Raw genomic sequence first — 61,419 nt, 5'->3', positions numbered from 1 at the left:
TTTTGATGCTTTGTGATTATTTCATTATTAATTGGATATAAACCAGAAATCCTGGATGCTACTGGTCATCTGCTTTCACTTTATTTATACTACATCTCCATCAAGTAAGATTCAGGTGTCAGACAGCAATGGCACCACATATCAATGCAAAGCCTCCCCAATTGTATACAAAGAGCATTTGATTAGAAATAACACAAGAAAAAGACATATATGCAGAAAAATTAAAATATGTTGCTAAAAACAATGCTAATCAGTCGACAAAATGAGTCGCTTTATGAAAAAGGATACTAATAACTCTGGGCATTAAAGGGGACATATCATGCATATTTCCAGGTCTATATTTATATTCTGGGGCTTTACTGTAATATCTTTGCACAATTTACAGTTAAAAAAAACCTCCTCATTTATCTTAAACTGGCTCTTTATGCAGCCTCTCAGTTCAGTATCTGTCTTAATAGGCCGTTTTAGCTCCTGTCTCTTTAAGGCAACCCTTCGGATGAGCCCACTCTGTGCTGATTGGTTAGATTCTGAAATCAGTCAGCAGGGGAGTCATTCAGTACTTTAATGCTAAAGACTGACATCTGCAGCTGTATGAATGAGGCTGTGTAGTATGCATGTATGGAGAGTTTAACACACAAAAGGAATAGTTTAAAGGAATACTTATAGACATTTTGGGAAATATTAGATGAGAAGATATCACTCTCATTTCTGTAGCCAATGCAAAATGCAGCCAGCAGACAATTAGCTTCATCTTTGGACAGAGCCAGGCTAGCTGTTTTCCTCTAAGCTAATCATCTGCTGGGTTTAGCTTCATATTTAGCATACAAACACAAGAGTGGTATTGATCTCTTGCTCTTGGCAAGAATAAGTGTATTTTCCAAAACGTCAAACTATTCTTTTAATTATATGATTCTGAAAGCTGCTCCAGACACTACATAAACAAACAATAGTAGCAAGATTTCACTTGTTTTCTCATTCGTTACTCAAAATGTCAACTTCTCAAATACATCCGTACATGTTCAAGCCAAAATCCAGTCCGAAATATGCGAGTGGACAACACAAACAATCCTAGCAACGAAGCCTGTGGAACAAACAGCCATTTTTGGGCATGGGCGAACAATCTGAGAGAGGAGGCTGAGGCCCCGACTTTTGACTGTTAGTGAGCATTTTTACTTATGTATACCTCAAGTTTTGGAACTTTGACCATGTTTAACATAGACATCCCACATTATAACAGTATATAAATTATAGAAAATCATGAAATGCATGTTATGTCCCCTTTAAAATTATTTTAAGACTACATCCATACAAATACATTTTCATTTTAAAATGGCATTTTCAGACTAAAATGGTCTCTGTCCTCATGGGTGCTTTAGCACCATTTCAGAAATAATCTCCGTCCATACTAACACACCTGAAAACACATATCACATGACCATTCATGTACACTGGGTATGTGCGTGCCAGAAGGCAGATTGTTTACTCTGTGGTCGGTTGCTTAGTTACAGAAAGTACTATGGAGGAAGAACAGCAATGGCGAAAAGTAAGACCAGAGATTTCTTTGCTTGGACCGACAAAGAGGTGGAACTGTTACCGAAAGTAACACGAGTATAAAGCGGTCAAGGCGGCGGAAAATAGATTGGGAGTCGTCATGTGATAGGGGCTTGACGAATCAGGGAAGGACATGTCATGATTTATAAGACCCAGGAAGCGAACGTAGGGATCTGCATCACTATTTTCAAAAGTCTTAGTTTCCACCTCTCCAGACTAAAATGCAATCCCGGAGTTTTCAAACTAAAACGGGGTCAGCAGCGTTTTCAAAAGTCTCTGTTTTAGGGGTGTAGTGTGGACAAGAAGAATCACCAATCAATAGTCTATCACAATAAAGTTTGGTCCTACACATCTGTCAATATGATACAACCATGGCCATATTAATCTGTTTGGGGGCCCGGGGTAAAAATTTGCAATTAGGCTGTTAACTTATGGTGTACTAAAGCTTTACTGAATTAAATTTCAATAGGTTCCTACAGTTGCCACACCACATGGAGATTGGGGGGATGTTTCACAATGATTTACAATGGTATTCATCAGCCATCTGACTAAATGGGTGCTCCTATTTGTTGAAGACCCGCCTCAGGTCTAAACACCTCCAGCCAAATCTTCGTCACAGACTCAGTGACCTCTTTAACTCAGGCTCATCACGTACATCCGCACTGGGACTTCTGACCTGACACTGGGGTGGATGTTACAGACAAAGCAACCATGGCTCCATTACACTATTTTTAAGTGCAGATGGGAGAGTGCTCCTGTATTTTCGTCAGCCGTTGGCAGTCAATTTTAAGATATTTTATTCCCACTGGGACTGTGAGGGGTTTAGATTCCACAGAAGGCCATTTTTAGTGATGTGGGTGTGTTCCACTGCTTGCACTTTTACTGCTTTCTTGTCTCATCCGAAAAGCCTATTTTTAACTGGCACATATAGTGTATATTCAATAAATCTGTCATTTGATTTTCTGCCCATGTAAGCGTTGGGGGGGCACATGTGCTGTGCTGTTTCAAGGACGTATCCCAGTGACTGTCCCTGTGAAAGGAGGGTGTGGTAGAGGCAGCTGGCAGAAGTTTCTGGAGGTTTTGATCTCCCTATCTCTATGTTCTGTGATCCTCCCTCTCACAGACTCCCTATCATTTCCGAGGGAATCTCTTCAGTGACGCACATGGGATTTACACTGTAAATACAGAGCGTCTATACGACCTCATGTTCATCTTAGATTTTAATTGTAATATTAGCATGAAGAAGATAATTAACAGATAAATTAGGCTACATACTAGAAGGTGATTTGACCTGAGTGACTGAACCAACATTTAAAATAGCATTAAATCTAATGCTTTCTACGTCCCTGCTCTTTTGCTGGTTACACAGTTTAATCACACTAGAGAGCAGTCAGTTGAATGTCTGACTGATCAAGGCTTTCCTGTTTGTGCAGCAGCATGTAGTTAAAATGTAACTGATTGGTGATCAATATGTCTGATCAGTGATTCATTGCTGCTGAAGATTCCACTGGTGAATGTGCTGTGTGAGCTTCATTCATCATGCATCAGTCAGCAGGGGAGTCATTCAGTACTTTAATGCTAAAGACTGACATCTGCAGCTGTATGAATGAGGCTTTGTAGTCTGCATGTATGGAGAGTTTAACACACGCAAGGAATAGTTTAAAGGAATACTTATAGACATTTTAGGAAATATGATTATTTACTTTCTTGCCAAGAGTTAGATGAAAAGATATCACTCTCATTTCTGTAAACAATGCTAAATGCAGCCAGCAGACGATTAGCTTCATCTTTGGACAGAGCCAGGCTAGCTGTTTGTCCTCTAAGCTAATCATCTGCTGGTTTTAGCTTCATATTTAGCATACAGACACAAGAGTGGTATTGATCTCTTGCTCTTGGCAAGAATAAGTGTATTTTCCAAAACATCAAACTATTCTTTTAATTTTATGCAGTGTTTTGGATATTTTCTGCCACACATCAAGTGTTTAGTTTGGTACAGTGTTAATGTTTGGCAAAAAAAAAAAAAAGACAAAATAGTTGTTTTGGTACCAACTTCTAGCATATTCTGGTAAGGTTTATGGCAACTGCAACAATTTGGGGGGATTTTTTCTCCCTACATTGGCTCTCCAACATTAATATGAACACTTGTAGTCAGAGGAATTTGAAATGATGCCTGATGGAAATCCCCTAGAGAAAATGCCTACTTTTTTTAACTTGTCCTCAATCTGACAGGCGTTCCCATGCCGAGTCTGTCCACAAACAATATCAGTCACTGTGACAAGGTTTTGCCTGCTTACCCCTCTCGAGCCCAAACTTCATCATAAAAAAACTCAGCACTGGAACATTTTTTTGTACCTCAGCATTAAACAAAGCCTGTCTGTTTATTTCACATAGTCAGGGACATTTCAGATGTAGCTGCCCTACACAGCTTTGGTCCAAGTCAAAATGACCGGTCACATTCAGCACATAAAAAAAATTTGTTCCATTGCTACTGTGGTGTATAATTAGACATGTGACAAGTGTGGTGCCGTAATGGAAAACAATGGTCCCATCCTATTTTAGGTGTTTGCAGGGGTATTTAAAAGACAAGTCTAGATTTTTACCTCATCCCCCCAGTCCCCTGCAGGATAAAGGAAGTGGAATACGCCTCTTTTAGCACTTGGAAACTTGATGTAATGCCAGTTATAATAAGAACATCCAATGTGTGTAATAGGGGTGTGTCTGAATACAAATACATTATTCGGCAAAACACAAATAGCGGGGTTTTTTTTTTTTTTTTTTTTTTTACAAATATTTGTTTCATACAAGTATTTTAAAAATTATTTGTTTTTGAGAAGAACCATGTCAAATACCAGCACGCAGGTCAGTTACGTCTATCAGCAGGTCTCAACGAGGGGAGTCACATCTACCTGCTACATGACGCACATTTCCTAATTTGGACATCATTCCCAGAGTTGGGGGTGTCCCCCACAGATAAAGCTGAGCTACTAACACAGGTGAAGTGCTCCCAAAGGACTCTCCTTAACATGTTGTTCCCCTTCTCCTTTCTACAAAGTTAGGTTGTGAGAAATAGGCAATAAATGAAAAGTGCAAAGCTACATGTTACACGGTGTGCTGTCTCTGTGTTTTGGGTGTATAAATCGGTAGAGGTCTGTCTGCAATGAGGCGATGAGTAAAGTTTTAGCTCAGTGGTCAGCGCAGTCGTCTATGATCTGGGAGACCCGGTGTGGGGACCTCCTGCGTAAGGTAGTTTATTCATGAACACTTATTGTAACATTTTAATTTTCTAAAATTAAAAGCATAATAAAAACAAAAACAGGATTTTAAGCCTCTTTCTACTTTTATTCAAATACAAATACAAATAATTTTGCTGCCTCAACAAATACAGATACATATACGAATACTGGGCCCTCTGCGCATCTCTACTGTGTAATATATTTTCACATCAGTCAACTATACTAGATGATGGGATGTATCAATCTCCTAGGTTTATGCACTGACCTATAAAGCACCAATACATCATTAGGTTATTGATCCTTCTGAAGAGGCTTTCCAGATACTCACGCATCTTGTCATAATGGGTACCATCATGTAGTCCAAGAAGAAATGCCGTTGTAGAAATGAAATATTTAACAACCTGGCTAAATAAAGAAACTTTGTTTTTTTTGGCTTTTTAATGAGCTGAGTAAACCTGAATCATGTGTAGCAAAGCATTAGAACAATTTAGATATTAATAATCAACTTATTATGAAATTAGATGCCTCAAAAGGCAAAAGGCACTGATAGTAAACATGCCAAACATGCTACTCTAACTAACTAATTATTAAGCAATTTTCTATGTCTACCCAAAATTTTTCAACTGGACAAGCCAACTAGACGTTTAAACAAGCCCATATTGTAGGTTCGAATCAAGCACTGTGGAAGCTCAAGAGTAATCACTTTTCCATCCAAACCAAACAACCAACAAGTTGAAGTCCCTAACTAGCACAGTAGAGTGAGATTTGTGTTATTTGTGTTTAGTGGGACAAAAAAAATCTTCTCTTGGAAGGAACTCAGACTTGCACAAGATTGAAAACCTCAGTGATGCATCACTTGAGAGCCCAATTTAGTGTAGTATAAATTACTGTGCACACGTGTTTTTTTTTTTGCTACATACTCCCAGTTTCCATTGTCAAGAGTGTGTCTGATGAAGACCATAAAACATTAAATGGTATGTGTATGGTTTATTTCAACACTGACACAATGTTTCTCCTAGTTGCATCTATTAGTTATTAGTTATATAAAGTAGCACCTCTGTGTCCAACATTGATCATTCTGTGATCTAATTGGTGCACAGTATCAAATAGATTGTGTGAGTTTGTGCATGTTTGTTTGCACGCCAAGTTAGACATTAAATTGTCACATTGCTGAGTCTTTGTTCTTTAAGTGTCTTGAATTCAGCTGGTGCAGCTCTAGCATCATGTCCTGACCAATTAAATGCCAAACATTCTTGAGACTGAAATTTAATATATGACTTTATGAAGCCATTTGCCATTCCACTGATTCCTTTTTCATGTCTGAGTGTTGTGGGATTTCCCCCACATCGTACACTCCTCTAACCAACTGCCAGTCTTTCTCTCTGAAGATGTAGACACATTTGGCGGTTCACCAGCTGTTCCACAAAAAAAGGGGAAAAAAAGTGTTGCTGTCGCCTGGCGGCTCCTGGCATTTTGGCACATGATCCTGTGGTGGAGGGTGGACACTTGACAGCAGGATTCCCTTGCAAGGTGGGGCGGATGAAGAAAACACCCTTGGCTGCTCTGGGATGTATAAACCACATAGTCCACTGTCTGCATCCACAGTCCTGCATCTCAGTCTGACATTTATTAACACTTTCATTCTGTGAAGGTCACAGTATCAATAACCCACAAGTGCAATATAGTTAATCCCTTTGGATTAGGGCCATAATTTTCTTGTGAGGCCTTCAAAGTATAGATAAGTGTTTCCGGCCAAACCATGTCTGCAGTAACAGATGAAAGATGAAAGACAATTCCCAAATGCAACACACACACACACACACACACACACACACACACACACACACACACACACAGAGGTATCAGATCATGGTCACTTTTGGGGACATCACATAGACTTACATTCATTTCCTGGAGACTTACCCTAACCCTAACCATGCCCACTATTTGCTTAAACCTAACCCTAACAACTGACCCTAACCCTAATCCAAACCTAACCTTAACCACTGACCCAAAAATAAGCTTTTTTCAAATTGAGGACACGGCTTTTGTCCCCAATTGTACAAGCCGTCCCCAATTAACTGGTCTGAAATTTGTCCCCAAAAGTGGCCTGTGACAGAACACAAATACACACACACACACACACACACACACACACACACACACACACACACACACACACACACACACATACACACACAAACCCATCTTTCTTGTGCTATACCAGAGACACGATAATGAGTACATAATGGCAAAGTTTGATTTATGTTGTGCTAGAGATCAGCAGGCAACATTTCTGTGTCAGCCCTGATGCTACTGGCTGGCATCGTCCCAGAATTCATAATAACTCACTGAAGTGGCATTTCCGTTGTGGATGGCTGCATGGCTGGCCTTTTCATTTCTCCCACTTCATAACTGCTTTTTTTGGGAGCAACTGAGGACAATAGAAAAGCCTGTGTGAGTCATGACCCCTGCTGGTAGACTTTGGTAACTGCATCTTGGAGCATGTTATAACAGAAGTCAATGATGTTTTTCAGTCAGACATTCGCATTATTGTTGGTTAATGGTGAGTATTAGGGCTTAAATTTGTGTTTTACATGAACTAAAAACTATATATTGTAGTATATCCAACTGTGCATGCCCTTAAAGCAGCCATCCCTTTGTATGAACTTCTCGCTTTTATCAAAAGCAGGACAATAGCTCCACCTGTAGTCTGATATATATAAATACAAGCTGTACATCCTCTGCATGATTCCTTGCGAGGTATCTGTTCAGTTACTGATATTTTTAGCTGTGAAATTTATCTGACAGATCCCCTACAGCAAAGATTCTCAATAAAAATGAGTCAGTGCTGCTTCGTGCCAAGGCTTTTATTATAGTGAAAACATGGCTAGTCACCAATAAAGTCTGCAACAGAGAGCCGTCATGTTTAGGTCTTGTTTACAATCAAGTCAGACAATCAAAAATAATACTTGTGTGACATGATAGACTGCACCATTTATGAGATTTTTTTTTATATGGAATGGAAATGGTGATGATGCCCCTTCAGGTGGAATTAGCTGAGCAGTTTTGTCTGTGCATTCATAAAATCATAAGGTCTCTTTGGACTGCTGTAGATGTTTATTTCACAGTCACTATTCCTTTATATCGACAGCAAGAGTCATAGCAGGGGGTGTACAGCATGTGGTTATTGACACAATGACTGTGGTGCAGCATGAAACATCGTTGTCACTAACCTGACTGACAGCGACTCTGTGGGGTGTGAGCACCACCTATTTTTGAGGTTTAAGAGTCAGCCAGGCAACACTGTCAGGTAGAAATTCTTGGTAAAATTAATTGGGTAATGTTTTTCAACCATTAATACAGAAGACACCTATGCACAGTTTGACTATTAGGTGTAGAAGAGAGCGTGCTCTAACAATAGTCCCTTTATTGCTGCATCTCCCATAGTGTCTCTGAGATCCAAGCACAACACCCAGTGAGAGAACAAATGAGGAAGCCCAATCAAAGATATGGAATGGTTTCTGCCAGGAAACAGGCCTAATTGATTTCCTCTGTGTCTTTGCCTCTCCTGTGGATTTATCCACTACACGGAGGAGTGGAGGAAAGAAAGAGGATGAGAGAGGAGGAGGAGAAAGTAGGTAGATAGAAAGAGAGGCCATCAAAGGTCATTTACCATCACGGCAACCAAACCGAGGGGAGTTTATGCAGATGCGCTGTGCGTCTCGGGCAAATCCATCTCCACAGACTGAGATTCACTGGGGAGAACACCTGCAGTGTGTTGTATAGAGTTCTGCCTACATGCTTGCCTGCCTGTCTTCCTGACTGCAGTAACATCTGGCAGAGGAGCAATGGATTCAAGAGAACATCTGCACATCAGCAAGCAGCCAAGTAAACAAACATCTCTAATGAAAGTAGTCACAGTTCCCAAATACAAGGCTACATTGTTGACCACCTATTTTCCTTTAATTAAGACCATATTAAGTGTTGGCACTGTTTTCTTCCCAGTTTAATTGGGGGAACATTACAACAGCTTAAAAGAAACCTATCGTGTGTCAGTATATCTATGTCAAATAACACACACATTGTACAGAGATAGGCTTCAATATATTTCAATAATGTACATGTTTACTGTTCCACAGGAGAGTCAATTAGCAAGGTAAGCGTGTAAAATATAGTGCGCTAGACTGAGCAATGTTCTAAACACTAAGCAGCAATATTCAGTTGGATAATGGCTGGATTTTTTAAGTCTGACAGATGCTGAAGTGCACAGTATTTTGCATATAGCAGTGAGCACCATGCTATATCTGTACAAACATCCATTGGGTCATAATGCTCTGTTCAACACAAAATTATAGTCCACAGCAAAATACTGTGTAGTGCCCGCAATGCACAATGGCATTAAAAACATTCTTAAAATCACTTTAATTTTATTTGAATTAAATACATGGTTGTACACACACACACTATCAGAGCCCTAAGACACGATACAAAATCCCTTTCAGTGCAGCACAGATCCAACATTGAGCCTGCACACTTGAGCAGGAGTGCGTACTGTACTGTAAGTACACACGATTGGCTTATAAGGGTCATGTGACTGCAGACTGTAGTCCCCTGTGCTAGGCCACAGTAATTGAGGCTTCCATATGGTATAGATCAGATGTAGCCTTCACCACAGCATTCCTCCAGCATGGAGGCTGAACGCTTATATCCACACAGAAACTGAGCTAATCAAACAACCATAGCTGGAAAACTGATCTATATTTTCCTCTCTGCTCATACATTGTCTCACTTATTAGACGCCTTCCACGAAGGGCTGTTTTCACTCAGAACAAAAGCTGTGCACTTATTTTTGAAGCAATTTATGTTTTTATTACAATATTTTGGCAATGTAATCTTACAATGTCCAAATAGTCACAGTTAGTCTTTGTTGCAGTACAAAATATCCCATTTTTCTTTAACAAATTATGCCAAAATCCAAAATCCAGCCCAAGTAAGTGGTGTAATAAGCTTGATAGTCCTATACTTATCTGTGATTCTGCATAATTTTGCTATACAGCTGATGAAGTATGACCACATTAATTTTGAACTTGTGGACTCGAGGAAATCCTGAGACAGGAAAATAACGAAAGAAATTGATAACCCTAACTACATTTAAAGACTCCCATGAGACAAAACTAAATAAATAAATCCTAAATATCACATAAAAACTTATTATCATGCTGCACCTATATGAAAATACCCCACATGACCTTGATAACCTAAAAAAACCCCACCATAAAGTAGCCTACACATGAATATACATAAACCAAAATAAAAAACACTTGAACTGACATATTGTATAGCAATTTTGGCCTTCCCATGAATTAGGCCAGATACCTCAACATGATGAGATTTCATATGCATACGTGTCTATATTAAGCAGCGGTGAGGGATAAACCTAGGCTATGGATTTAGGAACCATTTTCACATACATTAATTAAATTTAACTAAGCCTGTTCTCTGCCAGAAACCCCATGGGGCGCCCCCCTGGTGGTTCATGGACCTCACTTGACACCACTGAGCTAAGGGATTTGGGATCACAGAGTTGGCTTTAGGGATGAGGCAGGGATGCTTAATTTTCAAGAGCACCAAGTTCCAGGTAAATGGCTTATATAAAAAAAAAAAAAGCTCTGGTGCTTGTCTACAAGGGTCTGGTCGTGTCCCATCCACTGTGGGAATAGGTAGTAGGTGGTAGTTTTAAACCCTCAAAGATATTCATCAACTAAATCCTCGAATGTTTTAAGGTTTAAACTCAAAATATCGCGATAGCTTTGTTATTTGAACCACAGAGTAATGAGACTTTGCTTGATGGAAATTGCTGAAGTGCATAGTTTTGAGCAACACCTAGTCAGTTTAGTAGAAATATGTCCACTTCTAGCCGAACAACGCGATAATTTCCACAATTTTATCATCTTAATTATGTGTCAAAACAACTAATTAACTGACCAGGTAACGTTAACTAAGAAAATTAATGGGAGAAGTTTAACCGTTGGTTCTGGATGAGGCCGTGACGTCACTTACATGTTCATGTGTGGGGCTACGGCTAAGTGTGTGACGCAGCTGTGTGTTTCTTAAAATGCTAACGTTAACGTTAACGAAATAAGCGGAATTTAAGTGGTTGTTTGTTACACTACTCGTGGCCGTATACTGCCGCCAGATTTCGGGTGTTGAGGGGCTGAAAAAAAAGGTGTACTGTCTCTTTAAGCTCTCTCGGCTAGTCTGTTTCGTATTGATCAATCCACCATTTTCCAACACACAGCGGCGGCAGTGCTAACACAGCTCCGGCAGCGCCAGAGAGAGAAGAGAGCCACCCCTCTACCTGGAGAGGAAGCCAGGGACCGGGGCAGTCATGGCAGCGAACATGTACCGGGTTGGAGGTAAGGTGAGGGGGGAGGAGGAGAAGGAGGAGGGGGGGACAACATTGTAGGACATTCTCGTGTGTTTTTTTTTTTTTTTTTTTAATTTTATGGCGGACACGCCATGATTCACCGCGGGTGTATTTTGTATTTACGGAGCGCGGTCCGTCTTTCCTTCCCTTTCTTTTATTTCCCTAAAGCTAAAGAGCCTTGTGCTCCACAGATGATGATGGTGACCGTGTGAAGAGGAGGATGGTGGTGATGAAGAGTAGTGGTTCGCTTACAGAGCTGCTGCTGGATTCCCTCGTTTCTTTTGTGCTTGTTGTAACTTACGATGACCCCAAAACAACTACTTCTATGTGCGGATGCACCTAAAGTAACATACATTATGTTTCTATATATTTAAGGCATCATGGCGAACGTATTGTAAAAGTTTTTGCGTGCTATTCAACTACTGCCCGGGCTAACGCTTCATAATGAGAAGTAATGTTATTAGTAATTCACTAACCTGCAGAAACCCCTTAAGACTTGTAGGGAAGCAGCAAGGAGTGGATGCTTTTACAGAGAGAGTGCAGAGAAAGGAACAGAGATTTAAAAAAAAAAAAAAAAAAAAAGTTAAATGCTGCTTTTTACCTGCAAGAACTTAGATGCGAAAACAGGAATAAAAATCTCATAGCACGTTTAAACATGCATTTTTCCACATCTTTTATCAGGATTGCTTTTCTTTTTTTTTGCACAGGCAACCCCAGTTAATACCTAATTAGTATTCCTGTTTTTCCCCTCCCACTCATTTTCTGCTTATGTTGCCCTCAATCACATCCTTTAGGTGCTGTGTAAAAATAGTCACATGAGAGTTACTGTAGAGCTATATCATTGTTTAAATAAGGTGCTTTTTGCTTCTTTTTTTTGGACCTGTTTCCTTGGATTGCTATATATAAAGAAGGATTGTAGAGCAACCAGATGCCTTATGCATTAAGACAAGTATTAGTATTACAAAAGTTTGACTTCATGTGATACTGTATTGTGTTACAACTAAATAGTTTTCTGATTTCACTGTGATAAAGTGTCAAAACACTGGCTCACATATAGGTGTGCCATGACACTTATATAGGTGTAACTATCCAGCCACAAGTTCTCTTATCTGGTCAATCTGCACTTCTATTAATCATACAATATTTTCATTCAGGTTTTTTGGACATGACCGTAGTTTGTTGTTCTCCTTGTAATGGTGGATTATCTTTTTACTATACTATATTTCACTTCATGTGAGGGTGTGTATATGTGAAAGAAGGAGAGAGAGAGTCATTTCTTACATTTTGAAGATAAATCTAAGCGTGATGACTGACAAACGTCTAGTGAAACCGGAGTGACGTGATTCTTCTTGGCTTGGAACCTGCAACAAAAATAGCTTGTAGGAAACGTCAAAGCCCATCTTATTTAGTCAAATTAAACAAGGCCTACCTGAGTGAGAACAGGATTATGTCCACGGCAGGGCAGAGAGTTAACACTTCACTAGCCAAATGTTGCTGAATTTGAATTTGTTTCTCCACTTTTTCAGCCTCCTACAATGAGATATGAACCAGCTAAGCTTTTTTGAAGCTTTTTATGAACACTAATTTGCTTGCAAAGTAGTAAAAATTAGTAATTAATGTGATTCGCCTGCCTTTCTGCAGTTTGTAGATGTGTTTTTGTGTGCATACCGTAGCATTCTGAAGATCGAAGTGAAATTAAAATTAGCCCGTTGTTGGCAAAATTGAAACATTACAAATAGGTCTAATAACCTAATCTGAAACCACAAAGCATACAAATTATATTACTGAATAAACATACTATTTAATTGTATTTCCACAGTCACAAAAATAATTAAGATAAAAAAAACAAAACTCAATTTAGGTCAGAAATAAGTTTTATAATTGACTGAAGCTTCTCCTGAGACCAATTCAGCCTAACATCAGAACAAAGCAGAACCCTTGGAAAGATGGCCGCTACTTTGCAAGACAATGAAGGATCATCTTGGAAAAGCAATGACTTCCCTTGTGAATGAACCGTGGACAAAAGCTGGCTCCGTAGTCCTTGATGTCTTTGTTTTTACCGTGCAGGCCACAAGCCACTCTTCCTGCGCCTGCAGCGATTCTTCCCAGTGCTTTCCCCATATGCAGGAAAGTGTTGGTGACTCAGTATAGACTATGCCATAGGTCTTACCATCTTAATGTTGTACAGGGAAAAGAGGCTAGCCCAGAGGTTTTGTGCACTGGCCACAGCGGTTTAAAAGTCTAAACCTCATCCAGTCACCAAGACTTGCTGCAGACTTATTGCCCAGGCAAATATGACTCTCATGTGACAATTAGGAGATTGTTTTGAATGTTCCACATACAATACTTACACCAAGGCCATTGGAGTGTGACAGATCCTCTACAGAATGTGCTATGTGTTGTAGTGTTTATTAAAAACTTTGTCACTGCCTACATTTCTTTTGGCTGGTGACTGGTGAGGATTTTCTGTATGCCGTTTATGATTCAGATTCTACTTAAAGGTGTTGTAGTGTTTACTAATTTACCAACTGACTAACTTTGACAGCGCCCACACTTTGTTTGGCTGGTGTTAATTTCCCATGCTGCCAGTTGTCTCTCTCGCAGGTCTGGTGGGTGTACTCCCAGAGTGAAGTTCTCTCTTGCTCACTGCCATCCTGCCGAGTTCAGGACAGTCAGTTGGACAGAAGCATGGCAGCTACTAGATTTATTCAACAAAGTGTCCCCATCATTTATCGAGGGTCCAAACTACCGAAACAGCCGTCACAATAAACGGTATTTGATACAAGTTGGCTGCCTTGTGGCTTCTTTGTAGGACCACAATTATTTGGAATTAAAGATCTGGTAGCCTGAACTGCCCTACAATAATTCTTTGAGAGAGAAGTTTTGTTGAAAACCTGCACACGTTGTGCTGATTAATCACTTTTAAATAAGAATAAGCTGCAGTGGTGGCTGTAGCACAAGTGCAGGACAGATGCGTGATGGCTGTTAAGTTGCTACTGTTTTATGAGATCAAAATCCTTCTTTGCTTAAATATCACCAAACATAAGGACTTTGACAGATAGGCATATTTCATGTTTTAAATCAAAGTTTTCTTGGTCCTGGTCCCAATCTGAATCTTTTAGTAATGGGTACCTGCCAATACTGAGTCCATTCTGATACTTATATTCTCCTAAACGACACAGTTGCCCAGTGCGCACTATGGATACAACTTAAAAATGAGATAAAATAGCATTAAATTCATCCTGAAGGTCTTTTTGTGCTTAAGATGCTCAGTATATGAAAAAATGATTATATACGTATCAGCAGAAGATAAGCAATTTTAATTAAATATGTATCTGACACATTGAAATAACATGTATAACCTGCTAAATTTGACACATATTATTTTTCACAAGCTACTTAATCTATACTTTGATTAATACTGAAAGTCCTGGTTTAAAACTATTAAGGTCATAAGCATAAGCTATATAATATGGGTATAAATTGGAGAATGCAGCTCCTAGAGAGACGACATACAATATAACTCTATTGGTGCTGTTGGAACTACAAAAACAATCAACTCACGATTGTACAGTGGTATCACAGAGAGTTTCATCCCTCACAAATGATCTTTGGCTGAGTACAGACACTAACTGCCGAGAGATTTTTAACTACACAACAAACAAGTTTAAGATGACCTCAAGTTACTGATGAAATTAACATCAATTAGTGACAGCTGACATGAGCCGCCGTCGCTAGTGTTTGTCACTTTAACTGGAGAAAGCAATGGTCAGCGCCGGCTACAAATAAGCTGCTACCTGAAAGTTTTGCACACTGCTACTTTTTGCTAACAGTGAAAGAGAGAGGAGAGATAAATTGTTAGAAAACAGATTCGTTAGCGTCGGGAGCTCAGTGAACCACTGTATTTTACCAGCCCGGATGTCAGAAGTGACTCATTCGCACTGAAAAGCTCTAATTTTCACTCACATATGCAGTGAAATGTTTGCGCTGTAGAGCCCAGGTGTCATAAAGGAAAAGAGCAGGCGTACAACAGCAGGCTGAGGTCGACAAAACACAGAAAAGTACAGTAAAGAAAGAATCGCCGTTTGATCAGGTTTATTTCAGCCAATATCGATCCATTAAAGTATGTCCTGATTTATAGTTATAGAATATATTATTTCATGTCACGTATCTACAGGTCAGAAAGGAGATAAAGACAAATTAAGCGAAAGGCTTTCATCTATTGTCTAAAAGTAAGAATCCACAGGAATGGGGACTGACAGATAGATAGAGACATAGATAGTTTCTCAGGTCTCACCTTGAACAGATGTGTTTGAACATCCTCGTTAGAGGGAAAGTGAGTGATACACAAGTGTGAAAACAAGGTGTGGGACTGATTCAGAAGATGAAATTACCTGCCATTACCATAGAAACCTCCATCCATACTATGACAGCGTGAGCCATTATATTTTCCACGGTTGCTGCTCACGACGACAGACACACCTCCCAGTGTGCGTGTGTGCGTGTGTGTGTGTGTGTGTCGGTTGGGGTGTGGGAGGGGGTATATGTGCATGGACAAGCGTGGGCGGATGTTCACGTTCTCCTTTTCCTGCTTCTCCATCTCTCTTCCTAGCTGTAGCCCAACCCTTTTCATTACTATACTGTACATTGACACCACCTCTGTACTTAACAATGGCTGCATATGGAGCCTCAGTACTTTTTTAAATCTCAAATGATGCATCGAGTATTGAAAAGTCGGCACTGAATCCTTACCTTTTCTTAAACAAATTTAGCTAATTCAATTTTCAGTGTCATAGTTAAATACAGTATAAAGTTAATTTACAGCTGTTTACCAAGACAACTTTGAACACTGATGCATGTGAGAAGTTGGGTTTAATTCAAGTTTTTGTTTATAAGAAGGAAAAGATATCAAAACTCAGATATATATATATATATATATATATATATATATATATATATATATATATATATTTGTGAGGTGGTCTGCTCTCGATGCTACAGTACCTGTCTCTCTTTATGCCTGCGAGCACCGGTTTCGCTACCATTAGGCTTTGTTGCTGGCATGCACCATATTGCGTAGCAGCAAGGATGGGGGAAACTGTTGAACTGGAGCGCTGGTGGTAGAATCTGTGTTGATTCTTTATCAGGTGATCACCAAATGTTGGCAGATAGTGTGACAGATGCGGTTGCAGAGCTCCATCATTAGGATATATAAGATGGTATCCTTTTTGGCTTGTGCTTGGCAACAACACCATCTCCCACCCTCTCGATATGGGTTGCATATGTCTACGAGCTGTCAGCCATTCAACCAAACTGTTGTATTCCCTTCTCAAATTGTTTTCTTTTCAGCGCTGAGGATGTACAACTGCAGTATTTCAGAAAAAAAAGGCGAAAATGTTGAAAAGTAAGAAAAATATACATAAATTTGTGTGCAGAAATGTTAGAAAAGCAGAAGAAACTTATTTTCTATCTTGTTAATCATGTCATGATCCCTGAGGTTTACCATAGGGGTTCCTGCGCTTGTAGAAAAAAATCAGTTATGACATCGTCTTTAACATTTTAAACCACCTTCTGTCAGGCTGTGTGTAACAATCATCAGACCAAACATAAAGGGGACGTATCATGCATATTTCCAGGTCTATATTTATATTCTGGGGCTCTACTGGAATATCTTTGCATGATTTACAGTTTCAAAAAACTCCTTTTTTTAACCCATAATGACCCTTTACACAGCCCCTCAGTTCAGCTTCTGTGTGTGAAACAGGCAGTTTTAGCTCCGGTCTCTTTAAGGTCCCCCCCTCCTGATGAGCCCACTCTGATTGGTCAGCTTCCAAAAGCTGTTTCACGGCCAACTTCCAGCCATTTGGGAGACAACGTCAACAAACTATGAAATAAACTATAGTAGTCGGATTTACTACTTTTTCTCGCTCTTTACTCAAAATGTCAACTTCTCAAATATATCTGTACATGTTCGAGCTGAAATCTCATCCAAAGTATGCAATTAGACAACGCAAACAACACATGGAAGAAACTTAGCAACAACCTTAGCAACCGAGGCTACTGAACGGACGGCCAGTTATGGGCAAGCGCAACGATATGACATCAGCTTGTCAGCAAAAACATGGCAAATGAAGCGCTCAGAGCAAGTTAAAGCCTGGGCTTTTGACTTGCAGGGAGCATTTTTACATATGTTAACCTCAAGTTTTGGAGCTTTGACCATGTTAAGCATAGATATCTGACATCAAAACAGTATATAGATGACAGAAAATTACAAAAAGCATAATATGGCCCCTTTAAATCATCCCCGTCATACAACCTGCAAATGTTCCGAAAGGCCACGTTCAAAGGCGGAGTGAAAAGTTAGCCGTCATAGAGAGGTGCAAGACGTGATATCTTTTGAATATGACAATAACAGTGTACATTTTCAGACTGTCTCTCCTGGAAGACATTCATAGTGTTGCTCTTGGTTGTTCACATGAACAGTGACAGAAATAGTTGTGTAAAGAATGGTAAAAAGAGGACCTGACTCCTTTCTCATGTTAGATTGTCTGTTTCGGAAAGTTACAGAAATTGCCAGACACTGCCTACCTAATACGGCATTGGTATGGTAGACAGAGAGAGGGGGGGGTTTCCGAAGCTATTCGACTGTCCGTCAAGCAGTTCTGATGGAGCACACACCAGCCTTAATACTTTCTCCATTCAGATGCCGTGCACACACAAAGATATGTGTTTTCACTCTCTGCCATGCTTTAATAAAGTAGGCACAGGTGACATCTACCGTTTTCTCTGCTGAATAAACAGTAAACACTGTGGACTTTTGACAGCCATAATTACATAATTAACAAATCAGCACAGACAATACTATGGCAACAAACGCGTGTATAAATTGAATCTGTTTTACTGTTAAGATGCAGGTGCGTAATTGTGGATGGGAGTGTAGCAAGCTAATGCATGTTTACCCAATTAGCCCTCCCCCTTAATGTCAATACTGTTTTCATTGTCTCTCATTTTAGATTTTGTCCTTTTTTGTAACTGTCTCACTAACTCATTTGTCCACTTATATCTCTATCATGCTCTGTACTTATCTGCCTGTCTTAAAATCCTTCTGTCTGTCCATGTATGTCTCTTTCTCTCTCTCTCTCTCTCTCTCTCGTTCAGACCCTATCAGTTGTTGCATGTTCTCCCTCTCTCATCGTTGCGTCTCTGACTTTTCTGTCTGTCTCTCTCTGGCCTGGTTTGAATCAACCCAGCAGACTCTCTCTTTTGGGGCTCAGTAACATGCCTTGATTGGCTCACACGAAATTCGACTGCACTGTGACATCACAGGCGCCAGAGGATGCTGATTGGCTGATACTGGAAGCGGGGGATGGAGAGTGTGGAGAGGGGTGGGGTGGGGGTGGGGGTGGGGGGTATTCGCGGGTTGAGGCGGCAGGAGGGCTGATGGGAAATGGAGAGACTGAGTGACACTGCTCAGTGCCTACAGGCCCTCTCTTCCTCTCTGTTGCTCTCATTTTGAGTTGCTCTCCAGCTTGCTCTCAACTAGTCTTCAGCTTCTCACACGATGGAAAGTCCAACAGCCCACTCTCGACTGTCACTTTTAACTCAACCGTTCTCCCCCTTTTATTCACTTTTTCTTGCCGGAGGGGGCAGGAGGGGACATCGCTTTTGAGTTCAAAGCGATTCCAGCCTTGATGACGTAAGCTCCCGAGCTAGGAAAAAGAGAGACGGCGAGCTGTCCCACTATCCCACCTTCACAGTGACCCTAAATGTGCTGGGAGACATGTGCCGTCACCAACCCAAAAAAAAATGTCTTACTGTGTCATGACGCATTTTGGCTTGCGATCAATGGCTCCCTCAGAGCTGGCGAACGTTGAAGGCCGCAGTTAAACGTCAACATTTTTCTCCCCGCGGTTTGACTTGAGACCCACTCCTGTTTTTCAGGGTGAAAAAAAAAAAAAACCCTTTTTGATCAGGGTTCATTTGAACATTGACAGTTTTATTTACCTTTTATGTATACAGGGAACTTTCTCTCTTTTTAGCAGTCATGCTTAAAGCTTTCAGCAGTGCATCTAATAACAGCACGTTCACATTCACATCAGTCGATCAACAGAAAATATTAGTTGATTGATCATTTGTCATTTAGCAAACACATGCTGGTTTCAGCTCCACAAATGTAAAGATACAGCATATTGGTGTTTTGTTTATGTGTTGTAAATTTAATATCTTTTGGGTTTGGACTGATTGACGGACCATACAAGCAATTTGAAGATCACCTTCACAAAAAATTGTGATATCCAAATAAGTAATTGATGATGACAATAATTGTTATTTCCAGCTCGTTAGTTGCATAATAGGTCAGCAACTAATGATTCTTTCCATGATAAATTAAATCCATAGATTCTTTTTTTTTGATCTAGGAAAACTGCATTTTCCCAAGGTGACATTTGGGAACAGTTGTTTTAGTTGATATACTATGATTTAAGACGAGGAAAGGCAGCAAATCTTCACATTTGCGAAGGTGGAACCATCAAATGTTTGCCGTTTTTTTTGTTTAAAAACTGACTTTTGTTTCATCCGTTGCTGTTAATTTTCTGGTGATCTGCTAATTGATTAAGCATCTTATTGTTTCAGCTCTAATTAAATTTGTTGCTCAAGGGCTCAGCTTTAGTTGCTCACCAGTGGGGTAGAGTCTCACTCACTTTTTTTTTTTTTTTTTTGTTCCAGCCAGTCTGGTGATAACAGCAAGTCAAAAGCCAGTTTCCCTAACCTATGACCTCCCCCTCCGTGGTTGAAAACGAGCAAGTCAGATATCTTGTCTTCATTTGCTGTCTCAGTGCCGCTCAATTTCAAGTTGGCCTATTTGATATTCAGCAGCGGGACGAAGATGTCACAGTGTCAGTGGAGTCTAGTAACAAGCTGTTACAGGGTAAAGCGTAGACAGGCACAATGTGACGATCTCTCTCTCCATCTCGTAGTGAATATGTGTCTGTGGTTGCTAGATGAAGCTGTCATAGAAATTACACTCTACATGCTTTCTGAACTACCGCTGCTGCTTCAGTAAACCCACATCTTTCTTTCTCATTCAGTGATGTTCAGTGCATACAAATTATTTTGTAATTATTTCATTGAATTACATTTTATACTGTACTTTTTCCTCAGCCTGCCAGCTTTTAGCTACTCCAACCAAAGATGTCTTACAATTTCTTTTGAAGAGCCCCAGAAAAAGGGGTGTGAACCAGTTCCTTTCAGTTGTGTGCATGTGTGGGTGGAGAGAGGAATACCAATAGGAATAGAGGACCAAAAGGTTTTCCAGTAGAGAAGTCAAAGGCGTGTGGCCCTTCCTTACACGCAGCCAGTGTTGTGGCTGCTTTGCATTATGTTCTGTTGAAGATCAGTGTGGGTGGAGAAATTGGCATCTCCTGGCTCTTTTGTCTATGAGATACCAGATTTCTCTTTGTGTGACTGTTGAACTTGACAGCAAAACGTTGAGGTTAGCAGCCGTAGCATACAGATGTGAAATATTTACCTATTCAGCTATCAAACTCTTTTTGTACCTGCAATTAATAACAACTTAAATGATTTGTTTAATCTTTTTTTTTGATGAATAGGTTTTTCTGTGAAATGTCAAGAAAATGGTGAAAACTTTCCCAGTGCCGACATCGGCCGACAGTCAGTCCAAAAACCTGGGCTGTTGTCAAGAACAGTCGAGTTAGAGACGGTCCAAATATGGCTAATTATGCAATCAAGTTAAGACAAAGCCAAATATGCTTGAGACCAAGATAAAAGAAACATGCAATATTCCTCATACTTTTGTCTCACTGTTTTTCATCGGATGTCAACTGTGATATAACAACCATCGCTCAGTCCATTTAGCTGGAGTTAGGGAAATTGTAAGTGGGATAGAAACAGGAAACCAGCTGTAGTCTGGATGTTTCATCATTTACTAAAATTGCTAAAAGAACTCTTAATATAATCTTAAAAGAAATGCCCTTGCACAATGTTACAAGCTTTATATATTTGCATAAAATGCAGAGATGCAATGATTAGTTGATTAATAATTAGTTGGTTGATAGAAAATTGCTAATAAAAAGTGCTATTTTCTTGTTCCAGATTCTTAAATGTGAATATTTCCCGGTTTCTTTAGACTTCTATAACAGTTAAGTGATTAACTTTGGGTTGTGGACCGTTGATCAGGACAAAAACAAGACATTTTAGGACGTCACCTTGGGCTTTTGGGAAACAGTGATTGAAATTTGTCCCCCATTTTCTGACCAGACCAAGCGAGTAATTGGTTATTTGAGAAAACAATCGACAGATTAATCATCAGTGAAAATAATTGTTAATTGCAGCCTTAATAAAATGGCAAGAAAGCCAGTTGGAGTCGGTTGAGATTAAAGTCTGCAAGAGGACCAGACCAGTCCATTTTATTTGAATAACCAGAGACCAGACTTAAGTACCTCAACTGTGTCCAAAACCCAAAGTTACTCAATTTACAATGATTAAAAAAAACAAGAAATTCAGCATATTCTTACATTCGAGAAGCTAGAATTAGCTTACAAGCTAATATTTGTAATTTTTTTCGCTTGATTAAAAGCTTAAATAGTTGCTGATTCATTTTCAGTCAGTTAATGAATCGGTTAATTGATTAATAAGAGCACTGTGCGCTCTTATTTCAGCGTGCTACAATATCTTTATTGTGCCGCTACAAAGAAAAAAAACAACAAAAATACAGGATACATTACAGATAATTGTTGCAGTGTTTGTAGATGGGTTTTTTTTCCCTTTTTACAGCGGCAGTAATAGTAATATAGGATAGCTTTGGATGTCAGAGCAGATGCTGGGTGTGCGAGCATGATGGGTCTGTTCCTAAACCAGTTAGTGTTGGACACAGGAGATATAGGAAAAAAAAGCAAGAGTCAGTGTGTATCGCGGTTCTCCTGGTAGAATTTCGGGCGATCTCTGGCCTAGTCGGTCAAGAAGATGGAGGCCTGTGGGGATTGTGGGGGATGGGAGGGTGTTCTGGGGTGATGGGAGGATAGCTCCAGCTCCAGGCAGCCTACCAAGTGTGGGGTATAATCTGACAGCACTCAGCCAAGACACATGCAGGGCTAAGACCAGGCACCCTACCAAGACTGGGGCCTGCGGGGACATCCTGGTGAGAGCTAAGCCTCGAATGGGCCTGGAGCGGTGCCAGGAGCCACACAAACACACACACACACACGCATACACACATACTTAAATGCATAGTAAAGTCATACACGTGTGTTAAAAGACCGTAGAGTTTCTCATACACACATGCTCGCGGACAACAATAACAGCACACATGAGGGGAATGAAAGGAGCAATAAGACAAAGAAAGCATGAGGGCGGAGGAAATACAAGGCTGTAGTATGAATGGAAAGTTCGGCGTGTGTGTGTGTATATGTGTGTGTGTGTGTGTTTATTGGTGCGTCACTGTCTCATTGAGTCAGACCTCCCAACTACAACTGGATCTCCTGTGTATGAAATTAGCCTAATCGAGTTAAACCAACATTTGGTGGATGTCTGTGTTTCACTTTCCTGTTGACTAATTAAGCTGTCATAATGTGGTGCAACTGGAAATCACCCTGAACATTTGGATGACCTTGCAATGCTGACTGACATTTCTCTTGATCTTTTTTTTTTTTTTTTTTCCCCTTTCTCTTTCCATTTTACACTCCCTCTCTTTCTCTTTCTCTTTCCCTTCCTCTTTTTTCCTTCTTGCTGTTCCTCTTGCAGATTATGTTTATTTTGAGAACTCGTCCAGTAACCCACTGCTGATCAGGAGGATAGAGGAGCTGAACAAGGTGAGTGAGTGAGTGTGTGTGACAGAGGTTGAATTCGTACCCTCGAACGCAGCACAGATCTGACCTTGTCACGTCATGCACAACATGCACACCGTGCTCCTTATTGCATTAAAACAGAAACAAATCAAAATGTATCTTCTCGTGTAAATCAAATCTTTACTTTCTGTAGAATGTCTCTACTTTTTTCGTTGGGTGTTCATAAACGTATACCTGTGTTCTTTTCTAATAATAATACTGTACACTCTGCACTGTTTAATTAAAATTCTCACTTCCTATTAGTTTGGAAGGGAAAATATTGATACTATATAATATTCTTATTAGGACTGCAACTGACATTTGTTTACCTTATCGATTAAGCTGCTGATTAGTTTCTTGATTAATTAATTGGTTGTTTGGTCTATAAAGTCACAGAAAAAATATGGCCATCACAGTTTCCCAAAGCTCTTGGTGACTTCTTTTGAATTTCTTGTTTTGTCTGTGCAACAGAAAAAAAACCCAAAATATTGTTAGTTTGTTAAATAGTTTACAGTTTATAATGATAGAAAACAGAGAAAAACAGTAAATCCACAACCTGGAGAAGCTGGAACCAGCAAAGGTTTGACATTTGTGCTTGAAAAACAAATATTTGATTATCAAAATAGTTGCCCATGAATTTTCAGTTGATTGACTAATCGATTAATCGACTAATCGTTTCAGCTCTAGTTCTTATTTTCTAGCTCAGATCAGGATCAGTACATTTATCACTTTACAAGGCATTATAATGAAACAACACATACACAAAATATGTTCATGAAAACGGAAATTTTTAGTTTACAATTAAATTTCTGAATGATCAAAAGATTCTGAATTTATTTGCAGAATTGACATGACATCAATGAATTGACAGAAACTCATCAGCTAACTATTTTGATAATTAAAGGGGACCTATAATGCTCATTTCAGCTCTAAATTTTTATTTTTGGACTCCACTAGAGTAGCTCGGCATGATTCAAAGTTCAAAAAACTCCTTATTTATCTTATACTGGCTCTTTATGCAGCCCCACAATATACACAGTTTCTCTTACACTCCGTTTTAGCTCCTGTCTCTTTAAAGCCCCCCTCCTGATGAGCCCACTCTGTTCTGATTGGCCAGCTTTACGTATCAGAGTTGTGTAACTATACCGTCAATGCAAACCGAACATTTCCTGCTTTACTGTTTCAAATTAAAAGCTTTTAAATTAATAACTAACGGGAGACTTTTATTGTGAAGAATTTACAGGAAGTAAAACATGTTCCTCACTGAATTAGCAGAGCCTCGTTAGCGGCGCTAAAAACCGGTCGAAACACCAAATTATGGAGCTATTTGGAGCTATTTGTTCAGCCGATCAGTTAGAAATAAGGCAGGGAGGAAGAGTACCAGCAGAAACAGCCACAGTGAGATGTTTTATGAAGAGCTGCAGACAACCAGCACATCTCTAAACTACTTATTTTACTTTGCTGTGCTGTGTAATAGCGTCGTGGCTAGGCGTTTCTACTCCCAGAGCGGAGCAGCGAACTTGCACGCTGTGTACGTAGCAGATGTCCATACAAAATCCATCATGAACTGATGTCAGCTCGGGCTGAAAGTAGAAAAAAACGTTGGAAACCGAGCGTTCAGAACAATCTGAAGCTGCTGCTTTCTGCTCACAGGGATTACTGCTACATATGTTTACCTCGTTATTTGACACGTCGGCCACTTTTAACATGAACATCCGACATTGTGACATTATATATATGTCTGAAAATAAAGAAAAGCATAATACCTCCCCTTTTAATAATTAATCATTAGTCATTTATCAAGCAAAAAAATACCAAACATGTCATCATTGTGTGTTTCAGCTCCTGAAATGTGACAGTTTGCAGATTTTCTTCATTGTTCTTCATAAATGACAGTAAGCTGGAAATAATTGGGCTTTAGGCTGTATCCCTTGTTCTTAATGAAACTGTAAAAGTTATTTTTTTACTATTTTGTGACATTTTATCAACCAAATAATTTACGAAGAAAACAATCAGAGATCAATCATCAGTAGATCAATTGATAATGAAATGAATTGTTGGTTGCAGCTCTAATCCAGAGGATTTTTTTTATTTATGGCTATCATATGAAAATGTGTTATTTTGTGGGACACTGGGATGATTATTTACACTGTCAAGATTATCATTTAAAAAAAAAAAATGTATTTAACTGCTTTTTTTTTTTTTTTTACATCTTATGCCAACATTTTGTGAGATAAAGGCAGCATTGATAACCAGCCAGCACTTATAACTGTCAATATGCCAATAACATAATAATAATCATAATAATATCAGTTATTTTGGAAAATAAAATTGCAATTATCTATTTTAAATATAGGGAAATGTGTCATTAAAATATATATCTTAACTGCACTGAAAGCAGTAAAAACAGTATTGTATTAACATGTCAGAAGTATGATGATAATGTTGCTCTGGAGGGTGTCTGGTAAATCCCAGTCTGCCGTCTCGTACGTTGTTCAGTCAAAGAAGCAGAAAAAGAGGCCTGTCTCTGTAGACCAGTTACAGGTGCCCGCCGTCTGTCCCCTGTCCCAGGTCTGTGCTGGATAATATGGAGACTGTTTAATGTGATTGACACAGAGCTCAGAGTGATCCTTCTATTCTGCTTGTCGCTGTCAGTTTTTTTCTGCTCCTCGGGGATCTTTAGGGTTTCTCATTCATCCATGAGGTTTGAGATGCAGGTCTAGAAAATATAGAACAGAGTGAGAAAAAACCCCAACAATTTCCACCTTCACAAAACAACTTAAAAACCAAACGTTATGAATTCGGCTGAACTGACTGAACCTGAAAACATGTGTATGTAAAACCAAATCTGGAGTCTGTAACAGTCAGTGTTCTCATTTAGTGCCACAAATGTTTTTTCAAAAATAAAAATACAAATGATCCTGATCACTGTGGTTTGCTGTCATCATGGTTTGATCACTGATAGATAAATAATGAGTAGATAATCTCTGGGTGGAATTTAGGTTTGTGTAGAGCTGAAACAATCAATCAACAGAAAAATAATCGCCAGCTATTGTTATAAACGATTAATGATTTAAGTCATTCTTTTCTTTCTGCTTTCTCCTCAATTGTCAGGATTTTCTGTTTTTTTTTTGTCTTATGTGATGGTACACTGAATATCTTAATGTTTTACAGCGTTGGTCAGACAAAACAAGACATCTAATGACGTCACTTTGGGCGTTTTTCACTTTTTTTCCCCTCCCATTTTAAAGATCAAACAATTAATTGCTGAAAATGTAAAAGAATCATTACAAAAAGTGTGACATCAACTTGCTTAAATTCATCTTGGTGTAATGCTTTTAGGAAGTTCATCAAGTTTGCAGCTTGACATGTTTAAACCTTGATGCCTAAAGGCCTGTAAACCATGTTAGTGTTACATTTTCTACTCCATGAAAAACCCGACTGGTGCTAACTATGAATTTGTAATGAAAATGCTAAATGGAGTGTTTTTTTACATCTTCAGATTTAGCTGCAGCTGCATCTACGCTTGCAGTGTCTTCGTGTCGTACAACAAGAGAGCATGACACATATTGCATAATCTGAAAAAAAAACGGGAACACAGATCAGCGTGGTCGTCCTCGGCATTTCATTAAAAACTTCCCTCATTTGTTAAAAAATGAGTTTGTGCTCAGAAGCAATCATACATGAGGAAATGATCTTTTCTTGTTTACTGCAGCTTTTCTCAAACAAGGAAATGTGGGGAAATTGGATTTTAATTATTTTATGAATGGCACAGTAGAATATCTGCAGCAATAAAAAGGTTGTGCAGAATGTAAAGACATATATATATATATATATATATATATATATATATATCGTGTTGAATCTGCTTATTCTGCATCTCTCCATCTCCCTCTCACGATATACTTCACTGTAAGGATTCATGAGATTTCCTAATCCAATATGCCCGGCCCATAATAGGATACAAATGGGATTGTCAATGATATGAAACACTTTAAAGAAGCACAGTGTATCAATATTGCAATTTATATGCAGGCAAAATGTTTATGCCGTTTTCCTTTTATGTGTAGGGAGTTAAAAAAAAAGGTAAAAGCCACAAATCAATTTCTAAATGAGCCTCACTGCTTTTTTTTTACACATAAGCTATTCTACCTTGATAGTTTCCCTTTTTTTATGTGGTATGTGATAAAACATTATAATACAGCTAATTTAAATTCAGTGTATCAACATATCAGTGTAGTGTTACGTGGAAAAACTGCATCATAACACCTTATTGGTCTCTTTCACCACCACTAATATTAATGTAGTTTTAATTCCACTCTGTCTTCCTTCATTGTGTTTCAAAATAATGTCAAATTTTTTTGCACACAGACAACTCCAAAACACGCCACACCGTCCTGGTCACTGCGACACTTATTGTGATTTTGGAGAATCGTTGTAGTCTCACACTGCATTTTCAGCCAAAGTTAAGAATTAGCCTCATTTATAGGTTTTCATCCGTGTGTGTGTGTGTGTGTGTGTGTGTGTGTGTGTGTGCGTGCGTGCATGTGTGGGTGCTCTGTGTGCGGCACCACTTGTTGCCGTGGTAACGCCGATTGTCTCTGGTTTGCAGACAGCCAATGGGAACGTGGAGGCCAAAGTGGTGTGTTTTTACCGGCGCAGGGACATCTCCAGCACACTCATCGCCCTGGCAGACAAACATGCAAGTGAGTGACCATAACCCAGCCAGCGAACATCAGACATCAAAACATTGCCAGCCAGGATTTAAAACAGTTCTTTTTGGCAACACTTTCTCAGTTAATTTCCAGTTGTAGTGCCTTCACATCCAATCAGGAATGGAAAATACAACTCTTATTTGTTATTTGGCATGATTGTAAGGCTTGTTTGCACACCAGATTTTTATCAAGGGATGATTCAAAATTGAATCGAGGTTGTGCGCTGTTACCGAGCTGAAAGAAATGGTCCAGACTGCAGCCCCCCCCACCCACCCCTCCTCTGATAGACCTGACTGCAGACAGCATTCGATCTGCTGGGTGTATCAATATGACGACACCTGTGTGTGTGTATGTGTGTGTGTGTGTGTGTCTATGCATATGGGCTCATCCTGTTCAACCGTGGGTGTGTAGCCTGTACTTGAATTGTGGTGCCGTTCTCCAGCGCTTGGAGCAAATTTTGCAGTATCTGGAACAGACTTTGAATGGGCTCTACCTTAAGCAGCATTGTGTGGAGAGAGAAAGGCAGTCAAACAACAATAGGTGGTTTTAAAATGGTTGATGGAAGAGACAGAAAGGGAGATTGCAGGTAACCAAAATGTGCCACTTAAAGTCCGGAGCCGTTCCTAACTGTCCGGGTCATCTCCTCGGTGGTCAGTTGGAAATGATGCCTTCAGGGCACGGCTCCAGAGTGCCTGAATTTAAAGACTGAAGAAGCAGGATTTACTCTTACTGCAGGATATTTACTTTCTCTGGAACATGACTTTATGTTGCCTCTCTGATCATGTGAAAACTGTCTTATTTTGAAATAATTTACAACCATTTGACACCGTTCAAAGCCGCTGACGCCTTTATTGATGACTTGATGTTAACGTTGTACATGGTGTGGTGAATTGTGAGGTGGCTGGATTGTACTGTGAACCCTGTGCAACCTTACATTACAAGATGAATTTATTTGAATATATATATATTCAATATATATATATTTTGAAAGACGAGATGTTCGTAGGCAGCATTTGTTCTCGTGGGTCACTGTTGGTTATATATATATACGCCTTGCTCCATCTCCAGTATAATCATGGTAGGAAATTTACCCACTACCCACATCCTTACCAGTTATCTTGAAATGCAAACAAAGGAAAAGGGAGAGCGAAGATGAAAACTCTTAGAGAGTCCTTTTAGAGTGTTTTGATGATTTCCACTCTTCAAAGAATCTCAAATAATGAACCATGAATAGTGGTCGGACTAAACGTCTTCTATGATAGGCAGAGAATGATTTCACACCATTTCCAGATTTTTTTAACTTGCTTTAAGGAAAAACGTGACTCAGTTTTAACACTAAATGACTTGTGCAGCTGGATATTTTTTGCAATCTAGAGGTCATGTTTGTGTATTTAGAAACTGATTATATTGTTGTTTTGTTTCATATTCAGTCAAACATGACATGATCCTTATTAATCTTGCATGCCGAAACAATTGTGAGAAATAATTTGTTTAGTGGGTTAATCTGTGACTTGCTTTTGTGGCTTTTCTAAGTGTTAAAATGAGCAAAGGTGCAAAAAAAAAAAAAAGAAGAGCCAAGGCTGTTGTGTGCAAACATATTAACATGGGAGCACAGTGAAGCGGATGAGTAGACTGTATCCGTCTCACATCTGGACTGAGATGGCCTGCAAGTCTGTGTGTGTGTGTGTGTGTGTGTGTGTTTTGTGGTGCAGCAGCAGCAGCATGAGAAATAACATCAGTGCAGAGAAACACATGAAACACAGGTTATGGTCATGTGAGCTTATTTGAACTTGCTTATGGACATGGTTGCAGGAAGTGGACTCATTCCCAACTTGAAATGCACATGAAATAAATGCACAAAACTTAGAAGAAAGCAGGCTAATAAAGTCCATGTAAAAAAAAAAAAAAAAAAAGACAAGTAAATTTCAGCACATTTGGATTTAAATCACAACCATATCACCAGAGGTCCTTTTTAGACTAACAGTAGAAACACTGCCATCCTGTAGCAAAACCTACCACTAGACTTTGACTGGGTGTGGCCGTCTGAATGTTGGCTCTTGGGGTGTGAAAGACTGTGTGTGTGTGTGTGTGTGTGTGTGTGTGTGTGTGTGTGTGTGTGTGTGTGTGTGTTCAAGGGCTACCAAGTGTCCTGTTTAAACGAGCACACATGTGTTTGCGAGACTGCATGTGCTTGTACGTGTGTATATACGTGTGTGTGTATTTGTGAGTCTTGACCACAGTGTCCACAGAGGAGGCCTGGGGGTGTATCCGTGGCAGAAGGGGGATTGTTTGTTCTGTTGGACCACACAGCATCAGTTTGGAGTGTGTGTGTATATGTGTGTGTGTATGTGTCCCTTTAAGGAAGTCTGTGATTATTTTTGAGCAGTGTTTGTGTGTGTGTGTGTGTTCGTACGTATGCTGCTTTATCTGCGCAGTACACTTTTGCAGGATGTTTAGTTATTCTGCAGAAGTCTCTTGTAGGGTGTATGCTAATAGAATGATGAAGCATTATGACTTCTCTCTAGGCCCAGTTTACCAAATTTTAAAAATAAAACAGACATTCGGGTGTTTTTTTTGTTTTGTTTTGGTGTGTGTGTTTTTGCACAGTGAATGTTAAGTAAACATGAATATTTAATTTACAACCAAGGTCAATTAACCAAAACCTCTGGTGTGTTGCATTTCTGGGTAAACAAATGTGCTTACCCAGCATCATCTCATTGGATTGGCACACTGATAGATATGGATTTTTTGTTATGGAATAATGTTTGTATAGGCTGTTCCTATATAGGCCTCTTTGGTTTTGGCTGAGCTCTACTAACTGCAGTTTGGTAAGGGGCTTCCAGACATTTGCAATATGTAAAAAATGCATGGCAGGAATGGCTGCGTACCGCATGGGTGTGGGCGATATCCTGTCTGCATTTCTGTAGCTGCAGCCTCACTGTATGTGCCTCTCTCTGAGTGAGTGTGTGTGTGTGTGTGTGTGTGTGTGTGTGTGTGTGTGTGTGTGTTCTTATACATGCATGATGGACCTGGGAGTTTTTTAGCTCTGGGCCCTGTCACAGTAATTGCTAGAGGGGTACGTTTAATTCAGTTTCTTTATGGATCAGTGGAGAATGGCAGTTGAGTGTGTGTGTGTGTGTGTGTGTGTGTGTGTGTGTGTGTGTGTGTGTGTGTGTGTGTGTGTGTGTGAGCCCATGTGTCTTTATGTGTGTCTGCTGTGAGTCATTGATCAAATATTTTGCTTGCAGAGATTCTGAGCGCTCCCTCAATGGGGCCTCCAGCTCCGGCATTAGCTCCTCCCCTGTGACCGAATCAGCCTCCTGAGTGGTCAGTTTCTGTGGCGGACTTGGCATTTTACCTCCCTAGCCCCTCCTTTCAGACATTTGAATTTGCCGTGACTCAAACCTTTTTCTATTTCTGAGCTGTGGCTCCTAGCTCCCATGAACAATAGACAACAATGTTGCCAGTGAACTGATCCACTAAAGTAGAACCAGTTCGACTAAAGTCAAGCTGGCCGTGGGTTAAGTACAGTATATTATAACAGTCGGTCTCTTATAGCTGGTGCCTCTACGCATTTTGGGTCACATCCCTTTTTTATGGATGCTTTACTCAAAGTACTTTACCGTTCTGTAAGTGAACACATTCACAGTACGGGGAGTCTCTATGTGAGACCCCTCACCCTGACAGTAGCAGTATCATGTTGTACCACTTCAGTTACACAACCACTCTGTATTTGACAGGATATGTTATAATGGGACAAAGTCCTACAGTGAGAGATACATCTCTCATTTGCATCCCAGGCTGCAGAGCTGCAGCCTTATCAATGGTAATGATTATAAAGTGAAAGCAACATCATCCTTGTGCACAAGGAACAAGGAGATTTTACAACGTGCATTGTAGTAAAAATGTTGACCTTTTAATCTTAAATCTTTTAATATTATAAAGTATAAATATATAAGTAATCCGTCATGGAAGAAAGGAGGGAATTAGTCTAAAAATACTTTCCTCTGCTGCATATGTTTACATGTCGTGCAGACGTAAACTTTTTGAGACTTGTTTACCTTTCTTATAGTAAACTAAACTGCTGTTGTTTTTCATGACTTGCCACCTTTCATGTGTTTTTGACCAGACTTGCATGCACTCAAGGAAAAACCAGGCTACTTGCGTTTACATGCGCTGCAACAACCTAATTACTCTAAAACTCATGTTTACATGCACTTGGCCCCTAATTAGATTTTCTCCTTTACTCCTGACCACATTGTTGAAACAAGGCTAGCACTGAATGTACAGCAGTGATATTTTAAAGCATGGCTAAAACGCAATAGGATAAAATAAATGGCTAAAATCTTTACCGCAGGAACAGACATTTGGTTTCATCCTGTCTGGTTCCAGTCAGTTAAAGATGAGCTCCACTGATGAGGAGAACTAATTACCCCTTGGAAAACAGTTGTATTCTGTGTCTCTAAAAGGAGCTTTGTCATGTCTGAGAATATATCCCTTGTGATGTCACCGAGTTTAACTGTGTGTGGAGACCGCAACGCCAGCTTCCTGTAGAATAATTGCAAATTGGCGACATGGATGTTGAAAGACGCAGGCGTTTATCAGGTGGGGAGGATCTAACAAAAAGACACATTTCAGTTGCGATTTCACATGCGATGTGCTGGATTTTTGGGGGGGGGGGGGTAAAGTCCCCAAACTTAACGGAATTGCGACAGTAAATCGCTGGAGTTCACTGAAGCTCATATAAACACACTGATTTACATACACTCACCAGCCACTTCACTGGGTACACCTGTGTAATCTAATGCTCTGCCATAAATTCTACTTTTATGAAGCTTATACATTTTCAGTTTTTGTTCACATTGCCAGAAAGGTGATAATTCTACTTTATGTTTATTATTGAGGTGGTAATGGGTGATTATGGTGTACTGGAGTGCATTATATTGAAAGGTCTTCATAATATTTTGCCCCCCTCATGTATGTTAATGGAGTCGACAAAATATTAGGAACACCACCAACCCACTACCACCTCAATAATAAACATAAAGTAGAATTATCACCCTTCTGACAATGTCAACAAAAACTGAAAATGTATAAGCTTTGTAAAAGTAGAATTTATGACAGAGCTTTTGTATTGGATTACATTAGATTACACAGGTGTACCTAATGAAGTGGCCGATGAGTGTATGTGAGTCTATTAATCCACCTTATTGGAGGAAAGGTCATTTGTATTTACACTCTGCACCTTATTCAGATGGAGCATCATGTGCTCACATGAACATGTGTTCATTTGTTCATACATTTTCAAATTTTTGTAGGATAGGTATAATAAAAACTACAGCTGCTGTCTAGTTATTTTGGTTATTGCTAGGATGTCTTTTTTTTGACAATGATTTGTTGTTTTGTGGCTGTGAAGATACATTTCTCATTTCAGTTATTATATTTATTTTAACTGTATGAGACATGAAGACTCAGTCAGTCACATAATCACAAACACGGATTCTGCCAAATTCGCAGACTTGTTCACTTCATACAGGGGACTTTACTTATTGTATGTGCTCATGTTGTACTGGTCATTTCACACTTTTCTTATGGAGTTGTACCTCTTGGGATTAAATGTTGGCAACTTGATGACTAAACAACATACCGGTTGATTCTGCATTTCCAACTTTTCAGCAAAAACCACACGCAAAATGTCTTGCAAACTAGACTTGAGGGTCCCATTGTCACCATAATACAACATGATCAGCACTACATTGTCCTATTACACTGTTTGCTTTCTCCTGACTGTGCTGTTCTTGTCCTTACTCTTGTCTGGAATGTGCTGCGAATGAAGAAAAACGTCCACTATGCATTTGTGAAAGAAGGAATGATGATAAAATTGAAATACTTCCTTAACATGATGTTGGACATGATCTTGTCGACACAATCGCCTCTTTTTTAATATAGGAGTTAGAGCTGAGCAGTACTGACAAAATCCTCATCATAGCATTGATAATGTGTAGATTACTGGTATTTTTGGGAAGTTAATCTAATATAGAGGTAAATAATTTTGTCACTAAGAAGAAAAAAATGTTGGTAAAGGACAGGACAGTCTGGTAAGTTTGCATCCTTTAATTGTAATGCAGCTTTAAGACCAGGATATTTAAGTTATGTCTTAATATTATGACAACAAAACTCCCAGATGAAATCTAGTCTCACACAGTATTGATTTTCTATTGACAGATCTCCCAGCGTTAGCAGGAATAATGAACTGTTACTTTACTTCTGACCAGTGATTTTTGACGCATGTAGCTGTCGTCTTCTGTCTGCATTCCTGCCTGAACCACATTAACACACACTGTATCATCGGGGTGAAGTCAGTTTGTTAAGGTAATAACGTTCTGCCATGCTCCCCTCACCTCCTATTCTTGCCCTCAAGCCTGCTCTTTCCTCTCCTTTCCCTCCCCTCGCTGTCTCTCAGCCCGGTAAGGCGACCCATTCATCAATAATTGATAATTGGCTGGGACAGGTGAGATGGAGAGGCAATTTGTAGAGAGTATGGTGTGGGTACACCTCCAGGAGATTGGCTCCGAGGAGGAGAGGAGAAGGACTGAGGTTGGGGAGTTGAGTTGCTACTCAAGGACACAGAGCAAAGGAGCAGCCAAGTTCCTACAGTTTCTGTTGGAGGCTTGAAAACTAATTTTTCCAAGAAAGACATCATAACAACTGGTACTCTGAATTGTATTTCTCTCCTATATCTTTATTCTTCTTGCTGTGATAAGGACTTTCCTTGAAGTGAAAATTATATCCCATCTAGAGCTGCAACGATTAGTTGTCAACAGAAAATTAATTGGCAACTATCTTGATAATCAATTAATCGTTTTGAGTAGTTTTTTTAAAGAAAAAATGTTAAAATTCTCTGGGTCCATCTTCTTAAATATGAATATTTTTGGGTTTCTTTAGTCCTCCATGATAGTAAACTGAATATCTTTGAGTTGTTGACTGTTGTTTGGGACAAAAAAAAGACATTTTAGGTTGCATTGTGGGCTCAAAGGAAGGACTAAATGTGGAGACCACACATGACTCTTTAAAGTACAATAAATTTATTTAAAAAAAACTAAATTGAATATGCAGTCAGTTCATCGGTAATGTGTGTAGCGTGTGGATGTGTGAACATGTACAGGTATAAGAAAACCAAAATAAATCAATCTAAGTCCAATCAAACCAAGTAACTTAGAGAGGAGAGAGAGACTGACTGCTCAGGCACCTAATATATAAATATATACTGTACAGTCAAACCAAACCAGGTGTCAGCCATCACTCCAAATGAGTCACTCCCCAGACCAAACAGGAAATTGGTCTTTAGGCCTGCAAGCCGTCACACCCGCCTCTTTTAGAGCGAGGTCCCACCTCAGATCCTGGAAGAAAATAAATATTAAGAAGAAAATTCAGTTAATATCTGACAATTTTCTAATCCATTATGATCTACAAACATCAAATGAGATCAGCTCATATTTACATCAACAACCCTTTATCAACACACAATTTCCCTATCACCTCCCAGTACCTCCTTACCCCTCCCAGTCTTCACGACGCAGCAACCTTGGATCCAGAGGAAGCACTTTTTTAAGAGTACATCAAAACTGGCATAGTAGAAATGTAAAGGAATGATAGGCAAGTCTACCAAAGGACATCTTATGTTACATCCATATGTCTTGCATTATTATCACAAGCTGTCTGAATTACCGATGTCTTAAATTTTGAAGGCAGTACAATTTGCACAACACTCTCACCACTGAATGCCTTCCCATGAGGAGCCCACACCCTGAGGAAGAGATCATCCTGGAGGAAATACCCCTGCCTAACTTTTCCCTCCTGAGATGTAGGCAAAATCAGGGTCATACATGTCCTCCAGAGACCGGTCCACTCTTTGTTCTTTCACCAGTTCTGAATAAGAAACAGAGAGATCATTTGGCACTGACAATGCAATTTTTTTTTTACATCACACAAAACTTTTCCGAAACCGCATCACTATCAGCCAGAGCAGCAGTCATTACACGAGTCACGACACAGACCGTCGACACATCTTGATCTGATTCAGTGACCCCTTGTGGTTCTGAAGCACAGACTGTAGAAACCGCCTGCTCTGGTTCAGTGACCTCTGGAGGTTCAAGGGATGAAGCACATGTCTTTTTTTTTGTTGTTTTTGTTGTTGTTGACATGTTAGGTATTTGTACATTCTCTGGTCTTACATCATCTGGCTGACCTCTTGCCAGGTCATTTCCTAAAATGATGTCATCTCCTTCAACTGGCAGTTCTGGACGAACACCAACCTCCACGTCTTCCTGTACCAAATCACAGGACAAAAACATTTTATGCACAGGCACACCCCATCCTTCTAACTGGAACACAGATCCCTGTGTCTGAAACCTGAAGAGAAAAGGCAGGATTTGCCTCCCCCACAAAGGTATGCAAAGCTCCTGAGCCCCTCAAAATTCTGACTGTAACTTTCTTGTCACTCCCAATTAGAATTACAAAGCCGTCAGACGTGAATGGAGCATAACCCAAGTCCATCTCAGAGATGTCTATTGGCTTAACCTGCATTTGAAATGGAGCCACCAGTTCTGCTGCGTCACCAGTTGTGGGATTAGGGATAGGTGCAGCCAGACCAGTCGACTTCACATGGGATATTTTGCTTGTTTCTTTTAGCAAAGGACATTCTTTCCTCCAGTAACCCTCTTGATGGCAATAATTATACACATTTGGATCACACTTTCCATCATGCTGCTGTTCCAACTTTGGGGAGAAAGAATTTGCTTTCTGGGATTTGTCACTATTATACTGCTCACCAAAGATACATTTGTGTGTCAGCACAGTTATCAGCCAGCACTGCAGCCTCACTAGGACATGTGACTTTGTGTTCGTTAATAATATGTTGCAATGTAATCGGGACACTGTTTTAACTGTTCTACAACAACTAGATCACATACCTTTTATCAAAAGTTTTCACACCAGATGAAGAGCACCAGTGATCAAATCCCGTGTAAATTCCACTTGTTTGTTTACCAGTTGTTTCGCCAGCCCCTGAAACGTTGGCGACATGCTTCAGGAACTAACTCGTATGCCTTCAAGACAGCTGATTTAGCGCATCGTAAACTTTACAGTCTTCAGAAGATGGAGCAAAGTAAAGACATACTGTAACATTAAAGTTTTCCTCTCATCAGGCCAGTTTCTTGAGAAAGCAACACGCTCAACAAAATCTACATCCTTTTTCATTAAACTTTGGCAACAAACTCAAGTTACTTGCGACATCAAAACGTGAACAAGTGGTTTCCTCATTTAAAGCAGATGCAGACCTTTTACCTTCTTTAATCAATGCCAATTTTCGCAAATCCAATTTCAGTTCCTTTTTGTATTTGATTTTTAAAAAAAAAAAAAAAAGCAAAAGCAGCAGTTCTTTCTGCTGTTCAAATGTTAAGCCAACCATGGAAAGACTTATACCACTCTTACCTCCCTGTCCATCAGTACACCACCTTCTTGTTAAGCAAGTGAAAGTTGCCCTTTATGATACTCTCCAGGTTTTCCTTTGTACATTTTGGGCTCAACTTCAACAGAGTAATGCTGAGCAATCTTCATCAGCTGTTCCTTGGTACATTGCACTAGCAACTCATCCGAGGGAGACTGAATTAAATCTTCCACAGTGTCAAACATAGCCACCAACCAAATAAACTCTGCAAAAACCTTTGTGCTATGCAACAAGTGGCTAAAAGAAGTGGAGTCTCCCCATCCTAAACTAACTAGTAAGATTAACTAGCTAACTAAACTCATCCCTAATCTTCAGATACTTGTGGCAGGTACTTATTCGCTGTAACTCAGTGGCACTGGAGGGACTGGAACTGCATACAAACAGCAACCTCCCCAAGAAACCCTGAATGTGATCCCGAGCCAATTGCTCTAACCGCTTTCTCCGTCACACTAAAAAAAAACACCCTGCAACAGACTTTCTTGTAGAACCTGCTGCTACGCCTCACAGTCAAAATAATGCTGCACCAAACATTTTAGTACTCCTTGTTTACCTCAAAACAATGAGACCAAAATGGATAATGCTCCCCAAACTAACAAAACACACCTTACATATGTGATACTCCACCCAAAAGTAAGAGTAAAGATAAATTAATACCAGCAAAATCTGATTGATCGAGCCCCAGTTTTGTCACGACCCAGCTCAAAGGAAGGACGAAATGTAGAGACCATACATGACTCTTTAAAGTACAATAAATTTACTTAAGTCAATTTTATTTATATAGCACCAAATCACAACAGGAGTTAATCTCAGGGCACTTTTCACATAGAGCAGGTCTAGACTGTACTCTTTCATTTACCAACATTCCCCCATGAGCAAGCACTTGGTGACAGCAGCAAGGAAAAACTCCCCTTTAAAAAAAACAAAATTAAGTATGCGGTCAGTTCATCAGTAATGTGTGTAGTGAGTGGATGTGTAAACATGTACGGGTGTAAGAAAACATAAATAAATCCACCAAATCGAGTAACCTAGAGTCTTAATTTGTACATGAGTACCTCTCTTATGTGGTTATTCACAGGTTATAGTGTATAGTGGAGGTGCCCTACTTCGCTAACGTCAGGAGAAATAATAATATTTTTATAAAATGTAATATTAGGCCAGTTCACCTTCAGGAAAGTGAGTAGTGTCACTACAACACACAGCAAAAGCCATGTATTTAATCAGTAAATAAACGATTGTTTAAACTATTATCTAGTTGATACTGAGAGATGAGATGTGACAGGATCTATCTGATGCTGTTCAGCAGGTGATTGATTCATTTATCACTTTGTGTGTTTGATCATTAATCAAAGCAGCATATTGCACCGTCAGGAAATAAACCCTGCAGAGTTTGGTCAAGATTGGGGGGGAAAAATAGAGACAAAACAGCCCCAATCATTCACATTCAGGTGCTGATATGTGAGAGAAAAGTGGGAAATCTCCTCAGCTGAGCAATTTCCTGCGGGAAACTTTAGATGACTGTTGGTGATCTATACACTTCAGTTTTTGAAGCGTATGCCCTGGATTTGTACATGTATCTGGTCGCCATCCGGCCGAGGCCACCGGTTGTGCGTGGGAGTCTTTGTGCAACTCCGTTTAAAAACAAACATAAGCAGCTTCTGTGTTACCTGTGTGTGTAAAAAAAAAAAAAAAAAAAAAAAAAAAAAAAGTCGTGCCACAGTTCTGCTTTGCTAAACTCCCACAATTCTTCTCCTGCAAAACATTGGAGTCACCGTCTTCATCTTTCTTCCAGTCCATTTACTTTCTTTTAATGTTTCAAACTGATCTGCTGACAAAAAGTGCAGAAGAATTCATACAACTCGGTTTAGACCAATTTTTTATCTAGCTGATAGTCTTTGGTGTATAAAGTCAAGTGTTTGTGTACAACACATGCCTATTTCTCCTTAACAATAAAAAAAAACAGTTCAGTGCTAATAAGTACACTCCTAATGCAATTTGAATGTGAATCAGTTTTGCAGCGTTATAGATTTTTATGCAAATGCAGTGCCTTGTAGTGGAAACACGACCAGCACTATCATTTTCGAGCTCATTATAAACTGCCTGGCTGGATTGCTACTGGAACATCGGTAAATGCCTTAAATGTAAAGTAAATGTAAAACACATGTAGGTACCCCCCCCCCCCCCCCCCCCCCAAGCACGTTTTACTCATGTCACATGTGCATAGTATACTTAAATGTCTCTCTAATACACACACACACACACACACAGTTCATTTCCGCCAACATTTTGTCACAATATTTCCCACCGTATTTCCTTTTCTCTTAAATCTTTTATTAATAATTCAGGTTTATATTTTGTTGGGTTTACATAGCAGAAGATGGAGTGAGGCTCATGCTGTGTGTGTGTGTGTGTGTGTGCGCGCTCTTACTGGGGACTGATAGTGTGTCTGGTGGGTGCTGAGTGCTGGGCAGAGTGAGGGAGTGAAGAAGTACTTATTGATTTTGGCCACACATCTCTTCTCCTGAAAATCCCTTGATTGCTTTTGTTCTGCTCCCCGTCTCCCTCTTTCTGTCTCGCTTCCTCTAATGAAACTCCAAATGAATTGGAGCACGTACTGACTGCTCTCTCTCTCTCTCCGTTTCACTTCGGCTCTCTCACTGTCCTCCTTACTCTCTCTCTCTCTCTCTCTCTTTCTCTGGCTTTTTCTCTGCCTGTCTTCCTCTCTCTTTCCCTGCTGATTTCTCTATCGCTCTCCTTCCTCCTCTCCCTCTCTCTTTCTCGCTTTCTCTTACACACTTTCTCCCTTAGTGGTCTTCTTGCCTATTTTATCTGTCTCTCTGTTTATCTATTTTCCTGTCCATCTCTTCTCTTCTCCCTCAACTCCTCTCTCACCCACCTTCATCTCATCCACATACGAGGGAGAGGGAGATGTGTGGTGGAGATGTTGCCTACTAGCAGCAGCTAAAGCTATTCTTATAGAATGACTCAGACACGTGACCTACTCAAATGGACTGATAGTCCTTCAACCGTCCCTCTGTCCATTCATCCCTGGACCTATCGTTAAGGACTGTTTGTCACAAAATACCTTCGACTCTTGCTCTTTTTAGACATAATCTGTGTAGAGCTGCAACAGTCAGTCAATCACCAATAATTTTGGTGATAGAATAATCGATTTAGTCTTTTTTTTTTTAATTAAAAAATGCCAAAATTCTCTGGTTCATTATTCTTGAATATGAATATCTCATGGTTTCTTTAGTCCTCTATGATAGTTAATTGAATATATTTGGGTTTTGGACTGTTGGTTGGGACTAAACAACATTTGAGGATTACACCTTGGACTTTGGAAAACTGTGATTGACATTTTTCACTAATCGTTAGATGCAGATGTGTGATAACTGAATGTCCAATATTTTTCTTTTTTAATCCAAGGTACCAGGAGGTACCCAAGGTGACATGAAAATTCTCAGAGAGTCCATTTTGCATAACACTCATAGCGTCTGAGACACAGCGGCATACCTGCTGAGACTTCATAAAAAGATGAAAAGCAGATATAACGTTCATCATCTTAGTTTTACGAGTTGGCATCTTAGCATTAGCTGATGAGCACAAAACATAAAGTACAGCCAAGGCTAATGGAAATGTCATCATTTTTGCAGGTATGTTGTCATCAAGAAAAGCATGGAAAAAATGCTTTTTTGATGTGATGGTGATGCTAAAAAATTCAGTTATTTCATCTTCAGGAGAAAATAACTGTCTGGACCTAATTTCATGGCAATCATCCAATAGTTTTTGAAATATTTCACCACAAATGCCAACCTCATGGTGGTATTAGAGTAATCAACAAAGTCAGAATGCTTCATTCTCTGGGGACCATGAGTGTCTGTACAAATTTAATGGTAATCAATCCATCAGTTATTGAGATATTTCAGTCTGGACCAAAGTAGTGGACCTACCGACAGACTGAAGCCATGACGCTAACATGGCTAAAAATGAGCTCAATCAACAACATAAGCTGAACATCAACACACATTCTTGTACTTCTGTCCTCATAAGGACTTTTCTGGGGATTTTAACCATTGGTACCACACTTATTTTAAAACCCAATGCTAACCTTAAATGGTCAGTTTACCCAAACACTATCTGTATTACGTCCGTCTCCACCCTCAATACATCAAAGGTGACCCCATTACTTGAGATAATCCTCAGGACAGGTAGAAAATAAAAAGTAGCTCCAATGAAAACCTTTTTGACATTGAGGTCTGTGGATTATCCAGAATATTTGGGACATTGTTTCTGAAAAGTTTTGCTGCTAAATGTAAGTTTTGGAGCAAATTTTGAGCAAATTCCAGTCACCTCAATTGTATCGGTTGCTGGCAGAAATCTCAGAAACTGATATCTCTAAAACTGAAGCTATCTGTGCACACATACCTTTGTAGTCTCCTCCTATGTAGAGAAAATAGATTAAATCTATTCAGACATTGTTTTTTTTTTTCTTACACCTCATTCAGGTTCTTATTATAGTTTCCACGCTTGAAATACAGGATATTACCAAAGTAATGATTTTATTGAGAGAGAAAAAAGCAAGAGGAGAGCATTAAAATGATGAAGAATCCTGAGGGGACAAAGAGGAGTGTAAACCACTGCAATACTATGGGTGTAGCAATACCGTTGTTTGTCTCATACTTTGTCCCATGTAAACAGAATCTGTAAGATTTTGTGTAAAATGCTTGTGTATGCTTAGGTATCCTTGTCCCTGAGGACTTCATTGTTCCAGCTCATCAAATGTGCATCCCTGTGCTTTATATTGCTTGTTTTGCAGCTGAGACTGTTTGTGGCTACAGCCGATACATTTGCATCACCGCCCCCCCAGCCCCCCCCTTCCATTTTTCCCTGTAGACGTTATTGTTCCGCCTCATCTGATGTGTGTATGTTTGACCTGTGCCCTCAACCCTCCAGGGGAGCTGGAGGAAGAGATGGAGAATCCAGAGATGGCGGACCTCCCTGAGAAACAGAAACACCAGCTCAGACACAGAGAGCTCTTCCTGTCCCGCCAACTGGAGTCCTTACCTGCCACGCACATCAGGTACACTGCTGCACACCTCCCTGGTATTATACCATGAAATTATGTGTTTTAATTTGCATGATTTGATTTTTATTTCAGTTTCTCTTTAATTTTCTGTGTCTTTCTCCCAAAATTAGACCCTCTCAGTGCACTTTTTTGATGGCAAATGCCTCCCCCAGGTTGCATAAACCAAAAACTTCTATCTTAATAAGTCTTTTTCGCTACTGTTGACTCCAAAAATCTTAATTTTCACAAACAAGAAAAACCTACCATACAATTTTCTAAGACATTGATTATCAAGAAACTTGAAACAAGTCAAAATAAAGGCAATAACTGCACCGGAAAATGACAATTAATGCAATAATCTCACTCCATTGGCAGAATTGTTTTCGCTTGTTTTAATTTTAACTGTTAAGATGAAACATTTGGTAGGTATTCCAGGTTGAATAAATTATTTAACAGCAGCTTATGCTATTAAATTAGTGATGTTTCACATCTCAGTCACTGATTATACAGCTTTTTTAACAGTTTGGCTACTTACTTGAGTTACTTATCATATTTCTGTTTTCAGTATTACATTGCATAAACTACATTTTCCCATTTTATCGGCTATGCAAAGCACATTTTACCTCTTTCAATCCTGTTTGTGCTTGTAAATAACTGCAATGCCCTGACCAAAAATGTGGTCATTGATGATGTCATCATTTATTGATTCCTCCACTCAAGGGTCACAATGACTCGAAGCAGTTTGAGCCTATCAACTTTCTGTCGGTTTTAAACAACATCAGGCACAAAAAAAATCCACTCATCTGCAGTGTGCATGTTGAGCTGCCTTCGCTCATCAGTACGCTCCAGGCAAACCCGCCTAATCATTACCACATTATTACATGGCATTTCTGAAGAGTCGCAGAAAGTGCAAACTGACATCTGCTCGAATAAAAATTCACTGACGAGCCGTTTGTTTAGTAAGATAATCAAACTCGATTAACTTTTCTATCTTAACACCAGCGAGCAGCAAGGTTACTCGAAGTGTTTTGAGTTAATCGCCCTGCCAAATCGTATTTGCTTCAGGCCAGAGAGGTGTGACTAATTAGCTGGTAAATAATTTGAATTCAGACAGTAGCAGTTAAGGGACGGAGATGAGCGCTGTCAGTGTCAATACACTAACCGAGGACTCATCAAATAGCAGGCTGCGCCGATTGGAGCCAAATCAATCTCATCATTGCAGATTCTGAGATGCATCCTACATCAGAGTTTCTTCTTAGACAGTTTCTCTTGCAGAGGAGAGTGCGGACCAGAGTAGCAGCTTTCATCTCGCACTTATGTAACACGACTTCAACTCGTCTACTATTCTGTATACACATGTTAAACATCCCATTTTTTCTTCATTCTCTCCCTCTTCTTTATCTCCTTCTTACTAATCTTTTGTCCCTTCCTTTCTTTACTCCTCTCCCCCCTTTCACATACTTCCTTTTTCTTCTCATCCCCTTTCCATACATCCTCGACGGACTCCAGGGGGAAGTGCTGTGTGACACTGCTAAATGAGACGGAAGCCCTGAAGTCTTACCTGGACAGAGAGGTATGTATGTACACAAGCTCCACATGCTCGGTAACATCACTGGGTCTCCTAAGCTGTGATTAGGCGTGTTAGATTTCAGGAGGTATGTAAGAGAGTGTGTGTAAGAGACTTATGAGTTCAGAGATTCTTGTTTCCAGATGAATTATTCAATGTGTTGACCCAGAATGTTCTTTTCACATACTGTAATGAGGAGACGAGAGACTAGCAGAGGGGGAAAATGCACACACACACACACACACACACACACTGGCGCATACGCTCCACTCTTTCGCCTCTCTCCGCTTGCCCGTCTCGCTTCCTGTTCCTTTCATTCCTTTCAGTCCTCACGCCTTCCTGTCATCTGTATTTCCCAGGATGCCTTCTTCTACTCACTGGTGTATGACCCTCAGCAAAAGACCCTGCTGGCTGATAAGGGGGAGATCCGCGTGGGGAACAAGTATCAGGCTGACATCACCGACCTCCTGAAAGAAGGTACTCATACTTAAATGTGGGGAGTTTTAATTGACCATTTTCCTGAGCAGCGTTTTTACAGGGTAGCACATTAACTTTTTTCTGCAGGGGACATTTTACCCTGCTCTGTACTGATTTTTTTTTTTTCTTTTTTCCTTTTTAACAAAGTTTTCAACATTAATAGGGCATCCATAAACTATTCAACTTTTCCAGGGGAAGTTTTTGTAACTGCTCAATTCTCAGGAACATTTCATGAACTTAAAGCAGGCGTTTTAACAGATGTTGTCTATGTGCAGCACACTTTGGAAAGGATCAGATGCATGACTATATTCATTACTGGCAAAATTGTAAAGCTGAACTACTCATACATTTAACATCCAAATCTTATTAGTAATGTGGGCCTTATTTTAAAGCTAAAGAATGTCAGTTTAGACTTTATAACTTCTTGGAAAAGTTTCTTGACTTTGCAACTTGTCCATAATGTTAAATCTATAATTATCATAATTTCAGCAGTCTGACAGATATTCTTGGCTGAAGCTTAAGATATTTTGTGCCAGTATTTTTTTTGCAGATATTCAGTACAAATATGACTATTTTAATGCCAGATTTTCTATTCATTGTTTTGCCAGAATTTAATTCTTAGCAGGTGGGAAAACCTCTGAAATTGCAATTAGCACACCATGGGACATTAAGCTCTCTAATTAAACCCATGTTAATGATTTTTTTTTTTTTACATGTGTTAGAAGCTCGGGCAGTTTGGCTGGTTGGTTGCAGGCTGGCAGCTTGACAGAACCCACCTATTCAACTCTGGGATTCATTAAAGCTTTACACAAGGAATTTTTTTTTTTTTTAAAAAGGAAACTATGAAGAAAATCTCATTTTGATTGCAGATTTTACAATTTGTTGTTGTACAGATGTGACCAATGGGGAACCCCATTGGCCTTGGACAACATCAGATAATTACTATAACAGTGCTGTCTCTCTCTCTCTCTCTCTCTCTCTCTGTATGCATGTGGGTCCATGTAGGTGAGGAGGATGGCAGGGACCTGGAGAAACTAGAGGAGAAAGTCTGGGACCCCAACAGCTCACTGACAGAGAAACAGATCGACCAGTTTTTAGTAGTAGCTCGGTAAGTCAACACAGTAGAGAACAAAAAACATACAAATACTAACAATAACATAAAAAATCAAACATTTCATAACCTGTGTTTCAACTTTTTTAGAGCTAGATATAGTAGTTGATTCAGTGATAATTGGCCAGGAGTGTATCATTTGCTTTGCAAAATTGCATTACTGAATATTTCATCAGGAAGCACCAAATTTATGACTTTGCTGATTTGTCTTTTTTTTCTGCATAAATAGTTCTGAATAAGATCTGATGTTGGGTGTAATTATGCATACATCAGATCCCAAGTCTACATAGTAAAAGTCTCTTTATAGATCTTTTTTTTTTTTTCTGCGTGTCCCACAGGTCAGTAGGTACATTCGCCAGAGCCTTGGACTGCAGTAGTTCTGTCCGGCAGCCCAGCCTTCACATGAGTGCTGCAGCAGCCTCCAGAGACATCACCTTGGTGAGCTATCCACACATACATACATACATACATACATACATACATGCACACACATGAAAGTGGCCTTGGGTTAAATCAGCATCGCGCCATAGGTGGAAAGTGTAGGAGAGAGGCAGTGCTGTTAATCAAAGAAAATGCTGGTGTGTGTGTGTGTGTGTGTGTATGTGTGTGTCTGTTAGTGATTGTTGAGGGCTGTGTCTGGTTATCCTTAACAAGCAGTGGGCCCCAGAAGCCTGGTGCGGGTCTATTCTGCCCTAGATCTTATCCTCATATATAAAACATAGATGAGAGGCCTTCTAGCTACATACACACACACACACATATACACACACACACACACAGCCCAAAGCCTTGCAAAGGGGGCTGCATATAAACTCTCTGGACTGAGCAAATAAAAATGTGTTCTACTCGTCCCAAGAACTCAGCAGAATAACGCAGAAATTAATTGCTTAATTGTTCCAAACAAGATTCAGAACAACATGAAAAATCCCCGACAGTTATTTCCATCTTGTGTTTAGTTTCACGCTATGGACACCCTCCACGCCACGGGCTATGACATGACTCGAGCCATTGCAGCGCTGGTGCCTCAGGGTGGGCCCGTCCTCTGTAGGGATGAAATGGAGGAGTGGAGCGCCTCAGAGGCCAACCTGTTCGAGGAGGCGCTAGAGAAATACGGCAAAGACTTCACCGATATCCAACAGGATTTTGTAAGTAGAAAAAAAACGAACAAACAAAAAAAAAAAAAAGCTTAGGGCAAGGCAATTCTGCTAAATTAAATGGTATAGCTGAGATATGCAAGGAAGACCTTTGGAGCACTTGGTACAGTATGCTGCTCATCAGCCTTTATGTGGGATCCCTAAATCTAATTTAGAGATGTGTGTAGTAGGTATTCAGTGCACCCATAATTGCTGCTTCTGAGTGCAGAAACCACAGAATTAGAGTTGAACTTCTGCAGCAGACATATGGACTTCATTCAGGCATTTAGCTGATTTTGTACAGAACAACTTCCAAGCACAGTCGTAGTCCTGTAAGCAAAGATTACATCCAGCTCAAGAGGAAACAGTGAAAAATGCTTAAGCAAAGCACAATGATCATTTATCCCTTGAAACATTCCAAATAAACATTTTTGATTAGACAAAGTGTGAGCCTTAAGTTAGAGGCTCGGAGAATGTCCTCTGTGCTTTCAGCCTGAGAAGAATAGTGCTGCCGTTTGTGGACTTCTCTACTACACGTTGTGTGCTGAGCTCTCACCGTGTGCATCACTCCACCACCTGGTGGCTGGCCGCTGTCAGTGCCGCTCACTCTTGTTTCCACCCCGGCCTTTTCTCAAACAACAGGACTAAACCACCATTATGGGTGGGGCCACTACTTGACAGCTCATTTTCCTTTCAAACTTCTACGAGGAAACTTTACAGTACAGCCTCTGTAGGTTCAAACAGATTTTGTGGCCAGTTGTGCTTTTTTTGTCATTTAGGGAAAGATATTTTTAGTGTAAAGTGGGTTTTTTTTGTCATAAATGTATAAAAAAAAATTGTGCTGAATTCTGTTTACATGCAGTTTAGTTCTGAAAGAGACAACCTGAAGCTTTTAGGTGGTCACAGTATTGTTGATCACTAACAGCTGCTCTGAAAATATTCCTGTTGAAGTGAATTGATAAAATGTGTCTGGACAGTGAAGCGTGTGTTGAATAGTACACGTTCACTTCGATCTTTCAGACTTTCTCCACCTGTCTGGAGATTGAAATTGTGACCTGTCAATCATAAGTCTGCTCCCAACACTTTAATACCTTCTAGAGGGAAATAATGATTATTTTGTCCTCTCTCTCTACTTCTCCAGTTGCCCTGGAAGTCTCTGACGAGTATTATCGAGTATTACTACATGTGGAAGACCACAGACAGATATGTACAGCAGGTAAAAAACTTCATTACACATCAGTTGTAGCTTACTATATTTATTAATGATAATTTCCCTTCTTTATATCCTAATAACTATTTCACTCTGATTTTTGTTCACACCTGATGACTTACATCTCTGGCGTAAAAGGCAATATTCATTGTTTTTTGTACACTTAACTTTGGAGATTCACAACCTTTTCTGGCCCTTGACCTCATTTTCGGCCCCAAAACTCATGTTGTCAGTGGAAGTATACGTTTTGGCATACATGTTTACTCTTAATCTGTCTATGCTTATTAAAAAATGAGTCAAATATCAGTCTAGTTCAGAAATATCCATCAACTCTATCTTCAAATCACAGGAACTCTTCTGTCTAATCACATCACTTCTTCTCTCCTTTCTCCCACTTCCTCAACCTCCGTCTCCGCTCCAGAAACGATTAAAAGCAGCCGAAGCAGAAAGCAAGTTAAAGCAGGTCTACATCCCTAACTAGTGAGTATCTCCACTCTGTCATTATACTACATTGAGACATCAAATTTAGAGTGTTCTGACCTTCTCAGCAACATCTCTGGTATTTTAAAGTTGGACATTTGCTGCTGCTGTTTGGACACAAACCCTTCTTTCACTGTATTAGCAGTCATGACAGCTCTCAGTACAGTATCAGTGTAATGGCTGTCTCTGGCAGCAGGCTGATGAATGTTGTCTGTTCTGTTAGTGAATGTACATTCAGTGTGCCAGTCTTATCTTTATTGGTCTGACTCCGTCTCCTGTTTCTTTGCCTCACCAGTAACAAGCCAAACCCTAACCAGCTGAGTAACAATGTAAAGCCACCCCTCGTGAACGGAGCAGCAGGCGCAACTGTCCCAGCACCTCCAGGCCAAGGGCAGACGCCCGGCCTGGGCAGAGCCTGTGAAAGCTGCTACAGTAAGTCATTCACTGTTAGAGGCATTCTCCATCCATCCATCCATCCATCCATCCGTCAGTCCATCCATGGAGGAAATGGATGGATATCTTCCATAAACTGTGTATCTGTATTTTCTCTACATGATTTCAGTAGATCAAGCTTGGCATCTAATTGTAGGCGTCCTCACGGCTTAGGGGTTAAAACGCTGTCCATGAACCACAACGTCCCTGGTTTGAGTCCAGCTGGGAACCCTTATTGCATTTCTCTCTCCCTCCTTTCCTGAAATCTCTCCACTGGCACAATTGAATAAAAGCATAAAATGTCCAAAAACATCTAACAAAATATTCAAAAAAAACCACAAAGTGATCATTGAACTTGTGCTCTCCAGTAAATCTTAAAAATGTGTCATCTCCTCTTGTGTTTTGATTAACATAAAATTACAACAGACCTCTAAATTGAACCAGCAATAGAACTTGAGCTTCTGCATTAATATACAGATGGAACATTTTATTATAAATCAGGTGATTTAAAGAGTGCAGAACTACTCTGCTCTCTGTATGAGGCACACATTTCATACTGTTTCTCATTGCGGAGAGTGCAGAGAGAAGAGCGTTACGTGCCCTGCAGCGGAGTATTGTTTGAGTTATTTTAGTGGTTATAGTTAATTAAGTGATGAATGATTAAAAGTTGCGCTCTCGACTGTGTGCGCTCGAGCACGTGATTTTGATTATGTCTGGATTATGTGTCGTCTTGTGCACGTGTCGGTCTATTGCTCTGTCACAATGTGTTCACTTTCTTCTCTATGCATACGTGTGTTAAATATCTGTGCTCACATGTGATTATATGTGTCTGTGTGTGTGTATGCAGCTAGCAGCTCCTACCAGTGGTACTCGTGGGGACCTCCCAACATGCAATGTCGCCTGTGCGCCTCATGCTGGACCTACTGGAAGAAGTACGGCGGGCTAAAGATGCCCACAAGGCTGGATGGGGAGAGGCCTGGACCTAACCGCAACAACATGGTACACACACACGCACACGCACACGCACACACATGCAGTCAGGCGTATGTACACACACTGCTGTGAATGCTTCACTTGACATTCAGTTTACTTATTCTGCAAACAACAGCCTTACTGTTTGCCTAAAGACTAACCCTACGCTTAAAGAAATAATTCAGCTCCCAGGCAAATCCCTTCCTACTCACCCTCATGTAAGTCTGTATGTGACGCTGCTTGATATATTTCCATTATAGTTAAAGTAATAGTTTGACATTATGGAAAATGAGAGAGTGATACTACTCTCATATCTGTCCATTAAGTATGAAGCTACATCCAGGAGATGGTTAGTTCAGCTTTGCATAAAGACTAGATCGAGTTTAACTTTGGATTCACTCCATAACAAATCTACATTATATCCTTAATTATAAGTATTTCTATATAAATACACTAACTACAGACTCTCAGATCAGAACATTGTCAATCTGTCCTCACAATAGTAATGTCCAAATCTTGTAAATGTGGGTGTATAAACATTTCTGTAGTATGTCAGGGAGCCAGATGAAGTACCACAAATATAAACGTAGCTGAAAAGGATCTGAATATCTGCCAACCCAAGTAAATTATTAGCTATTAAATGACTTTGGTAGTCTGCATTTGCCAGGCCACTGTGTTAAATGGATGGTGCATTTTGGGAAGCTTTCCAGTCGGCTCCATTTTGCCAACCAGCATTGATAAATTCAAGTAATTAAATCTATTTCAGATAACGATTTACTACAAATGTTTTTCTAGTCATAAGTGAGGTGATAATTAGACTTGTCCTGTGAAATACTACTCTGTCAATGATCATTAATCTGTGAAGGCACAAACCACCAACACACTGTTTTTTTTTTGTCTAAACAGACATGTTATTAATCTGATTGTACCTCCAGAGCCCCCACGGCCTGCCCATGCGGCACAGCGGCAGCCCCAAGTTTGCAGTGAAGACGCGACAGGCTTTCTACCTGCAGACTACCGTGCTGACACGAGTGGCACGCCGCCTCTGCCATGACATCATTAGGCCGCGATATCTGGGCAGGCACCCCTACCTCCCTGTTAACACAGCAGCCATCAAGGCAGAATGTAAGCAGCCTTTTGAACCTGTCTTTTTATGACAATATCACACATAAAAGTTCAATCTGTGTGTTCTTGCTCCAGCACTTTGTTGAAGTCGATGCTTGTATTTGAAAGAGAAACTGACATTTTTTTTTCTTCATTAAATGGATCATGTTATTATTGTTTGCAAGAGCCCAGTTGTTTCTTTATTTCTTTCATCAACTGTATTCTTGCATTGAATTTCTACAGGTGCCCTGCGGTTGCCAGAAAGGCCAAAAAAGCCTTTGCCACTAAAACCTATGAGGCGTAAACCTCTGGAGTCTGTGGTTCGATATTTAGGTAAGAGAAAGCCGGTCACCCAGTGCGTCTGAACTGGATTTCTGTTTTCATTTGGTTTTAACTGGGTGTGGTGTAAATGGATAACTTTGTTTCCTTTTGACATAATAACACTTTGTTACTATAATGAACACACAATAACTCTTAAGGAAAAAGGGCTAAAAGAGGACTAAAGTTGATTTACTATATGTATTTTTTCATCATCAGAAATATGTATCCAAGCATAAAAATCTTGTTTCAGTTTGAGTCATTGTTAGTGACTTTTCATGCCTCATTAAACGCCCTAAAGGTGCCTTTTCTTCTAAACCAAGTTTCTGTTTACATTCAGTGTTTCTAACCAAAACACACAGTGTATACAGTATCTTTGAGGTCGTAACAAACATTTCCTTCCTCATCAAATGTTGGCAAAGCCGATTTTTCTGTCAATTTTTAAACCCTCATTGTTGGCATGTTTTCATTACTAACAATCCTTTTACTCCCTGCCTTTGCAGATGCATTACTGTGTTACAGCCACCTGTAGATCAGTGGAACAGTGTGAAATCATTGGCAGGAATGTTTGTGTTCGTGCACAAGAACAAACAAAACATGGAGCCACTCATAAAAACATTTCTCCATGGCACTACTAGTGATCAGATACTCTACTGGATACCTTTAACACAGATGTACAGTATGATAGCAACATTTATTTCACCTCTTGTTCAAGGAAAAGTTTTGTTTTTACTTTTGATCACTCAAAAAAAATCCCTTTTTGTCTTGTAATCCTCATTTGCTCCTTTTTGTCTACTTCTCTCTCTCTTCCTTTCACTTCCTCCCTCTATATCTCCCTCTTTCACTTACAGAAGCACATCCCCGTCCAGCCAAACCTGACCCCCCGATACGTGGAGGCTCCATCTCTACAGGCAGCCTGACACCCATAAAATCCTCTCCCATCTTCAACAATGGTTCACCCACCATCCTGGGCAAACGCACCTATGAACAGCACAACGGACTGGATGGTGAGAGCATGTGTGTGTGTATGTGTGTGTGTGTGTGTGTCTGGATTTATGTTTTGCTTTCTCAGCTTTCTTAGTAGTTCACTGAATCCGTGAATCAAACTTATTAATTATTGTAACTCGTGGTCATATATTCTGAATTTTAGTTTCCACAGTATAAGCACACTCTAAAACATTTCATTTGGTTACAGTTCCTGTTGTAGTTGAATATGGGCATGAGATGAGATGAAGAAGATGTAAAAAGTGCATTGACATAAAAACAATTTTCCATATTTTTCTCAAATCATTAGAATTGATAGTCATGATCACCTTATCTGACAATTAACTAATTACTGGGTAGTTCTGATATGAGATTTTATGAAGGAAATTAATTAAATAGTGCACATTCTGTAGTATGTTTGTATTCGTTAAAGCAGTTGTTTTCATTCAATGAATCACTGGAATGGAATTACATTTATATATTATCTATTTTTGTGGAATTTTAATCATTACAGAATAATTTTAAATGATTTTAACTGCATTAACACAAACTAAAATGTATTCAATTATTCATAAATGTTAAAGCTTTAATATTTCTGCTAAACACTGATTATTTGAATATTTAAGGAGCATGCAAAGGCGCATCCGAGCCTACTCGATGGCTACAACACACGGTTATGATTCGCTGCTCAAGGGTTAAGAGTTTGTATGGGGCTCCTTGTTTTTGGGTTATGTCCCACTTTCCCCTGTCCCTTGTGATACGAGAGAGGGGAAGAGACAGACTAAGAGATCAAGAGAGTGAGAGGATGCCAGAGAAAGACGGGAGAGAAGAGGGAGAGAGATTGCGAGAGGATGGGATCGGCCTTGCTTCTTTAGCTGGAGGCTACAGTCTATGTTGTCATGGTAACAGCGGAGAGGAGGAGGAGGTGGAGGAGGAGGGCTCGGTAAGTGTATCCTGAGGGAGAGCATCTCCACTGGTCTGTGAGCCCACCTCAGGCCCAGGCTGGGATAACACACCAGGAGGAGATTTGGGTTGGAAATCAGCCAAGCTTGAGGATTAGGGATTAGTTTTCATTTTTTTATTTTAACACCAATATATCAGCATAATAGTTCATATCATACAGAAGATAGGAAAGGTTTCTGCAAGCATGTTACTTGTATTATTTTTAATTGATAATCATAACAAATTTTATTATTTCTTTTGGGCTAGTTGTTAAATCAGGAAATTTCAATTATCTGTGGAATTAATTAAAGGAGTAGTTCAACATTTTTGGGAAATATGCTTATTTGCTTTCTTGCAGAGAGTTAAAGCTGGAGTGCAAGTTTGTCTCCCTCTTCTGGCAGTGAGAGTAATTACAAAAACACTGTCGACACATGCTTGCGTTACTACTCTGTCGCTACTGTTGCAGCTGTTGTAAAACGGTGGATAAATTGTTTTGAGCGTCGCACAACCTCCGCAAAATGACTCGTTTTCACTATCAGAATTTGATCCGTTTGGTCCGATAGCATTTGGAAAGTCTAGAAAAGCTGCATGATTATATTATTTTATCCCCATTCAAGTTAGCAGAGAGCTGACCAGAAGTCTAGAGGCTAGAAGCCCATAGAGCATGCGCAGTATGCATTCATCCATTCATCCAGCCAGCGTGGGAATATCAAACCTGACACCAGATTTAAAAACTCTGTATGCTGTGAAATAAAGAGAGATTTACCTGACAGTCATAAGCTTAATAAGCATTGTGTGAACTTGTTTGGCAAGGGCATTCATTTATATGTAGAAGTTCCGCTCTGCAGGTTTAAATGAGATGATAAGCACCACTCTCATGTTTGTGCTTTAAATATGGAGGCGAGCTGGGAGGTGATTAGCCTAGCTTAGCATATAGACTGGAGGCATCTCACAAATCCACCTGCTAGTATGTCTGAAGTTTACTAATTAACACGTCGCGTCTTGTTTTTAATCCGTGTGCAGACAGAAATGTAAAAACACAACCATTTCTTATTATAGGGTGAATTACGTGCTTCTTCTCTAAATGTTGAAATGTACTTTCAAATTGAATATTTGCCAGAGGATCAGGCTTTAGTGTGGCTGTGGAGTCATTCAATTTGTTTTGCTGCAACTTTGAAAATGTAACGGATCATCTGCTTTCTCTTGGTTTGAATTCATGTCAGTATTTTGTGAATCAGTCTTTGTCTTTTTCCAGGTCAAACTCAGGTTTAGCCAAGGTGGTTTTCACAGCAGATATTGTTATGAAGTGTGTAAAGAAAAAAAAAAAAAGACACTTTAAATGCAATAGTTGCTGTCAAACAAGCCAAATTATTTAAATTGTGACTTAATCACAATCAGATTATCCACAATATTATAATGATATTTATAAAGATTACTTAGTGAATGTTTAATTGTTTACTGGTGTTTGATGAATTGTTTCTGCACAAAGCGAGAGCAGAGGAGAGAACAGTTGTAAAGCACTATTGAGGGGATTGAAGGAGTTCACATCATAGGTGTGAAGATTCAAAACTACATCACTAAATGTTTTATTCATTTCTGTTAATTACTCATTAAAAAAAGAAAGACCTGGTTGGTGGATATGAATTCCTCAAGCGCTGTAGAATAAGGCAGAAAACAGACATGAATAATCATTTATATTCTTTAGATATACTAAAGAAATAAGTACTTTATGGAGCCACCAGAGGGCAGAAGATTTTATCCTTTTGTGTATCTACTGTATTAGTATCAGTGGACTGACTGCTGACTGAGGGAGGCTGTGTGTGTTTTTGTGTGAGTCTGTGTTTGTTTTCCAGCCTGAACCAACATGTCTTGTGCTCTTCCTCGTCTGTAGGCACTAAATCCAAAGCCCTGACTCCTCAGTGGGACATCATGGCCAAACGGGTGAGTGAAGTGGCGCGGCCCTCGGCTCCCATGCAGGACGAGGTACACGAACTGGACTGAACACTCCGTAGGAACGACCTCTACTGCAAACCCAAGTGAGGTGAGGCGCGCTGCCGGGTCTCTCTGAGGATTATCTTTAAGGATTATTTCTTTGGCTCTTTGGTAGTAGTAGTTGTTTTCTTTTTTTATGCAGTGTTGGGATTCTCTTACAGCCCTGACTTCATGTCATGTTTTTAAAATGTTAGATTTCTTACTATTTTGAGCTGATTTTGTTGGTAGTATGGATACTTTCACACCTGTGGTTCAGTTATTTGGTCCAGAGGGGTAAAGAAAATTAAACATGATTGCCTTTTAGTTGATTTGACTGTTTTAGTGACTGCCATCCTGCATCATCAGCACTACATGAACCCTTGTGGGTAAATCAAATTCTGGAGACCTATAGCACTTAAATTTGGGTTGATTTATCTTATATTGCTTAAATATAAGCTACACATCGCTTCTACAGATTGCTTTCATGATAGTTCCTATGATCAGTGGATTTAATTCACACTAAAATATTCAATTCAATTAAATTTTATTTATATAGCGCTATTAAATGGCACTTTTCACATAGAGCAGGTCTAGACCGTACTCTCTAATTTACAGAGACCCAACAATTCCCCCATGAGGAAGCACTTGGCAACAGTGGCAAGGAAAAACTCCCCTTTAACGGGAAGAAACCTCAAGCAGAACTGGGCTCTAGGTGGGCAGCCATCTGCCTTGACCGGTTATAACATATCCACTCACAAAAATCCTGTGGTTCGGCAGTTTTTACACTAGAAATGAATAACACCAGAGTTCCCTTAAAATTGTGATTGACAGCTTTCACACCAGCCCTAAAGGTTTATTCTGATGTTGTAAAATCCAGTAGAGATCACATGTAAAGTAGCTGTGAACTGTGTGCACAGCTGTGCGCATCATTATGGTTAAGAGAAGATATTGTGAGTGCTTTGTTAATTAAATTGTACTCAGGTTGACTGCGCTGCCAGGAAAGTATACCCCAAACAATTAACTGCTCTTTGACAACAGGAGAAGTGTTCATAATGATTTTCCCTTGTGTCTTTTTTTCACAGCAGAGGGGGGCATGAAACTGAAAGACATTTTCCAGTAAACCATAGCAGAGCGCAGCTGAGTGAAGCTGAGAGGAGAAGAGACGACAGCATTGGCCACCTTGCTTCAGACAGTTCCGGTCTGTCAGATATACTGAAGACCAATTGATAATCGATCAGTTTTGCTGTGGTCGATCAGAAGATGAGCCTGACTGTACAGGACTGTGTTTATTACTTACATTTCTCGTTATTACTGTCAATGTAATTATTGTTATTGTTATTATAATTTTTTTTTTACCAACTATAACTCAGCTTATTGTTTTTCGATCAAACGATGGAACTTGTGAAGTTTCATGAAAAATGCTTGCAAAACCCTGTGGAAAAGGGTGGAAGGACTGTAACATAAGCCACTTGCATCTTCTATGTTTTTTTTTGTTTTGTTTTGTTTTGGGTTTTTTTTTTTAACAAGTTATATTTCCACAAGGAGACGCACTTTTATTTCAGCGACTTGAGTTAACTCCTTGTCTTTTTTTTCAATGAATTTGAATGCTTTACGGGAATCTTCTGTTTTGTGAGCCGGCCCCGCTCTTTGGCCAGAGAGGTTTAACTTATTGAGAAAGACTTGCTGTTTTTTCTACCTTTTTCACAAGTAATGCATCTATGCTTCGATAATGTAATTAAAAAAAGATAATTGATTTTCCCTCTTCTTTTGGTGTCTGTACAGAGGTTGAAAGGTGTCAAAAGTTGCACTGAATGTTCATTTTCTAAGCTGGTATTCACTCCTTTTTTCTACTCACACAGGTATGCAAACAGGGTATAATATGCAAAAAAAAAAAAAAAGCTTTTCTGTCCAAATTGCTTCATATATTTTGTTCTTAGAAAAATGATTGGTATTAGAAAAGCAAACGATTAGATGCAACAACAAAAACATGTTGTGAGCAAAATTTTAAAATTGACACAGACATATGCTTTGCCTCCATATCCACTCATTTTGTCAATATGTTTTTTATGCTAATTAGCAGCAATGTCTTTGTGGCATACAACTCTTCAATTGCATATTTAACATCAGTCGTAGTGGTTCTATCAGTCACTATGAGGAAATATACAGATAACACTTTAAAGCCTCCTATTTAGCATTTATAAGCAGTGTATGAACATTTAATAAATGGTTTATGACACTATAATGCAGTTGTAAGCAGATACAAGTGTTTATTTCTGTTTTTGTCAACAATCATAAGTAGATGTTGGTATATAAACAGGTAATGAACAGTCAAAATAATATAAAATGTCTTCATAGGAGGTTATAATTGTTTACAAATACCGTACATTAACACTTAAAATGTCCTTATATCTGCTTATAACTACATTAGTTTGTTATAAACCTCATATTGAATGTTTATTCATTGCTTATACAGTAAATACTAATTTGATTGACTTAAAGTGTTACCAATATCCAACACATCTGCTGAAATTACTTTCTCTATCAAACTAGATATTGAGCTTAACAGTTCATTCTTGATCTTTTACTGTTGATTAAACCCTCTCAACTTAATCCCCATTTACATGCTTCAATATGTTTGCAAATTTAATAAAAACTAGAATTTTTTTCCTTTAAAGTGTGCTTGGTTTAGCTGAAAGACAGTGTGTCTGTGCATATCACAGAGCCTTAAAACCCCTAATCAACTAGCTACAAATGTAAGGCTCTTATCTTAGTAAATAGAAGTGGTGGGAGTACCTTCATCAAGCAGCACATTGGCTGCAGTAGGGTTTAAATCCTGGACCTTTTGTTTGGACAGCAGCTGTTGTAATGCCTGTGTCAGCCAGAATTACTGTTTCCTGAGAGGTTTTACAAGCCTAACACCATCCACTCGTCTTGTGAAAGCTGGAAGTTATGTTGAAGTGTTGAAACAACTAACCTCAATCATACTGATAGTGTTTTGGTGAAGACTGACAGCTGGAGCAACTAATTCTAACAGAGGCAACAGTGCTACCCACTGATCCAGGCAAACACACTTTGACTGGGAGAACTCTAATTAGCCAAACACCATATGCATGTAATCTGGATTGTTTTTGTGAGAGTAGGACGTTGTGAGGGAGAAATGGAGTCCTCACTCAGAGCTATAATTGTCTCTAATAGATTTTTACACCATGAGTTGATGAAACATGATGGTATATTTAACATACTGCATGTACCCAGGTTTAAAACTTTAAGCAAGCTCCTTAAGACCTTATCACAGCAAACAAGGCAAGACTTGTCATAGCAGGAAGAATGCACGTGTTATTGATAACATGAATAATGACCGCATTCCATGTAAGTGTTTCAGTTTCAGAGCCATGTTTACTCACAAGGATACACATCACTAATGATCAGTGTAAATGTCTGCCATGAAAAAAGTCTCTACACCCAGTTTGCAAGCGGAGAAATGACTGAATTCAAACAGAATATAACTGAACTCTCTTAGGTGTGGCATGAGTGACAGAACGTGTTGATATAAAATGTGTGTACGCTTTTAAATTCAGGAAATTATTGCAAGTTAAAAATTGGCTTGTGTAGTAGTGACCATGTGTTAGCAATCAAGGGTCAAGTGTGTGTGTGTGTGTGTGTGTGTGTGTATACAGTGACAAATGTGGGCCTGAGAGCAGTTTCCAAACTTTTTCTTCTGTCCAAAAAACCACCAAACCAAAAGCTCCACAGTGATGCAAACCACACATCCAAAACTAAACCATATAAGAGACAAGAGTACAGTGAGTTGTAAAAGGCTTTGTCCAATCTGGTTTTAAGCCGAGAATGGATTAAAGAACTCCAAGGATTTGAGTCTCATATGGTACTAAAAGGTCAGAGCTAGAGCATACAGCAAGGAGACAGGCTTTGACAAGTCTTTAATCAATAAGATCTCAATACAAGTCAGTGTAAAGAGGCTAAAACAGGTGTGCTGTAATCATCCCTCTTAGTTCTCATAAAATGTCTGGTTAGAAAAAGTCCATACCTGGTCAAAAGATTTTTGGGTTAAGACATGAAAATTTCTAGCTCGGTGTATGCAAAGCAAGGTAAATGCTTGCACATAGCCGTATGCAAGAGTACTTAGCAACAAGATAATATACGGAAGAATAATTAAAAGAGGAAGAAAAAACAAGAACATGTTTATCACTGAGGGATCACACTCATAAAGAAGTAAAAGAAAAGGAAGCACACTGACAAAACAACAGAACTGACATTAAGTACTGACATTTTATTAAGTGCTTTGTTGAAGCATGAAGGGCAATTTTTACAACTTTAAATCTTCTGTTTGCTTCTATGAGCTTTTCACATAGCCTACTATTAGGGTGGTAACTAATGATTATTCTCAATTATCAATTAATCTGCAGATTATTTTCTCAGTTAATCGATTGGTCTATAAAATGTCAGATAACAGTAAAAAATGCCATCTCAAGGTGACATCTTCAGATGTCTTGTTTGGTCTGACAATCAGTCCAAAACCCTAAAATATTCAATTTATTATGATATAAAAACATACGAAAGCAGCAAATATTTGCATTTTGAGAAGCTGGAACCAGCAAATGCCATTTCTGCTTAAAGAATGATTAAAACAATTGTTCGTTTCTCAGACTAGTTACAGATTAAATTTCTGTCCGTTGATTAATTGACTAATGGTAGAAGCTCTATACTGTATGTATTTGGGCAGTTTCTCAGTTTTCCTTGCAGAACTGCTCAAGCTGTGTCACATTGGATGTAGATAATTTGTGATCCACGTGTTTATAGATTTTAATGGACATCTGAGTCCAAGTTTTAGCTGTATTCAGATCTTTGTTCTGAAGCCACTCCAGTGTTGTCTGTCTGGGAGTTTTGGGGTTGTCATGCTCCTCAGCTCTGTCTGAGGCTGCTTTAAGAAAAGCTCTGCTACCATGCATGCTTGTTCCTCTCCTTCCTACTGTAGATGAATGATCTAGGCTGTTATTTTCTGCTTTAGTCCACTCATCTGCAGTGTGAGGTCGATGCTGATTGCTAACATTATGATTTTGAGTGAGCACCCGTCTCATCTTTACAAGGCTCTGTGGAAAATGGAGTCTATAAAGTATTTTAGTATCTCCCATTAATGTCCAATTGAAATCATATCTGGTTGGTGATATGGCCAGAGCATACAAATAATATTGTTACAATGCTTTTCAAATCACTGAGTGACCATTCATGTCTTGTTGATGGGAACATTTCCCTTTCGAAGACCATTTAAAACTAGAAAGAATGGATGCAGTTATTTTAGTCAATTGTGTTACATTATAATGCATCTTCAGGTTTAATGATTTTACTAAATGTGTCTTTTGCTATGGCATACTCTATCAACTGGCCTTTGTTACTGGAAATCCACTATGGGCTAATTTTGCATCGGTAGAGTAAAGAGTCTCTCTCCCGCTGCACAGAGACCAGTAAAGCTCTACTCTGTTGTGGAACATTAATTTTGTGGTTTCCGTTATTTTGACTATCGTGTACATGTGACAACAGTACAGCTGATGGTCCTTGGACTTTGGACATTTTGTCTTACCCTTATCCTCTAAATTTGTTCCAAAAAAAACAACAACAAATTCATCCTCTATTGCTCCAAAGCTACTACTCAAGGATTTTCCCTCCATTTATATTCAATACAGCACATACACCTTAACACCATGTGCTGCGATTGAGAGTGGGTAAAAACCAGTGAAAAAGAGTTAGCAAACGAGTTGAAATGGATAGCTAAAAGTAACGGAGTAGGACATTTCTGCTGCTCCAATAAATGGTAGTAACATGAATGCAAACTTGACCAAACTCACAGTAAAAAGAGACCAAGCCTTAACTGACAATTCAAGACTAATGAGTCCACAGCCATGCTAGCAGCGGCTCTGTAATGCTAACTGTAGAGGTGCTTTGACCTAAATGCTAACATCAGCATACTAACATGCTAAGCAGGTATGGTTTTAACCATGTTCACCATTGTAGTTTAGCGTGTTAGCTAAAATTTGCTACTTAGCACTAATTATAAAGTACAGCTGATGGGAGTTTTGTTAGTTTTGCAGGTATCAATATAACTTGGACAAATTGAAATTTAGAGGAGACAATGGCGCTAGATTAAGGTAACAGATCATCAAAGTTATTACAATACATCCTGAAGGGAACAAGAGTGTCTGTACCAAATTTCATGGCAATCCATTAAAGAGTTGGATATTTCACTCAAAATCACAAATGTCAACCTCATGGTGGTGACAGAGGGAAAGACGGGGAATCACCAAAGTCATCGTAAGGGAATCATGAATGTCTGTATGTACCAAATTTTGCACCAATAATCCAA

The 61,419-nt window shown here is 39.5% G+C and overlaps 1 protein-coding gene across 2 annotated transcripts; it reads left to right on the top strand.

Annotated features, from left to right (window-relative positions):
* Positions 1–10,627: 10,627 nt before the first annotated feature.
* mta1 (metastasis associated 1) lies at positions 10,628–56,796 on the top strand. 2 transcript variants are annotated; one of them, XM_067613540.1, is made up of 19 exons: positions 10,628–10,775; positions 11,086–11,203; positions 22,972–23,039; positions 27,667–27,760; positions 42,231–42,357; positions 43,852–43,915; positions 44,269–44,386; positions 45,392–45,494; positions 45,836–45,935; positions 46,454–46,642; positions 47,772–47,846; positions 48,262–48,320; positions 48,616–48,752; positions 49,600–49,751; positions 50,660–50,849; positions 51,072–51,161; positions 51,998–52,153; positions 54,964–55,113; positions 56,129–56,796. In XM_067613540.1, the coding sequence occupies exons 2-18, from the start codon at positions 11,176–11,178 to the stop codon at positions 55,071–55,073; spliced, it is 1,860 nt and encodes a 619-aa protein (XP_067469641.1). In that variant the 5' UTR covers positions 10,628–10,775; positions 11,086–11,175; the 3' UTR covers positions 55,074–55,113; positions 56,129–56,796. The 2 variants fall into 2 exon arrangements, with proteins under 2 accessions (XP_067469641.1, XP_067469640.1); XM_067613539.1 differs by having other exon boundaries at positions 10,629–10,775; positions 56,126–56,796.
* The last annotated feature ends 4,623 nt before the right edge of the window (positions 56,797–61,419 follow it).

This window comes from Thunnus thynnus, chromosome 16, assembly GCF_963924715.1.
Source record: "Thunnus thynnus chromosome 16, fThuThy2.1, whole genome shotgun sequence".
NCBI lineage: Eukaryota > Metazoa > Chordata > Actinopteri > Scombriformes > Scombridae > Thunnus > Thunnus thynnus.
The sequence above is the reverse complement of the archived record's forward strand: the minus strand, read 5'-3'. Positions and strand labels throughout refer to the sequence as shown.

Excerpts from the sequence above, each read along its gene's own strand:
- mta1 (XM_067613540.1), top strand. The coding sequence starts at position 11,176 with ATGGCAGCGAACATGTACCGGGTTGGAG. Across the intron at positions 42,358-43,851 it reads TTACCTGCCACGCACATCAG|GGGGAAGTGCTGTGTGACAC; the intron begins GTACACTGCTGC and ends GACGGACTCCAG. Across the intron at positions 52,154-54,963 it reads ACAGCACAACGGACTGGATG|GCACTAAATCCAAAGCCCTG; the intron begins GTGAGAGCATGT and ends CCTCGTCTGTAG.